The following is a 72,089-nucleotide window of genomic DNA, read 5'->3' as shown; positions in this document are numbered from 1 at the left end:
ATGGACAGACTTAGAAGAAATTCAAATTATAGACTTCTCTCTTAAAAGCGATCTTACGTTTGAAGTCAAAAGTAATGATTATTTCAGGTTATTTAACACCACTGACAAGTCCATTGACAATATGTAAATTAGAAAATACTATAAGCTTTCGAGAGATGAATACAAATATCTATGGGGTTTGGTGCACTCTTTACCCAAAACGAATTTTCCACTCAGACTTTTAGTAAACAAAGTTGAGTCATCCCCCCCCACATAATTCCCCACAGTGCAATGATAATTATATAGTCAACTCAAGACAACCAACCTGAATAGTAAGAATTTGAATTTTTTAGATTACAATCAGTTGCACACCTCATCAGGTCTTAGAAGCGATCATGAAAGTGAACAGTGGGAGGGCGAGACACAACAACATGTTTTACCCCGGGGGGGGGTTCAATAAGAACCATTTCAGGCACCTACAAACCACTTTGGTGCCCCTGAACAATGTTTTTTGACAACACACTTGAGAAGTGTTTTGCTCATTTAAACCATGATGGAACAGGAATCCATGGCTCTGACAAATGCAGGACCTACTGTTGAACATGCGCACAAAAGTTTCTACATTTTCAGTTTTAGTAGCATAGAAAATGACTCTAGATTTTTTAAACTCTTTAGCAGAGGTTTTACTTTTGTTCCTACTGCTAAAATGGATGTAGCAGAAGTAATTATCAAACTAAAGCTATTTGTAAGAAAACTGAATTTCAGGGTCCTATGTCATAAGCAATAGTTTAATGCATCCACCAGATTGGAGCGTGTTAAAAAAAAAAAAACATTTTTAACCCACCTTTATACCTTACTTTGTTACTATTTGAAAAGTTATGTGAAAATGATGTGAGAAAATATTTTCAGCAAAGGAAGTATTATATGTGTCCCAATGTGACTTTGGAAGAGAGACACTTGTTGGGTGAACTCTTAAATAACTGGCGCTTAAGAATTGTGAAACCAGACAAAAGAGGTGGCAAATGCACTATAAGATGGTTTTGAAAAATGAGGTAAATATTGTCTATTATAAAATTGATATCTTCTTGAAGGACTTATTTGATCAAGGCACTACTGACTACAAGTTGTATAAGTTTTTATGCATAGATTATCCTATTGTGCCAACCCTATTTGGTATTCCCAAGTACACATGAACCCTTCTGACCCTCCATTTCACCCAATTGTTGCTGCATGCAGTTCTAAAATTCATATATTGGCTTTATTTATGGACAACAATCTCAAAAAGTTTGTTAACAAATGTGATAAAATTTTGAAAGACTCTTGCGACTTTCTCATGAATATATGACACAGATTGTTCAACCCAGAATGGCTTACTGGTCACTGTAGATGTTATTGATTTATTTCCTGTATCCCCCACATTTTGGGTATGGAGGGGTTAAGCACTTTCATGTGATGTAAATGATTTTATGGAAGTTGTTTTATTACATAATTTTGGTTATTTCGAGGGTGAATATTTTAAACAGGTGATGGTTGAAGCTATGGATGCTCCATGCACCCCTCTTTATGCAATCATTATTCTATGGTATTGAGAGCCGAATTATGTTTTTAATTTTGTTTATACAAAATATATAGCTACTTTTTAAGATATTTGGATGATATTTTATAATTTGGAAGGGAAGCCCTCAGAAACTGAATGATTTTACAACTTTTTTAAATACGACTACTGAATGTTTAAGATTCACTTTTACTTATTCCAATGAGGCGATCAACTACTTGCATGTTTTTATTAGTAAAGATTTTACTAGTCAAGGATTTGAGGTAAAAACTGTACAGGAAACTAACTTTCTGTAATAGTTAAACAATAAAGGAAACCAATCTTCTCCAATACATTTTGACAGCAGTCAACTATATAGTCAGAAAAACGGCCTGGTTAAGGGCCAAATGGTAACCGTGTCCCACATAATTTCTGATGACAATCATTTCATTAGTGAAGTAGAAAGGTTGCTTGACATGTTTAAAGTGATAGAGTACACAGAAAAATTGTTATTAGACATCAAGGAAGAAGTGCTGAACAAAAGAAAAGATTGTTTTCCCCATTACTAGGTAAAAAAGGCCAATTTGTGGTAAAGGCTGGGAAAGGCAATGACATATAAACAAACTATGCTGTTAACGTGTGGAAGTGAGACCTCAGGTATAAGACAACTTATTAAAAATAATTGGAAATTATTTGAGCCAGACCAAAAACTTAGCAAGTGTCTTGGTTTAGAGCCATACTTTTGTATTAAAATTTGAAATAAAAGTTGGAAGGGATAAGTTCCTTAGCCCAACATTTCTTGATTAGCGTAAAGCCAAAAGGTCTTAATAAATGTGGCATAATTAAATAATGTAAGTACATATTAAAGGGACATGAGTTAAAATTTGGAACACTTACACATGAGTTTAAATTAAATTATTTTTGTGATTGCAATTTGAAAGGGGTAATGTATTTAGTCTTGTGCGATCGATTTTGCTATGCATTTTACATTGGCAAATAAAATTTATCCTTCACAAAAGAAGTGCACTACTATGACATCATGACTTAAAATGATAATGCCCTGTATAGGCATAAAATTGTATCCACAGACTACAATAAGTTTATTTTTTCATTGTCAATCAGGTTTTATACAATGCAATGCATGTTTTTGGGAATTTAGAAGAAAATACACAAAGTTTTCATGGCAAATAAAACTAAATGCACATGTATCCCCTGGAATGAACAACTGTATATCTTTAAAAAGTGTATTACAACTTTGAGCAGCCAAGTTGTAAATTAAATTAAGCTTCTACATAACTGATTTTTTCACTTTTAATTTTTGACTTTCAGTTTTTCATTTTCAGTTTTTAACTTTTACATGCAACAATGGTGATTTTAGATGGATGTTACACTGCATTTTAACAACTGTAGCAGAAACACAATGTATCTTATTCAGTTTTAACTTTTATTTACTTATTTAGAAACTACAGTTGCTATGCATTTTCTAGTTGGGTAAGCAAGGTCACATACTTTGTTAATTATTATTTAAACCAGTTCAATCATGTAATATTAGTTTTGATCAAGTCCTTTTGATATAGATGAAAGTACTTAACTTGTTTTTGTATTAAAGATTTATTTAGCCAGTCCGGTTTACCTGCAAGTTCTTTTCCTTGGGCACTAGCAGTGCTTGCATGTTTATATTGTTTAGTTGTGTATTTTGCACACTGTTTTCTCCTTGTTGTTTGGTTATTGTCACATCAATAGTGACAAACATTTACAGCAATATTCACCCCAAATGCTGGCTAGCCCTATCACAGTTGTTCTTATATTTTTACCACAACAGGGAAAAAATGTTCAGATCATTGGGGGGGGGGGGGGGTCAGACATTCTTAGTACCACAACTCAGTGTTTTTTTTTTTCAGCTTGTCACACAGAATGTAACTAATGGGACAAGTGCTGCATCTAAAAAAGATTTTTAAACCTAAATGCAAAGATATATATATATATATATATATATATATATATATATATATATATATATATATATATGGGTCTACTTCTTTTGACCTAACTTTCATTTGCCTGACACTTATTTGCCTGACCCCATTTGACTGAAATTTCATTTGCCTGACACTTCATTTGCCTGACACTTCATTTGACTGACAAGTATTATTAGCAAGAAAAGGGAATATGCCCCCTTCCCCAGTGTAGTGCGACCCTGGAGTTAGAATATATAGTTAGGGGGGTGGGGGGCATAGCCCCCCACTTCATTTCATATGATATTGTTAACTTTTGATGTAATATTGCTTAGTAAAAGAAAAGTGAGTGGGGGGCTTCACCCCCCACACCCCCCGTTGTGGGGGGGCTCTGCCCCCCACACCCACCCTAACTATATATTCTAACTCCAGGGTCGCACTACAGTGGGGAAGGGTGCATATTCCATTTTCCTGCTAATAATACTTGTCAGTCAAATGAAGTGTCGGGCAAATGAAGTGTCAGGCAAATGAAATTTCACTCATTTGGTCTCAGGCAAATGGGTGTCAGGCAAATGGGAGTTGGGTCAAAAGAAGTAGACCCATATATATATATATATATATATATATATATATATATATATATATATATATATATGGAAAAAATATAGTCAAATTTAGGTTCATAAGTTCATAGGTGTTTACTAGGCTAATGACCACAAGAGCCTTTTTAAGCCTAGCCATGCATCCCAAATCTCTGACAAGTTTTGACACCCTTGATAAGTGTAAGCATGGGTCTGGGAGATGAACCATTTACAGGTTACCTGTGTCCATTACAGACATAGGTGCCAAACCAGGGATGAATTTCTGGTTTCCCATCCAGTTGCCCAAGTAGCACTCAAATTGGGTTAGGGAGCAACTCTGCTTCACATGGATGGGGAGCCTGTTCCATAGATGCTGTAGTCTCTGGGATACATACCTATCTCTCCAGCAGGTACTATTTATATCACAGGCAAGGTTTAAATCTTTAGAATGGGTAATTCTGGTGCTGTTTGTTTATGGATATGCAAGAGGCCCATCAGAATGGGGTCTGACAATACCCTGTATGCCAGGCATAGATCTCCCCTCAAAAGCCTGTAGGAGACAGAATGCAGGGATAGGACCTTGAGGTGGTTTGCACAGGAAAGTGACTTACACCCTGTATTCTTTTAGTGAGAAACCTCCCTGGCTGTTCCAATTGTTGGATATGGCTGGTTAGATACATACCAAAGGGGTCATTGTTCTCAGTGATAGGTCTGATGAATGTCAAATACAGTGGATCAATTAATTCCTTGGACTTGGATGCCATACTTTGGTTTACAACTTGCGCAACATAGAATTATTTCCTCACCACTGTAGACACATAATGGCCAAAGGCTAGATTACTATCTGTGTCCCTAAGTCCCTGACTACTGGGTCAACTCTAAGGATTGTGTTGTCAGTATGATAGTTACCAGGGAAGCATGACTTCCCAAAGGATACCATTATGCATTTCTTAGCATTTAGTTTTAGTTCATGGCTCTGAAACCAGTTGTTTGTCTGTGTCAGCCCCTCCTTGAGAACATTTGTGTCAGTGTGAGATTCAATGCCAGCTCCTAATTTGCAATCATCTGCAAATTTAGTCAGCCAGAGACCACTGATATTGGCCTTGACTTCTGAGAAGTAAATGTCAAAAAGGAGTGGTCCATGGACTGATCCCTGAGGGATTCCACTTATGACTGGCCTCTTTGTAGAGGTGGACTCCCCAATTCAAACTTCCTGAGTCCTGTCTGTGAGCCAGTTGACTATCCACCGGATGACATACGGGTTTGTAACTAACCTCTTGAGTTTGTCAACAATGCTCAAGTGGGTTATAGTGTCATATGCCTTGGTCAGGTCAAGGAAGGCAGTGTGACCAATTTTGCCCTCATCCATTGCTTTGGTGACCTTCTCAAAGAAGTCCACCAGGTTGAGTCGGCATGCTCTGACCTTGACGAAACCAAACTGGTTGGGTCCAGTATCTGAAGGTTTACTATATCTCTATTGATCATCTCCATGATAATTCCTTCCATGGCTTGACATATAAGAATATTGAGACTTATAGGTCTGTAGTATACAGGGTCTGTAGATGGCTCACCTTTGTGCAGAGGGATGATTGTTGCCTTTCTTCATTCATGAGAAATGAAACCTGTTTGGAGGCTACAGTTAAATAGTAATTCCATAGGCCCTGACAGGTCATGTTTCATGCTATTTAGAAAGCATCCTGGGGTATTATCTGGATCCATTGATACAGTGTTCTAGGCCTTAAAGACAGCATTAATGACCTGTCCCCTAGTGATAGTAGAGGGAGTTATATTTGATGATATTTCCTGATGGAAAGTTGAGTGGGAGAGTTGGGTAAAGCTGAAACTGAATTTATCAGCCAAGAGGTTTGCTATGCTTTCTGGCTCAGTATAGGTGGCTCCATTTACAATGAGCTCTGCACACAACTATATATTGCCTTTGAGGTTACAGACACAGCTAAAGAACACTTTGTGGATATCCTTGGCCTGTGAGGCCAAACTTACCTCAGATTTGGCTTTGGTAGATTTTATTTGTCCTCTGAGTTGTTGGTTTAGTTTGATGAGAGTGCTTTTATCCGTCTGGGTGCTGCACCTCCTAATTTCTTCCATGATTTTTTTTCCTCCTGTTATACAGCCTATTGATTTTATGATTCCACCAGGGTGGCTTGTTTTTGAGTTTGTTCTGTACTTCTTCCTGATGAGTACAACTGCCTTTATGCAGCTATTAACATGCTTGCACAGGGCTTCTGTGAACAGTTCTGCATAGGCAGCAGTGTTCTCAGGTTTTATGGGAGCTTGAAATTTTGCCAGGTTCTCACTTAATAGCAGGATGTTATCCTTTGAATAGTTCCTGAATATTCCAGATGTAGCTGTAGGTTCAGGTTTTATTTTTACTTCAAAGGAGACCATTTTGTGGTCTGACCTTACCAGGGAAGGTATTACAGTAGGGGGTGTGCAGCACTCTCCTATATTAGTGAGGATCAGATCCAGTATGCCTGCACCCCTGGTTGGTGTACTGACTATCTGGTCCAGGTAATTTGTGTTTACAAAATCCAGAAATCTATGTGCATGTACATTTTGTGTCACTTAGGATTCACAGCCAATAGTGGGCTAAGTAAAGTTACCCATGAATGTTTCTAATAAGTTTAAATACTTGGTATTGGTTTCCTGGGTCATAGACGAGGAACCTATAGCTTGCAAGGAAGTGGTATTGGATTCTGCCTATGGTGATTTGAACATGGAACAGCTCAAGTGCATTGTCCTGTTTGACCAGCCTTGAAGTGTATTTATCTTTGATTTAAACACAAACGCTTCCACCTTTAGTCCCTGCCTGTGAAGTAGCTGGCCTAAATGTGTGGAAACCATTATAAACTGGCACTGTTGGTGTGCTCACTGCAGCTTTAAAACATGTCTCAGTGACCACACAGATGTCAGCATTCTCTAGGGTAAAGAGAGCTTCTAGGAAGTGGAGTTTGTTGTTTAGCCTCTGAGCATTGAGCAGTAATACCTTTTGATTTTCTTGGTTTTGATTTGCTAGGTCAGAAGTACTTTCAGTTTGGCATTCCCTAAAAAAGGAACTCTGGAGAAGACAATGCTTTAGCTAATATTCAAAAGCCCAGAGGGCATAGGTACAGACTATCCCTGGCAAATCAGCATGGTCTGTTGACCATCTCCTTCCATGCGGACAAATATTGAACCCTCTTAGAATGACACCAGAAACGAAGCCAATTATTAATGTCAATCATCTTTTATTCACATTGTGGCATCATCCTTGGAGAAGGAAAATGCTGCTCAGCGCTAGGCTCCTACCAGCCTGAGACACATATTCCAACAGCCCCATTATGTCTCTCTTCTTATAGTCTAGGGAGGTATGTTTCAGGTCATTTACTCCAACATGGACTATGACTGAGTCATAATGGTAATTGTGGTCCAATGACATGAGTGCCTGCATAATGTGGCAGATCCTTGCCCCTGATAAGCAACTGACCGTGACTTTCTCCTTACTCAGCCTGGTGAGAAGGACATCAGTGTGTCTCATGGTTGAGGCTCCAATGACTAGAATGTTGGATAGCGTACTGGATTGCTTTATGGACCTAGAGGTAGAGGCTCATGAGATGTAGATCTGTGTTGATGTGGGTCTTGTTTTGAAAGAGTGCATTTGGGGCTGCTGAGGGTATGTGTTATGTGTACTTCATCTAGGAGGCCTTTGTGGTTTAGGAAGGTTACATTTAAGTGCCTTAGCATATGTGGATCGATATGTCTGTTATGAATTGTGCGTGATGGGTACAGTGTGTGTACTACTAACAACCTTATTGACATTAGAAGCACTTTTATGTGAGAGTTTTGCCTCCAGTGACATTGTATAAATACACCTCTCACATACCATATCAGTCTGAGAATTAACTGGTTGTCAGTAAACATGAGGCAATTTTTACATTGCCTCAGGGTGTCCATATCCAACAAGCAAGTAATGGAGAGAGTAGAAAAGTTCATAACCACAGCAACATATCCTTTTTTATTGATTAGATGGTTGGAGTGAGAATATCAATCACTGTCAGGAGTATTTAGTTTGCAACTAGGGAGACAATGCTTATTACTGCAAACTAGTTGTCCTATGTGCAACTAGGTATTGGAGAAATTTCAATTGTGCTTTTACAGGAAAAATGTCATTCAAGGTGTCTGAGGCTATAGAGAGCATTGCCAAACACTTGAGGGGAAAATAATATGTAGACCTTGAAAATTTAAGGATGAAGTATTTAGGCAAATATTCTGAAGATAGAAACAAATCACACAAAGAATTAGCTTATCAAGAATGATGAAAAGAGGGGAGTCACACAAATGGCTACTGCCTGGCTACTTCTAATGCTGGTCTCACCACAGCTTCACTCTGTTGGGATACAATGCTCTTTGGCTTCTTCTCTCACCCAAAGAAAAATGTTAGCACCAATCCCAAGATGAGAAGCAGGCCACAGCCTGTTTGGTGATCCACAGTCTTGTCCCAGATAATTCTAAGGTCTGCAGACTTGTAGCCTTTTCCTGGTAGATGCCTTGAATAGCAGCCTGACCAATCAGGAATGTTAAGCATAGACACTCACTCTCCAACCAGAAGCAGTTAGCAATCAATGCACTCTGCTGCTACTCTCACTAGGACCAAAATATAAGCACAGATTGTAAGTTGTCACCTATAAAGCAGTTATTAGGCTTTCTGGTGGTCAGTAGTCTCCAGAAAATAAAGTCCCTGTGCTCCTTCTCTCATCAGTAAAAAACAGAAGCACTAATTCCAAGATGAGTACTGAGAGGCAGAATGTGGGATCTCCAATAACCGGTGGTCTTGCAATAGATGTTTAAAGTAAAGATGAAAAAAAATGGTTTTACCTAAACACTGCAGTGCACATTAAGCAGTTAGATATGAAAGTGGGTAACTTAAGTTTTAGTTATCAAAGTGGAGAGCCGCTGTTTTAAAAGAACAAGATAGACTGAAAGGGGGTGGGCACTTTTGTATAGTGGTACTATGGAATACAGTGGGATGGTCAATCAATTTAAATAGTTGAAGGGGAGGGGGTTACAAAATAATAATTTTGTGCTTACTTACACCAGACAGTAAAAGGAGAGAGGGAAGGAGATATATGGTCAAATTAACATAAGGTACAGGCAACTAGAAATACAGTGGTGCTTAAAAACACAACAGTAACAGTGTGGGAGTGTGGAAAAAATTCGGAATCACAAGAAACACAGCTGTGGTCTCTTTTTTAAGTTTTAATATGCAATTAAATGCAGAATTCAAGAAAAACAGTGTAAAGAAAACAAATCACAGTATACAGAACAGAAAAAAGCAATAAAGTTATACAAAGTACAAGAAATCAAAAGCAAACTGACCTTTCCCTCACAGCAAGCTGGAGCAGAGTCTGGGTGAGCTTTTGCAGCAAAGCTTTGAAATGTTTTAATTTACCCTTAAAATAAAAGGTTTAGCTCCTTGTTCCACCCCCTCAGCTCACAGATGACTAACCTTAACTGATCTGTTCTAACTTCTGAGTGACTCCTTAATTGATCTGTTCTAATTTCTGTCTGAGTCACAAGAAACACAGCTGTGTTCTTTTTTCAAGTTTTAATATGCAATTAAAAACAGAGTACAAGTAAAACACAGTGTAAAGAAAACAAATCACAGTATACAAAATAGAAAAAGGCATTAAAGTAATACAAAGTACAACAAATCAAAAGCAAAGTAACCTTTCCTCACAGCAAGCTGTGGCAGAGTCTAGGTGAGCTTTTTGCAACAAAGAAACTAGAAAGGAAAACCATGTCTCATGATGAGTAGGGATTTGTAGAAGTTCAAAACATTTCTGAATAAGCCCCAATATGCACATGCTATAAGTATGTAGCACAGCATAGCGTGTTGATTCTAACTGAGGAATGTATCAAAATTATGTAAATCTGAAAAGAAATATTTTTACAATACTGTAGCTAACAGAATGCTGTTGTACATATATTGTAAATCCTGTAAACTGATTTTTAAAACCCAAGATGGCCATATGAAAGCAGCAGTCTTTCAGAGCTCCGCAGTTTTTATCTTGTATATACAGGGGAAAAAATTACAAATTGTATCTAAACTACTTTACAATAACAATACATGTCATTAAAAACATTGAAATTCCACAATTCTACCATATTTCCCTATCAAACTTACCTTGAAGAAAATATTTTTAAGAGAAAGAATAATGAGTCCTTTCAAATATTTACATACATATTCTTCTTTGAACAGGGATTTGCACATTGTAAATAATTTCCTTATTAATATTGTTGAATTAATATTATTCCAGTCTGTTTCTGGTAAATTTATTCCCCCTACTGTTTTCACCTCCTGTGTTTTATGCAAGAAATCTATGAATTCATTTAGGTCATCAGCACTTGACTTTGGTGGTCTATACACTTCAGTGATTGTTATTTGTTCCAGGGTTTCCTTATTGACAGATTTACACAATCTACTCTATCTGTGCTATCATGAAACACGCAGTAATCACAGGTCTCACAACCATCTTTAATCCATAAACTAACACCACCTGTTGATGTTTTTTTTAGAATGTCTGTTATAGTAAAACATTTATACCCTGACATTACTAGTTTTCAGTCATTATTTCTTAACCATGTTTCACAAACAATAACAACATCAATCTTGTGAGAATGTTGCAAATTTTTCAGTGAAAAAACATTATTACTAATGCTTTTAGTAATGCTTTTAGCATTAACAACAATCGAAGATACCATAATTTATCTGTCTATGAACTGTTAAATTTTCAGCCTGGCAAAAATCCTATTGTGTGTTTGCAAATATCGCAACATATGTGCTGCAAAAATTCTCTTCCCTGGTCTTGACAAGTGTATACCGTCCTATCTAAAGATATGTGCCCAAAATTAGGTTTGGATGCTCTATCCATTCCATTTTTTAAAATGGACCTTTTTTTTTCATGTAAGCATTTACCCAAAAAATCTTTTCATTCATGGTAATCTGGCTGTCCTTTTTGTATGTGACTTGTGAAAAATATGCCCTAACACCTGCACAAGCTGTGATATCTAAGAAGCCTGTAGGTTCCCTACTAACAGTCAGGGAGTCCTTGCAGGTGATATCATTTGCACCAACATAAATGCAAATAAGATCCATACTTCCTTGCTTTAAGGCACTCTAAGGCCTTTTTTACATCCTGTATTTTTGCTCCTGGCAAGCATAACACTATTCAATGCTCATTATCTTCTCTGCAAAAGTAAATATCACTTCCTCAAATAATTAAATCCTCTATTACTAGTATAGCACTTCTGACCAGATCTGAAGAATCTCAGACATCTAATTCAGTAATATCTGTTCTTTCATTGTTACAAGGGAATTATGTTCATCACCATTAGTCTGGTTAATCCCTCTCTTTTCATTGCTTTCTGTATTTGCAAGCATACAATTTCCACCCAGCAGGCATTGTACAGCTTGAGCCATGTTGTCAACTCCAGTCTTTCTCCTCTTTTTCTTACAGCAATGTTCTTCAGTCCTTGCAGGTTTAGTTTTGATTTCCTCCTTTTCATGTGCTCCATGTTTTTTTTTCTATTTTCTCTTTTGGAAAAAAATGATGCCCTTTTGTAGACTGAATGTTTTCAGACAGAACAATGTTATCATTTCATGTCATTTTTGTATTATATCACAAAGTCTTATTTGGTATGTATTCTCTTTGCACTAGGGGCATTAGCCAGTTTCCTTTTCTTCCTCACCGTTTGTTGTGAATATCTTCCTCCCTTCCTTTCTTTTTTATTTTCTGCATGCTCTGAATCCTCAGACTGCTGAATACTTGTATCTCGACTATCAAAGTTGTCATAGTTCTTTAGGGGGTCAGTGATCTTTTCTGACAATAGACACTTCCTTTCCTAAATGAGTTCTATTTGCACTTTGCCTAATATTACTTACTTCATCAGTCCAGTCATTAATATATGTAACAACAATTCCCCACATTGTGCCAATTGCACAAGTGCAATCGTCATCAGTAAGTCTAGATTTACACTTCATTTCCTAAATGTGTTCTATTTGCACTTTGCCTAATATTACTTACTTCATCAGTCCAGTCATTAATATATATAACAACAATTCCCCAAGTTGCGCCAATTGCACAAGTGCAATCATCATCAGTAAGTCTAGATTTACACTTCATTTCCTAAATGTGTTCTATTTGCACTTTGCCTAATATTACTTACTTCATCAGTCCAGTCATTAATATATGTAACAACAATTCCCCAAGTTGTGCCAATTGCACAAGTGCAATCGTCATCAGTAAGTCTAGATTTACACTTCATTTCCTAAATGTGTTCTATTTGCACTTTGCCTAATAGTACTTACTTCATCAGTCCAGTCATTAATATATGTAACAACAATTCCCCAAGTTGTGCCAATTGCACAAGTGCAATCGTCATCAGTAAGTCTAGATTTACACTTCATTTCCTAAATGAGTTCTATTTGCACTTTGCCTAATAGTACTTACTTCATCAGTCCAGTCATTAATATATGTAGCAACAATTCCCCAAGTTGTGCCAATTGCACAAGTGCAATCGTCATCAGTAAGTCTAGATTTACACTTCATTTATTAAATGTGTTCTATTTGCACTTTGCCTAATTTTACTTATCTCATCAGTCCAAGCTTTAATATATGTAACGACAATTTCCCAAGTTGTGCCAATTTGTAAGCACAATCATGATCAGTAAGTCTAGATTTATTACTAATAATAATAGCAAGCAAATCCAGCATCTTTTTGACGGGTGGAACACAGGTCACTAGTGTTATCAGGTGTTACATTTAAATATACATTGCATTTACTACAGTGTGTACAAGATACTTTAGCAAATCATTAATGGCATGCTCATTTAAGTAATCCATTTTCAGCTGCAAACAAATGTTATGACAGAATTCACAGAGGCTTTAAGTCAACCTCTATGAGAAAAATCACACAAATAATGCAAAAATAAATATTAAAGTACACTAAATTCATCACTCCACCCTACCAGTTGTGCCAGTCACTCAAATGCTGGATTTTATGTTTGCTCATATTTACACCTTGTTATAACAGCAAAGGTTAAGCAATCACAAACCGGGCATATGGTTGTTTAGATAAACTTTGGATCATCCTCTCTGCAGTCTATGTGAATTTTATAGCTGACTAGGCCCCTTGGGATAGCTAGAATTTGCTTGCTAAAATCTCTCACTTTCTAACAAAAAAAGAGTTAAAATTAGAGGTAAAACATCAAATATAAATCAAAGTAAATCTTCCTGTCTACAGTTTATTCCATTCTTCTGGCAAACAGTGAAAGACAGAGGTAAAAATCAATTATAAATCTAAATAAATCTTCTCTATCCAGGCAATTTCACAGTCAATCACAAACCACAGGATTGTTTTGGATATGCTCTTATCGTTGGATTATGCAACTACTTTTCACACTTCTAAATCAGGATTCATTGTAACAGACAGATCTATAGGTAAGAATCCTTCTTTATGTCATCTGCCATTTAAACACATTTATTTTGTATTTGTCTTGTGCAAGTTTAAAGCACCTTATTTGACTTTACCAAGTGACATGAATAAATGTATTTATTTAAAATGAATAGTTTTGGTATTCAGTTTTATGTGTTTATGGCTGGTAATTTTAAATTGCATAATGATACATTCATTCCAATTGTGCAGTAATAACTGCAGGTTTTTACTTTTCAATGAGTTATTGCTCAAGCTTTTGCTGTCATACTGATACTTAATGGCTGTTTTATTTTAATGACTAAAATCATCACTTTCCATATAAATTAGTGGCTGCTGTGTGGATTGTGAAACTATAACTCCTGCCTTTGACATATAACTAGTGGAGCTAAGGGGGATCATATGCCCATTTATCACACATAATTTGGGGTTGTTATGGTAAGAGTATACTGTGAGTTGAGCTTGTATAACCTGCAAATCAGTTCTGACACAAAGAAACATAAGTACTCAGCAGTCAGAAGGCAAATATGTAGTAGCACACCTTAACCATCACTTATTTTATTTTTTAAAAAGAGCAGTTAGGAATTAGGGAAAAAAAAACATCTGATCGCCACTTAATTAAACAGTACAGCAAAATGGACTTCAAGGCATTGGCACGATCAAGGATGAGATAATAACTGCCATGCTTGTAGTCAACATTTAGTCCACTAAACCAGTAGTGGCTCTGAGTACAGAGCATGGAGCAAAGCAGGTCACTCCATCCACAGATGTCTTGAAAATGCAGAATGAACTAAATAACTAGAATGAGAAATGAAATACATGGAAGATGAGGCAGCTGAGGGAATGAAACTGCTTGAGGTGCAAAACCAGCACTGGCCAAGAGAGGCTAAAGCTCCAGACAGGAGGAAGACCACAAGACAGACAAAAGAAGCACCGCCAACATGGCAGGAAGTGATCGGTACTTTGTCAAAGGCATGTCAGTAATAGTTATAGAAATTATGCCCTGGATGCCAAGGTCAGTGCTAAATTGTTTCTTCAGTATTAATCATATAATGATTTTGATGGCTTTATTTGAGCATTTGAATGTGTGCACAACCACCACCAGATTGGCCAAAGACAGTTGGTGAAGCTTTTAACTCCTTTGTCCATTAGCAATGGATCCATTAGCACTGCATGCATTATGATGAATTATGCAGATTATCATGATATGGTAAAGCTAAAAGTTTGTTACTCAAATATAGTACACCTACTCCTGAAGCTTACAGTAAAATATTTACAGAACCTTGGTTAAAACTGGAAGGAGCTGTCAGTGATTTCATGTCAGAAATAATCCTTTACTTTAACATGTGTGAGTGGATGTCAAGTTGCTACTTCTAAGATTTTGGGATATCCTACAATAAAGTAGTAAACATTTATGGGACCTTGGAAGGATCTCAAATGAGACCTGAGAGAGGCACAGCTTTCTCATTCCACCTCACAAACACTGGTGGATATAATGAGAGTTCATAATCTTCTAGTGTATGGGGAGTCTATATATTGGAACAATGAATCATTGTATATAAGAAATAGATTACTAAAGGAAGGTTAGAGAAAAAGGCAGTGTAGCAGCTGTTAGTGCCAAGGGAATATCAACAAGAACTTCTAGTCAAAGCCTAGAGCATTCCTTTAAAACAATATGGGCATAAAGCACACCAAAGGGGGTGGATGCAAAATTATTATTGGCGAAGCAAATCAAACCTTGTGAAAATATACATTAAAACTTATGTGCCAAAAGTTGGATAATGCTGGCAATACAGTCATGATATAGCCAAACAAAAAACACCTTACAGACACAAGAGCCTGAAGAAAAAGCAAAATATAGGGTTATTTATAAGAACAAAGAGTATAATGGCAAAAGTGTACTACTCTGTTAGCAAAAAATATTGAGATACTTTAGATAGCAATGCACCATTTGCCACATGCTTTGTGCCTTGATGGTTATCTCTAGGAATCTTGACTGAATTTATGGAAGGGTGGATATATGTGCAGAAGCTGTAGTAATCAGACGTAAATGTGATTATAAGTTTTCTAAAAAAACCTGGTTGTAAATTGCACAGTATGTAAAATGTACAACATATTAGAATAAAAAAATATACCTTTACAGGGATTAAAATTGATCAGTGGAAAGGCAACATCATTTCTGAAACTGAAACTAAATCTGTTTAACAAATATGTAAACCTTTCAATAATTAGATGCATTGCCTTATTCTGACCCAAATTTAACTTAAATTCATCATCCCAGAGCTAAAGTTAATGTAACAAAACAAATCATCAGCCAGTTTTGATTCAGACAGGAAGAATGACCTTGTACTCTTTTCAGCAGACAAAAGAGTGCTATTTACAGAGAGATACTGCCTTGCTTCTGGACTGTTCCAAATGGATTACTTTTCTCTACAAAGCTAAACTAGTATTGCAATTGTTTGTAGAAATATATAAATACTTACTAGACTTTGTAGTCAGAGATTGATACAAATTCAATACATTTCTTCATGCAATGATACAGACAAGTCCAGATAAGCTCTTATTTAGAATTATTGTTTAAGTGATCTGCCTACTTTAACAACTTTATTGTTTTCTTGTGAATGTTTAAAATTGCTTGTTTATTTGATTTGCCATTGGTAAAGATTAATTTTCTTTATTTCAAGTGAAGAGTCTGGGCTGGATTCAATAAACCCTACATGGCTCACTAAAACAGTGTGCACGTCGTGATGCATACACAGTAGTGTCCCGATTTGTATTCATTAAGTGCCTCTACACTATATCTTAGAGTGGCAAAACTAGTAAAAATCATGGTATGCTGATTACAGCATAAGCAGCTGAACTGTATGCTAATCAACCAATCCAAGATGAAGGAGATATTCAACAAGCTATAAAGCAATTGTGTACACTTAGTGCAGGTTTAGGCCTTGAATTCCAAACCCTATTGAAATACAGCCATGAAAACTGCTCTACATGGAAAGAATGTTAGGGGCTGCTGCTGCTGTTCTGCATGTCTATGTGCAATGGGCCAAAGTCTATGCTGCTACTACTCATAGACCACAGCCAAGAAAGAGAAGGGTGTTTAGACCCCACTTAACTTTTCATGGTCTCCATAAGGTGGAAATAGTACAGCACTACAGGGTGAATAGAGACACACTACAGGAACTCTGCAACCTCTGTCTTCCTCAACTAAGAGCAAAGCAAACCGAGGGGAATCAATACCTGTGGAGACTAAATATGTGTAGCACTTAGAATATTACTTATAGAAACCTTCAAGAGACCAACTGGGTGTCATTCTGGAGGTGTCACAGGAATCAGCATCCAAGATCCTACATCAGTTCCTGAATACTACATTACAGAATGCCACTGACTACATAAAATTTCCACATATCCCTGAGGACAAAGCTACAGCTACATAGGATTTCTACCCTATAGCATACTTCCCTGTAGTCCTGATTCCCATAGGATTGCATACACATCTAGATCCAAACACCACTAGCGAACACGGAAGGGTGTATTAAACAGAAATGTCTTCCACTCCATTAACTGCCAGGTCATGTGCAATGCTAAGGGACTCACCCTGAATGTAAGTGTATATGTGTGTGTGTGTGGGGGGGGGTGAATGGGTGAGTTGGCAACCCTGGCTGTTACCATGACTCCCATATCTGACTGGGGAGGGGGATATCCCACAAGGTCATCTATTGAGTCATGCAGGGTATACATTTGAACCATGGCTGATGATGCCCATCAGAAATGCACACACACCCACCGAAGAATGCTATAATGAGCACATGCTCAAACTAGAAATCACAGAGGATGTGTTTGGGGTGCTGAAGTCATGGTTACAATGCCTAGATACAGCAGTGGTGGCTCCTGCAGTACAATTGCAGTACTTGTGCTGATATTTTCACTGTCTATGCTATCTTTGACAATCTTATCCTGAGAAAAGAACTTCAAAAAGAACACCAAGGGGAAGGGGCATACATTCCACCACAAGTGGTAAGGTCACCACAGCCACACGCAGGTGAGGACTCAGAGGGGGAACCACCAGCCACTGTGTGTGTAGGTAGATGTAGGCATGTACAATATGCCTTCAGCAAGAGGCAACAGATAGGACAGATGCTGACCATGCCCTCACCCTGGCAAAGAGACAATGTATAGCACAAATACTGACCACCTAAGGGGGTACAACTTTCATCTTATGCACATCCATACATACATACATACAGTAAAACTTAATGTAAGCCAATGCTCACAACCTTTACTTACCCATGTAATGGCTGTTTACTGCTAGCATCATACAGAGTCAGCTCCGAATTAAAACACTTGTAACTGCAGGACTATCAAGGTAAGTGTTGAACCTGGAACAGGAAAATAAATAGTTAAAAACACAAATGAATGGCAAATTGTTGCATACTGTTACTTGCTAATGTACCTAATTTGAATGTGTGTGTGTTTTACAGCAATTACATCAGTATGTGACAAGAATGACTGATGTCAATAGATGCCTGCTGTTTAGCAACTAATAGGCATCATGCTTCAAAGATACACACAATACAAAAAACTTGTAAGAAAGCAGTACAGTTTTCAAATGAACATCACAAACACATATATACTAAGCTCTCAGTAAACTATGCACCCTGTTCATCAGAAAAAAGACTTCCATATCCACAAATCCAAACGCTAGAAACAAGGAGAAGGCACAATTATCATCACTTGCACAGGGTGTTGTTTGGGGGGGGGCAAGGTTGACACAAAAGGTAATGAGTGCATGTGAGTAAGAATGACAAACATGCAGAAATTTAGATAATTATTGAATGGCCAATGAGAGAAAATAAGCTGCAAGCCTAACGAATGACCAATGTACCTGTTATATATGTGTGTGTCTTTATGGGTACTAGAGGTGAAATGTGTGTGTGATTGTCTGCAAGAACACAGCCAAGTTCTGTGGTAGCTCTATATCCTGGCATGTCAGACAGGCATGAAACATTCATGGTAGAGTTAACAGTTCCTCATCACACCTGACCCTGAGAACTGGATCTACCAAGAGTTGCACTGGCATGTCCATGCCCATGGTCAGCTGTGCTGCTGCTACCCAAATATGACTGATGTCTGCTAGATGAGATCTTCTCACAAGTATGTCCAGGACCACAAGCCCATTGCCTATCATGTCTGGGTGCGGACACATTGCCACTAATGGAGTAGTGGATGTATTGTCACTATGGGTGTGTGACTGGGCATAGCCATGTTGGCTAACAGCAGATTATGCTGGTGACCTAAGTGCACATGGATGCTATCCCCTCCCAGCAGACATTCTATCACAGACAATGCCTGTTCCTCTGGTCAATTAAATCAGCCACATGGCAATGGCAGTAATGCATGCAGATCAGCCTGCGCCACATCTACAACCCTAGGCATGTTCTCGGAGGCCATAATGGAGTGAGCCTGTGACTCTATGATTGCCCTAAACATACATCAAGTCACACGTAACATCACACCAAGATCAAATGGATGGTGGACAGCAGGCCTCCTCTAAGCACCCTAACAACCCTCCTGCATGGCATCTTGCCTACTCTTTGTCTATGGCCCGAGTGAAAAAGCACTGAGCCCTAGTAACCACACTACCTTGATCAAGTGTCTCAACCTACATCTGTCCAATATCTGAGGGCTCAGTGGAATAGCTATGTGCAGGCATAATGACTGTATCTGATGGAAATCCAGGGGATGGCTGAATGTCAATCTCAGTTTCAGATTCAATCTCTGCACACCCCCCCCCCAAATGTTCCTCTGTTTTGCCACCATCATAATCAGTGGCTACTGATATTTTGATATCAGATAGTAAGATTCCTACACTTCCACTGTCAGGGTCACCTGTGATAATAAGCAGCAAACACAAGAATTAAATTAATACTACACTAAATATTAAATTAACTTATAAGATAACAAACTAGCACTCATCCCACTATCACAGGTGGTACAGCAATATGACTCTCATTACACTCACCTCACGCATACAGATAAATGCATATAGCTGCGAAACAGTCATGAATAAGCCAAAAAACATTTCCTGCTTACCATGTGCAGATGATGCCACACATTGTAGGGAGGATGGTCCTGAAAGAAATGAAGCAAGGGAAGGATGCAAATTAAATATCACAATGGGAATAACACAGGGGGACATTGAATACACAATTGCCTATATGTCCAGTAAGATTACTTTTAAATGAAACTTGGCTAACACTTCCACCCACAGCCCATGTGTAATCAGCCACTGTGAATTTTATGTCTATTAAGTTATAAAAAGGTACAGTAAAAAAAAATCCTCCAATGAAGTATTAGTCAAATTTATATATTTTACTATACAAGCAAATTTAGAACTGGCCATATATAAGCTTACCTGGAAGCTGCTCCTGGGATACAGTTGTCCTCCCAGACATATCAGCACAGACAGCAAGCACATGTTGGTGTGCAGTTTCTGGTGAGCTGTCTGGATTTCCAACACTGGGCAGAAACTCTTCATTAGGTACCAGTGGGGGCTTGGTAACAGCATCCTATCATAGACAGTTGTTCATGGACATCTATAGCTGCTCTCCTCCAAGCTGATGAAATCATATCAGTAGCCCAATGACACACCTGATAGTTAGTCCTGGTTTGACCCCCTACTGCATTGATATTAATCATAAACTGATTCCAAATCTGCATTATGACAGCCATATCCACATGTCCTCTCTCAAGGTGAAAGGTATCATGGTGCCTGAATGCCATCACTATTACATAATTTCCTGAGTCACTGAAAGGGAGTTTATGTGGATTTGTACACTTGGGTGCCATAATCCTATGTGGCATAAAGCAGAGGAGGATACAACACATACAACTAACTAAAGTCTTACTTACATACATACACATTTTTCAACATTAAGCACTGGAAATGCATATATCGGTTATTAAAATTGAAGGTTATGCAGTTGTCCCACCTCACCCTCACACACAAACTAATGCTTGTCCAATCCAAGGGATACCACCTTAGTAATGCATTATGTTTCCCACTGAAATGTCAAGATGCCTACACATTTTCAAGAGAAAAATACTTGAAACACACTTTCTGGCAACACACAAATGGCAGGTGGCTCCCCCACCCCCAAAACATAGACTTCCCATACATGTCAAACAGAGTACCTCGCTGACCCTCTTCAAGCACAACCTTGATGAGTGGATGGGAAACCAGAAATTTGTCCCAAGGGTTCCACCCTTGTCCCTCATTGACAGGGGCAACAGGTGCTGACTGATGTTTCTTTTCTGGGGATAAACTCTTGGCTAGGCTTGTAAGGGCTCCAGGGTCATTAGCCTAGTAACCTCCTATGATCCTATGAAAACAACAAACAAATAAAGGGTGGTACAATCCAAGGAATACTATAATAATTAAATTTGTATATATGCTTTCAAAACAATCATCAGAACTTGTACACATTTACAACAAAAAAATTCAATTTGTGATTGCCTGTTACCTCTCACTGTATCCCTCCCCCCATTTCCCTGGACCATCTCAGAAGCATAACACTTGTGTCAGTGACATGTACATTACATTTGTCTGCAATAACATAGAAGATTGTAAAATAACAACATTAACAACAACACTTGTGATGAAAGTTAATAACCTGTTTATCTGAGAAATATAAATGTCTGTCAAAAATGCCTATGCAAACAGTGCATACAGATAAACGTTTCATTTTCTACAAATTGCTTTGTAACATGTTACAAAATCTAGAATGTACTTGAAAAATACAAGCATACCTTAGCAACATTTGAAGACTTCTCTGCAGATAAATAAAAATTAATAGCAACCTTCTGTTTTGTCCAAATACACAAGTCTCTTCACCTTTGAGTTCCCTAGCTACATGGCTACATTTTTATAGTATAGATTCAGGCCTGTGAGCATGATGAAGATGAAATGAGGTATGAACTCATTAGAGTTGCTGAATACCAAACGTTTCACTTCATGTAGTAGATGTAAACATAGTGTAGGCTCTACAACACTGTTAGTTGCTAATGGATTGCAGCTGTGAATGATTAATGGGAGGGAGAAGGAAGACACAACACCAATTCAGACTACATTCCCTGCATTGGGTGTGTCACTCAGGATACACTTACAAATTGTAGAAGTAACTTTAGAAAGCTTTCAAACAGAACTAAATAGCACACGTTTATCATTTATGTTCAATAGTAGACAGACTCGCCTGCCTTTACTGATAAATGTTTTTCAATACTGTGCACGTTTTATCATTAAGTTAAATGAGAATGATAGAAAATGCACTATAGAATTTATGTCTAATATTACAGCAGAGACAAGGGAAGAATGTACACAATATTTATTTATTTTATTTATTTATTTATTGACACTTGTTAACTGGGTTAGTCCAGCTGAGCCAGGGGACCATTTTCAGTGGAGAACCCAGAAGAAAAACTCCAGAAAAATTACACATTACACATTACACATTAATACAATGGTTGAAAAAAAAGAACAATACAAAGGGAAGACAGCCCTGCATTTGTGCAAAGATATTTATAACTGGTTGTGTAATCACTCACTGCCCTGAATATACACGCAGCACATGTACAATCAATTAAGAATGTACAATTGTATGTCTATACCTCACAAACTCTTAGCTCAAGAAATCTGGACAAAGCTTGACATAATGAGGGGACAAAGGCCCAAAAATAGGGAAACATTTTAAATATTGTTCTTATAGACTTAGAATGTTGCTAGAATAACAGGATTTGTGTTAGCATGTATTTTCTGAAGGATATGGAGACTGAAATTCAAATACACATTATTATTTAGTGACTTTAATCCTTAGATGATCCCAGTGATTTGTCAAAAAACACAATTTGTATGAGGAACAGACCAAAAATACAAGGAAAAATCTGTACATTCTGTGAAAATCTGTACAGTTGAGAGGTGTGTTAATAATGTGCCCTGTAAATACTGTTTCATTAGTATGACAATTCAAATCCGCAGCTGTGTAAAATTATGTAACAATTAATATCAACGTGGAGCATGGCTTATGGTGAAATGCATTAGTATTTAACATTTGATCTCAGCTTGGATGATGTGGACAGCATAAATTACAGCTGTGACTCAACTATGTGTGTAGCACACCTTGTAAAGATGTTGAGGCATACAGGACATAAGATAAACCATGGTTCAAGTCACACATTATTTTTTAAGCATGAATGATATTAAGATTTTTTACAAAAAAACGTAATTTCATCCTTTTCTGTCTCATTTGCACATGGCTCTCCTGTACACAAAAATGCTTATGGCTGCAGACAAAAAAGATAAACTGTAACTTGCAAAAAAGACATATTGTTACTTATTCCACCTTCCTTCACACAGACATGATAAGCAGCATTACTTGGTGGTCAGCACTCATACACAACACCTGCAGACAAAAAAGATACATTGCAATGTGCAGAAAAGTGACATTGCTATTGGTCCGCCTTCCTGCATGCAGATATGGTAAGTGGCATTGTGAGGTGGTCAGCACTTTGGACAGCAATGAGTGTAAAAAGTACACTTGTGCCATAGCTTTCCCTTTGGTAACAGGCTTAAGTTCATGGTCATAATACAGATGAGCCAGGGTTCTAATCCAGCACACTCCATATTTTATAAATGCTGTTCCATTTAATTTTAGATAAAAATGAACAATATAATAATTATACATAACAATAACTATGTATAGCGGTAGATATGTGAATTATATGTGTGACTGGGTGTATGCTGACAATTACGTTTTTGTAATTAAAAGTTTCTTTTCTGCCCTGGGATGCCCCTCATACTTTACTGATAGTCATCTACACAACTCACATAATGCAAGTATAGTTGAAAAACAGAATGTACTGTGTGGTCTGACTCAGAACTCAAAAATCTTTCCTGAAAATAATGCAAGTATATGCATTCCCAGTATATTGTCACACATTACTCTTGCATCACACATGAGAATGCATAAACCAGGACTTTGGCAGGTCACACACATTCATGGTTAACTACATTGCAGCATCACTCACTCTTTAATGTGTCTATTTAACTAATGAGCATGTCAGACAAGTACTTCTGTGGCAATGAGGAAAACAAAAAAAACTATGTGAACTGAGGGCAGATGGTATAATTGTTAAGATGCTTCCCTTACAAACACAAGATACAGGGTTTGATTCTCCCATGAGGTAATTGGCTAGGCTCAAAATGACCTATCTGACGTTACAAACACAAGGTACAGGATATGATTCTCACATGGAGTAACTGACTAGGCTCAAAATGGCCTGTGAAGCTAGTTAACCTAGTAGTGAATCATGAACCATATGTATTCTCTATTTTAAATAGGTTTGAATCCCGCATTGTACAAATTACTTTTATCACTGTGTAAGGCCCCACAAAATATGTCAATTGATACAACCTATATCCCCAAGTCATGTCTTAAAAGTCAAGTCATTTAACAGGTATAGCAGCAGACATGCCATAAATTAATGCCAATTGCCACATTATCCTACCGATTTCATAAACTGCCTTCCTCTCTGATGCCAGTGTTGCTCTCTGCTTAACATAATGCAAACATGGTTGGCATGGTTGTGCGGGTTTGAGCACTGGCTGTTAAATGCAATATCATGAATTAGCAAGCAAACACTTTTATTGTTGTTTGATGACCTCTGCATACATGGCAGGAGTTATCAAGGATGCTACCCAATTTAAGACTCAAAGATGGGGTGTAGAGGGGTCAAGAATATTCATTTCACCCCTCGTAAAGCATCACAGCCATAAGCTGCTGCAGGGGTACTATGTTGGGTCCCAATATAAATCAAAGGCTTGAAACAGTCCAGCCAAGGCTGTCTCCAGTCTTACTGGCATTCCACGTACTGGCAAGCAGTGCATTACAATGACCTGAAAAGGTGCAAGCGGGAGCAACTCAACCAGTGGCTGGATGAGTTTAGGACTGCTGACATCCTGCAGTTTTTTAAGTATGCAGATAAAGATACTTTAACTGATATAGAAAGCTGAATGTAGTCAATACTGGTATTCATAATGTTTCTCTCTTTTGCTCTCCTTATTTATTTTTCAGCTGTTCAGAAAATTTCAGCAAACAGGGAGGCCCATGCTGAAAGTTTAGAAAGACTCAGAGAAGCAAGGGTTATGTATGCAGTACAAATTAACAATATATTATTAAAATTATTGCTTTTCCATGCATTACTAGTAAGTGAAGCATGCATATCTTAAGTGTAAAAGCAAACATGCATGGTTTATTCTATAGCTCAAGGTAATTGTAGGAGTCCAGTGTAATAGTGTATTCAGATGTTCTGGGTTAAAATCCCAATAAACACTCAGAAGAAAAAATATATATAATATTAATTTCAACAAAATTGGCATAAACACCATGTTGTTAAATTAACCTGTATTATTTTAAAGCATATGTGCAGTATATGAATATTGCATGGATTATTGGAACAATTCTCTGTCCTATTATGGATTTTTAAAAAGTATAGCTAACCTAAAAGTCAAAATATATTTGTATTGTACTAAAGTATTATGTGACATATAATGGTTCTAAATATCTTTTTTCATTTTCTTCTCTTACCCCACCCATTATCTCTCTTTTTTTATTTGTATATATCTGATCACACCATTCTGATGTCATAATTTTTCTGGCAGTCAACACAATGATTTACAGCACAGAGAGGTAGGTCAACCATTATAGCTCAGCCTACCACTCCTCAAACAGCTTCTGCTCTAATGCCCAGCACAGCTTGATGGTACTTACCCTGCAGTCCCTTCATTACCTGGCCCTCAACCTCAGATAGCATTATCCCATCAGCTGGTGCAGTGATACCCTCCAGGAGTATTGGTGGAGGTAGGGATTTCATCATCCCCCAGGAGCTGCCAGGCATAGTGCATGAGGTCTTAGAATGTAACACTGGTGCATGCCTCAGCCATCTGGAGAAGTTACTTGTGGGACTGCAGAGAAAACCCAAACATCAAGCAATCCAACCAGAAGCTGAGGAAGGGGACAGAGATAACAGTTCTGAGGGTGGGGACTATATTCTCACTGTCCCCATGCTTGACGCGCAAATACTTCAAACATCCCTTCCCTAACCCCTGTCATGGCATCCCCCAACCTTTTGCATCCCTCACAATCCCTGTCTCTAGCTTGTTTGTCCTGTTTGTCTGTACCTACTTCTTCACCTACCCTATTTACCTGATCCTGACATTCCTACTTCCCTTCACCGACATTCCTCTCTTTTTAAAATAAAATAAAAAAAAAACATAGCTCTTTACTTCACACATGTTTTTTCAACACACTTGATTTGGTTCACTTGGCTACACAACAAATCCATATGTGTACTGCTGACATAAATTACTTGTCTGATGTTTATTTTATTATAGTACTTCACTATAGTCATTTTTCTCACATTTGCAGGAATTATCACATTTACTTATGTAATAGCATCCTGACACCATGTGCAAAAAGTTAGATTAACCTACATTCTTGATAAAGGTAATATATCCTGTTATAAGAGTGATGCACTTCAGATTTTCTGTTTTGGTTCCAATATGCAGATATACTTTTATAGACAGCTACTTAAACTATATGCAATAAGCTGTCAGAAATGCAAGTAACAGAACTGAGACATACATGCACTTGTTTCTCGATATGTTGTGTACATTACACAGTTTCAGGCACACACACACATCCACACACACACACACACACACACACACACACACACACACACACACACACACACACACAAACACACACACACACACACACACACACACACGCACACACACACACACACACACGCACATTTTGTGATCTGCATGGATGCAAGTGTTGATGCACTTGTGTTCATATTGTGATGCATTGATGTCCACAGTAAGACATGTATAGGACAACCTCAATGTCTATTGTCAGTATAAAGCTTTAAATAATGTCCCAATGCACTTGTGCTATTTTTTTTGTAGTGTAGTGTAGCCATTTTGGGTTTAGTTTTTGCAGAATAAATCATTATATTTGAACCACTTGAGGTGCTGGCCTTTTTTTCATACTATTGTTCACAGCAGCTTGGTTGCCGTGCATCAGCCGTACTTGCTAGCTGAACTCCACACTGAATCATTTTGTTATGCTGGCTGTTGGCGTTCTTGTGGTTCTCTTTTAACTAATGCCATTTTGGGTTTAGTTTTTGCAGAATAAATCATTATATTTGAACCACTTGAGGTGCTGGCCTTTTTTTCATACTATTGTTCACAGCAGCTTGGTTGCCGTGCATCAGCCGTACTTGCTAGCTGAACTCCACACTGAATCATTTTGTTATGCTGGCTGTTGGCGTTCTTGTGGTTCTCTTTTAACTAACGCCATTTTGGGTTTAGTTTTTGCAGAATAAATCATTATATTTGAACCACTTGAGGTGCTGGCCTTTTTTTCATACTATTGTTCACAGCAGCTTGGTTGCCGTGCATCAGCCGTACTTGCTAGCTGAACTCCACACTGAATCATTTTGTTATGCTGGCTGTTGGCGTTCTTGTGGTTCTCTTTTAACTAACGCCATTTTGGGTTAAGTTTTTGCAGAATAAATCATTATATTTGAACCACTTGAGGTGCTGGCCTTTTTTTCATACTATTGTTCACAGCAGCTTGGTTGCCGTGCATCAGCCGTACTTGCTAGCTGAACTCCACACTGAATCATTTTGTTATGCTGGCTGTTGGCGTTCTTGTGGTTCTCTTTTAACTAACGCCATTTTGGGTTTAGTTTTTGCAGAATAAATCATTATATTTGAACCACTTGAGGTGCTGGCCTTTTTTTCATACTATTGTTCACAGCAGCTTGGTTGCCGTGCATCAGCCGTACTTGCTAGCTGAACTCCACACTGAATCATTTTGTTATGCTGGCTGTTGGCGTTATTGTGGTTCTCTTTAACTAACGCCATTTTGGGTTTAGTTTTTGCAGAATAAATCATTATATTTGAACCACTTGAGGTGCTGGCCTGTATTTCTTAGTCTCAGTGCTGTCCAAAGTGCTGATGGCCAAACCTCACCACTGATCCTGTTTATGCAAAGAAAAATGAACCAATAGACAGACATATCACTATTTTCCCATTTAAGCAGGGAACCGTGTTTGCTCATCATTTAACTCTGTGCAAAAGGGGAAGGCAATTTCAAAGTTCTTAATATCATAAAAATTATGACACACAGCATTTCCAATATAAACTATACTATGAACACCATAGTATCTGTCAGCTATTTCTCCCATAGCAAATATGCATAACTATTTCTCAAGTTCAAGTCATATTCAATAAATGTGAAACTCGCACATGCAAATACTTTGCCGTCATTCACACAAAACAGTTGCTTGGCGGTGCACTATGTAAACAGCTGTTTGGAATGTACTACTATAGTTATTGCCCAGTCATTCTTCATCCCCTCAAAATCCATGTAAAACACAACCAAAGGCAAGGGACTTTTTAGTGACTGAACATATATTTACTCAGACTCATGTGTGCCATGCACCCATGCACTTGAAAATGGATATGTCAGTAATAAGTTAAATGCCAGGTACACTACAAAAATAAATAGCACAACTGAATTGGTACATTATTTAAAGCTTAGACATTGAGATTTTCCTATACATGTCTTACTGTGGACATCAATTCATCACAGTTGGAAAACACATGCATCAAGACTTGCATCTATGCTGATCACAAAATATGTGTGTGCGGGCACGCATGCGCCCGTGTGTGTGTGTGTGTGTGTGTGTGTGTGTGTGTGTGTGTGTGTGTGTGTGTGTGTGTGTGCGTGTGTGCGTGTGTGTGTCGTGTGTGTGTGTGTTTGTGTGTTTGCATGTGTATGACTGAAAGTGTGTAATGTACACAGCATATTAAAAAACAAGTGCATGTATGTTTCAGTTCTCTATATACATTCCTAACAGCTTATTGCTTATTGTTTAAGAAGTTGTCTTTAAAAGTATATCCGCACATTGGAAACAAAGCAGAAAATACAAAGTACACACTTTGAACATCACTCTCATAACAGGCTATATTACCTGCATCATAGAATTATGATGTCATGATCTATAAAGAACATTGTTACAAGGAAAACTCAGACTTTGGTGATGGTACAAATATTAACTAATGTGTTCTGCAGATAGAACAAAATAATTAGGTAGAGGTTCAAGTAACAGAACAGCCAAATTGTATATGTGTGTCTGTATGTGTAAGTCTGTGTGTGTGTGTGTAGTCAAAAGAGAATGAGTCTATATCCTACTGTCAGCAACCAAGTCTCACTGAAAACAAAAATGTTTACAATTGTGCATGCCTACACAGCCATTTCATAAAGGCCCCCCAACATTTTCTCCCAAACATACACTGATGATGTCATCTGCTATAAAGTGTTCTGCAACAGGGAAATGTTGAGACATGTGCTTTGGCACGTGCATTAACTATTGTGATTTCAAGCTTGTGAAACTAGTAAGGAAGGAGTTCTAATCTCACTGCACTCAACGTGTGTGTGTGTGTGTGTGTGTGTGTGTGTGTGTGTGTGTGTGTGTGTGTGTGTGTGTGTGTGTGTGTGTGTGTGTGTGTGTGTGTGTGTGTGTGTGTGTGTGTGTGTGTGTGTGTGTGTGTGTGTGTGTGTGTGTGTAGTCACAACAGCATGCATATCTATTCAACTGTCAGTGATAAAGTCTCACGAAGAGCAAACTTTTTTACAGTCGTACATGCCTACACAGCCATTTCATACAAGCCCCCCAACATCTTCTCTCAAACATGCAGTGATGATGCCATCTGCTGCAAAGTGTTTTGTAACCATTTAAAAGTCACACTTGTGCTGTGGTGTTTGCATTAAGTACTGAGTTCCCTATGTAACTAGGTGGTGGTTCTAGTCTCACTGCGGTCAACTGGTATGTTTGTTCAGTTAGTATTCCAGAGACCATCCTACCACAATCTTCTTCTCACCAAACACTGATGTTGTCATCTGCTATAAAGTGTTGTCCGACACTATGCAAGTCAGACTTGTGCTTTGGAACTTGTTTTAAGTACTGTATTCTATCAATAACTAAATAGGGGTTCTAGTCTCAATACAGTCAGTTGAGGTGCATGTGTTTAGTTAGTTCACATTCTGGAGACCATTTTAGGGCAGCATGTGAGACACTCCTACCACCATCTGGTCACCAGACACTGATGATGTCATCAGCAATAAAATGTCTGACACTGTGAAAGTCAGACTTGTGCTATGGTGCTTACATTAAGTACTGTATTCTGTAGATAGCTAGGTAGGGTTTCTAATTTCACTGTGGTCAACTTGATTGTGTGTGTTCATCTTTGCAGACAATTTTACACAGAGATGTGACTGCACATCTATGATAGACACTCCCCCAAACAACTTCTTCTTTCCATACAGTGATGCTACCAGCTTCTATAAAGTGCACAGTGACACTGTTAAAGTCAAACATACATGGTGGTGCTAGTCTTACATTGCATGGAATCCAGCTTCTATACCTACACAGGTCTAATGTTCAAATATGTCCTCCGCCAACTGCTATGTGTGTGTTTGGTGGTGTATTATGGTCATTGTATGCTCTTTGAAATCTCTTTTCATTTGACTCTCACTCTGGTGAACCTTTAACATAGCCCCAAGAATTCAGCATCCTGTTTTTCAATCTTTTCACATAGCAACCTTTCTGCAGAAGACTGGAAGATGTCATCATCTGAAAGATGCATATACGTCATGAAACAAGAGTCCTTCCATGACCCTTTGCAAGCCGGCTCCAGACAATTTGATGTGTGATTGCTAATTCTGTCATGGGGTGGTACACAAGTTACATATGGACAGAGTCAGCATGTCATACAATCAAATGCATACACACATATGTACATACCCTTACTGTCTTCCATCTTACAGATACAGATATTGGTGTTTACATGAAATTATAATGGTTTATTTATTTAACATTTGTTTACTGGGAAAGTCTGACTGGGATGGAGACCATTTTCAGTGGAGACCTCGGAGAAAAGCTCCACAGAGCTTATGCAAAAATAGGAATTAAAATCATAGACATTTGTACTTTACATATTTATGTGACATTACTGATATAACATTACATACTTATGTTACATTACAGACATTACATTGTTTGAACATCCTTCATATACACAAGACAATTCAGTCAGTCAGCAGACCCAGTTTACATTGTTGTACAATTGGAGTAATATGTCATTTGTTATAGTGGTTGATAATATTTTCAGCATTAGTTTATTGCAGTCATATTACTTAGGGAAAAAATAGAAGGAGTAGATTAAATAGCCATTAAATTCAGGAGATAGGAGGAGGATATCTATAGTGAGGCAGATGAGGTATCAGAGGTGGAGGGGGTCTATGAGACATAAGCAAAGGAAGATGGGGGAGAGAGTATGACAGAAAATCTATTAGATTAGGTATTTATGTGTCTATGGGGACCAACTGGTTAGGTTAATTAAAGCTTGTGGATAAAGGATTTAGTCTGGGGTAGTACATGGGAAGAGCCATTTATTATTAAGGATGGTCTTAAACAGGTTTTTACATTTAGTTGGGTCAGCAGTGGTTGTGATGGCCTATGGTATTTTATCTCAAAGTTTAATGACATAATTAGAGAAGAGGGAGTCTCCAGCTGCGTTAGCTGTGGTTACCTGTAGTAGGAATTTATTTGAGGAGCTGAGGACTCTAGAGTTGCAATGTTTGAAGGGCAGGTATTTTGTATGATGGGTGTACCATATCTTGGGCAATAAGACGTTGTGTATATGTTAGGTAATGGAGAAGTTGTAGCCAATTCAGTTGTAAGGCAGAGCAGTAGTGGGACATGTGGGGAGAGTTTGTAATGAATTTAGCAATTTTATTGTAGCAGTTTTTGAGTTTGACCAGATCAATTTTTTTATAAATTGGTAAAGACTAGGGAGACATATAGCAGTGTGGACAGTAAATGAGTTCTGGCAATAGCCTGTCTAGTGGTGACTGTGAGGAATGGTTTGAGTCTGTAGAGACCACCTAGTTTTTTTTTAAACAGTTTTATTGATTTTAGATTTTTGTAAACAGTCACACAAATTTAACAGAAAAAAGTGTAAATTATGAGATTATAACACATAAAAATCACATAACCATCAGAAATAAATGAAAAATAGAATAACTAAGGTATTTACAAAGACATCCATTAATCTTCACATAAAAATGTAACTTTGACCATTTTTGATTAGCATCACATATGGAAGAAAACAAATAAAACAGAAGCATTTTACTATAACTATTAATCTTTTTTCAACATTTTTTGTAAATTAACCCACATATGATAAGCATAAGTCTTTCTAGTTGTTCTTGAATGTATAATCTTAAGTTGTAAAAGACATACTTCATTTAAGATGTTCTTGAATTCAATAAAAGTAGGAGGAGAATCAGATATCCATTTTTTTGTAATACCTTTTCTAGCCACAGTAAGTATTACCCAGAGTACAGGATATTTTATTTTCTTAATTCTATATGGTATAGGTGTATTAAAAAGGACCAAGGACTTATTAAGTGTGAAATTATCTGTAAAGAGTGCCTGTAAAAATTCATTAAATTTTCCCAAAAATGTTTTAATAGCAGGGCAATCATAAAATATGTGTGCCCAGTCTATGTTTACATCTGACTTGCATTTGTTACAGATATTCTGTTTTCTATTCATTTTCTTCATAAATTGAGGTATGTAGAAAGCTCTGCACATAAATTTCCAAGTGAGCAATTTCCATTTAAGTGACAGAGTAGTTTTCCCTGCTGATCCTAATATATTACTTTTATCTTGATCACTTAGGGCTTCATTATTGATTGTGTAAAAGTAATTCCACTAGCTTTCTGAGCAAGTATATGTTTCCTTTCTTATGATTCTGTATATAAAAGAAAGTTTATCTGTATAGGTTTGTTTATGTTGAAGGATAGAGTAACAATAATCAAATAGAATACTAGTATCATATTTGACTGTTGGAGAGATCAGTTCTATTTTATTGACTATAAATAATCTAAGGGATTGCATATCTAACCACAGAGATTTTTCCAATTGAAATTCCTGTAATATTAAATCTACATTCTTGACTTTATTATCTGAAGTCAGTTGAAACCAAAACTTAAGATCATTTTGTTTAAATATTGTGACGTTAATAGATTCAGAAATTAATAAAGATTCTTGGATAAAGGCTATGGGAAAAAGTAGAGAAAAACATTCTTTGTATCTAAAATGTTTATATATGAAATCTCTAAAGACTGTTATAATGTTATGGATGAAGCTGGTTGTATTATTGGGAGTCATGTGTGTAGTAAAATAATCCTTTAATATCCATAACATTGGGTTATTTATTATTTCTGGCTTATAAGTTGGGGGTCTTATTGTTAAATGCATAGCAGTAACTTCCATAGCTTCCATTTAGCCAGATATGAAGAGTCTAAAAGCTGTGCAACTTTCCTAATTATAGAAGAATTTGAATATAGGTAAAGATCTGGAAATGCTATTCCTCCTTTGCTCCAACTATTCATATATTGTTTAAGAGCTATTCTGGGGTTTTTGGGGAATTCAAAAGAACTTTAATATCAAAGAGTTTAGCTTATTGGTAATTTTTTTGAGGGAAGTATTAAAATACATTGAATAATGTATAACATTTTAGGTAAGATTATCATTTTTATAATTGTTAACCTTTCTTCTGTAGTGAATAGGATTGAGTTCCACTTTAGTATTAGTGTTTGAATGTTTTCATAATATTTATTGTAGTTTAGATGTATTATTGATCTTATATCTTTAGCAAGAGTAATTCCTAAGCATGTAATCTGATCTGTATTAGAATTACATTTATTATTTTCTATGGATCTTTTACTATTGTTTGCATATATAGGCAATAATTTTGTTTTTTATCATTAAAAGACAGACCAGATATATTTTGAAATATATTGAAGGAATCAAATAATAAGGGTATTGAAGAATCATTGCTTTTTGTAGTAATGAGTACGTCATCTGAAAATAGTTGGATTTTAGATGTTATTCCCTCATTAAACTCTAGTCCTTCTATATTCTTGTTTTTCCTAATGTCATTAGCCCATGTCTCCATAATAAGGACAAATAAGAGAGGAAAAAGAGGGCATCCTTGCTTGGTTCCCTTTATAATGGGTATTTTGGTTGAGATGTATGTTCCTATTTTAATATATGCTAAGGCTCCTTTATATAAATGTTTTAGTAAATTAATAATTTTTTTGAGAAATTTAAACATTCTAATAATATGAATAAGTAATCCCAATCAATTGAGTCAAATGCTGAGTTTATGTCTAAGCTGATTAGTGTCAAGTCTTTCTTTTTCTCTGGGAGTAATCAATTAATGCTAAAGTTCTTTTGATATTATCAAAAGTGTTTCTATTACTTATAATGCCTGTCTGGTCATCATCTACCAAAAGTGGAAGGAATTTCTTTAATCTTTCTGTATATATGTTCATAAATATTTTGTAATCCATGTTTAGTAGCGAGATTGGTCTATATGAGGAACAGTATTTAGGATCTTTGTTGCACTATAAAAAAGGCAAAATAAATGTGTATTTCCATGAAGGGTGTATTATATTATCATTTTGGGCAGTATCATAAACTCTGAGGAGTAATGATACAGCTATTTTGGGCATAAGTTTATATAACTCGGGTATGATACCATCTTTATCTGGGGCTTTATTTTGCTTAAGTTTGTCAATCTGAGTTTGTATATCTGCTAGAAAGATTTGCTTATCTATAACATCTGCCTGTTGGTTGTTAAGTTTGTGAAGATTTGTATTAATTAATTATTTTATTTTGTCTTTGGATTCTATGGTGTGTGCGGTTTGATTGATTGTGTGAAAATGCTTTCTAAATTCATCTATGTCCAATATATTATATACCTCCTTCTTTTTCTTTAAAGAATATATTTCTTTGATATGTTTATGTTTATTTATTCTTTTTGTTTTGTTTTTGAGATTAGTTAAATGTTTGGGGTTTAATGAATAAGCAAGAAATTTGTATTTTTCTAATGTAATCATAGTCTTATGATGAAGAATAGCTCTGTATTCCTCATTCAATTTGTCTATTTGTTCTTTAACATTTTTAGTTGCAAGTTTATCTTTATTTTTATGATGTAACATATCCAACTTATCTTGTATTATTTTTAAATCTTTATCCCAGACTTTTCTCTTGTTACAATACTATTTGTTTATTTGATCAAATAAATAAGGTTTTAAAGCATCCCACGTGTATATATATCTTGGGTGTTAGAAGCAGAATTTATATTTATAAAATTTTGTATTTCTTTGTATAAGAACTTTTGAAAATCTTTTGTGCAAGATATGCTGGAATTCTTTTTATTTGTATGTTGGTGTGCTATAAGTGTTAAGCTCAAATATAATAGCATTATGATCAGAAATAGGGCATAATATTACTTTACTGTTTATAAAATCATTTATTATTTGTGTGGAAAGTATTATCCTATCTATTCTAGAGTATGTTTTGTATCTGTTGGAATAAAATATGTATTGTAAATTACCCTGGTATGTATAATTATGAATATCTTTCAAGTGATAAGATTCCATGAATTTTATTAATTGTTTGGCCTGTGGAGTTATGTTTCTCTTCCCTAGAGTAGTAAAATCTTTTCCATCCAGAATACAATTAAAGTCACCTGCCATAATGATGTTTCCTTCAGACTGAGAAATAATTTGATTTAAATACCGTTTGATAGTGTTATTATCTATACCAGGTAACTGATAGTTGTTAACTACTGTGTAAATCTTTTTATTAATTTCAATTATACCTAAACATAGCATCCCTTTATCATCTCGATATTGTTTAATTATTCTGGGTAAAGGGAGTGATTTAATCCAAAGCATTCCTATACCTTTGTTCTTTTTAGAATGCTCTGAACTCACAATAATCGTATATCTGTTAGTATTCAAAAATTTAATATTTTCTTTTAATAGATGAGTTTCTTGTAAAAAAATCAGGTTGGGTTTGTGAAAGGCTAGGTATTTAAAAAGGCTCCCTCTTCTAATTGGATTATTCAAACCATTTATATTAATTGATATACCCTTTAATATGACCATCTTATATTGGTAATATAATCGGTATATTCTATAACTTATCTATATTATATAAGCAATTTATAATTCTTTCTCTTAAATGTGAATCATTTAAACTATTGACTTTGATCCATATTTCATAGTGGGTAGTGTGTATTTTGTTATGATTGTAACATACATTTATGTGTGAATTTATTACAATGGATGTCAAGTGAAAGATTTTTACAAAACTAAATGTACATTGTAGCTTATTAACAAAAAGTAAAGCAGCCTACCTGGAGTTATAAACTCTTTGTTCCAGTGACATCATTAACTTGACTCAATCCCCTAAACAGTAGCAACAGAAAACAGCAGCCACTACATATATAATCTAAGTAATTAAAAGTAGGTAACTTTCTAAGCAATGTATTCAACTGTAATATAGCAAGTATTGGTTAAAGTTTCTCATCTGATAAAACTATTGCTTTTTGAATGTTGAGGCTGAATTATATTTTGTATAGTAAATATAGCTAAAAGATTTTAGAAAAGACATTCCCTATATCTAAATTAACAGAATACTTTTATAAAATTAATAAGAAAATTAATGTCATTATCTCATTATATCTACATAAAACCTTGTTAAAGTAATTCTAGATAGCGATAGATTTATCCTTATAGAATAATTCTTGTCATATTCTATAGACAAACCTAACTTGTTTTAGAATAAAATATTTCTTAGTACATTGGTGATATTAAAACAATGTATACAACCATGCAATATAAATAGAAACCCTTTTATCAGTGAGGCTGATGTATCATTTCACTAAATAATAAAAGAGTAATAGTTGAAAATTAGCATATGGGAGGCCATGGTGGTGCAGCGGTTAGTGTTGCCAATTCAGAGCAAGAAGTTCTCCGGTTTGATTCTTTTCTGGGGGTGCCTTCTGTGCAGAGTCTGCATGTCCTCCCTGTGGTCGTGTGGGTTTCCTCCCAGTGCTCTGGTTTCTTCCTACATCCCAAAGACATGCTGTAGGTGGATTGGACACTCCAAATTGGCCCTAGGTGTGAGTGTGTGCATCTGTGTGCATTCTTTGGAAGGTTGGGCACGGGGCTGGCACCTCAGCACAATAAATCTCCACTGCAAATCATGAGCGGACAGGTGATCTGCTGTGGTGACCCCTAACCAGGAAAAAGCCAAAAGAAGAAGTTGAAAATTAGCATATGGTCATGACTATATCTTTTAACAATAAACACGTAACATCAAGTAAGGTGTAAAGTGACTATATGAGAAATGTTATTGAGTTAATTGAAGTGTCAGGTCTCTCTATCCTTACCCTTCTTGTTCACTAATGCAAGTTACAATATGCCATAACGTATATATTAGGTATTATGCAAAGCTAATTAACATAACTAAAGAGCAACCTGTTAATACTCTCATTACAATGTCAACAACCTATTACAAATAATATATAAGCTAAGTTTCGAGAAAAAAAATTCACTTTTGATTAGATAGTATGCATAACTAATACACCCATGGCATATACAAGATGGAAAAAACGTTGTCACATCCCCATGTAAATATATATATATATATATATATATATATATATATATATATATATATATATATATACTGAATATGATAAGATATAATCTTATACAGTATTATGTATGAAAATCATCAACCTTTCTCGATATTGTTGAAATGTAGCATTGTTGAAAGACCTCAATAACTAAAAATGCTCACAATTGCCAAATAAAGTTATAAAACTAAGGCTAGGTAATAACCGATGTGTGCAAGTTCTAGAGATACTAAGGTCTAAAAAACAATAGTCATCTGACACAATTTGTATACATGTCCTCAAAGATGTGGGTGTGCCATTCTTCTTTATCTAATTTTAAGTCTGTATGAAAAATTATCCAGTTATAGTTTAAATTCAAAGGAATAAACCTTAAAATATGAGCTAACATAGCTAAAACAGCATCAATTTAAGTTTCAATAGATGTCAATGATTATTTAAAAATATGCCTTAGGTAGTTTGAGTGGCATTTCTTTACATATAGATATTAATGACTCAGTATGAAGAGAAAAAAAAAAAACTTCTGCTCAAATTGCCCATCTCATAAAGTCAATTTTCTATGTTAAAATATTATGATGATTCATATGAATGTGTCACCTATAGTTGAGATGAGAAGAGAGAAAAAAAAGAGAGCTAACATTCAATATCTGAGAAGGCTATGCAAAAAGATGCAATAAGTAGACAAAGTAACCACAAGCATTAAAAACAAATTGGCAACAATAAAGTTAAATGCTTACTTATTATCTTTTCTCTTTTCTTTTTTTTCCCTTTCTTTCTGTTTCTCTTCTCCCTTCCTTTCATTCAGCTTCTTCTGTTGGTGCGTTCAAGTCCATTTCCTTTCTCTTCTAGTTTCTTCTTTTCATTCAGATCTTTACTTGGATTAAATACTATAAACTACTCAGTTTTATCATTGTTAATGCAATGAGTGAGTATCTATACAATTGGCCCCTGTTTTGTTTTATTTAGAGGTGATCTGAAGCCAGAATGAAGCGTGTTGTATTATAATTCCGGTCTCCGCCGTTAACAAGGAAGCAAACATCCTGATTCAAGATGTATTTACGTGCTGACATCAACAACATGCATTGCGGAGCTTGGACAATGAAACAAAACATCTGAAGAGGCTCTGAAGCTTGAACAAGACTGCTGGAATAGTTTAAGGCTCACAAATCATCAGCATGAGCTAAAAATTATGTCCAAAGTTGTCTCCACTCAAAAAACAGCAGGAAAACCATGGGAAAGGGTTTTAACCTATAATTCAGTTTTCAGAGTGAATGCTTCTGAGGAAAAAATGTTTCAGAACTGCACATAGTGAGCACGAGTTGAGCACACATTACCTATATCGATTACCAGCACAGAGTGCCAAACTACATTACAGTCAAAGCAACATATATATATATATATATATATATAAATATATATTTTTGATAGCAATCCCATTTCCCTCTCAATAAAAAAAAACCTACACGCCAACAGATTCTCATTTCGTATTTGAATATGTAAGACATCTGATCGCAAAAAAAACCCACCAGAGACATGTAGCCTTACACCAGAAAATATTTAGGTAGTTACTGATAAACCTCTAATAAAAAACATGAGACATTAAATTGAAAGCACAAAATACCAGACTGACTAGTGAGGAGGATATGCATAAGTATCAAATACATGACATTCAAAACATAACCTTTTAATCTGCTTTCATCTGAGTGGCAGTTAGTGTTTATATATATATGTTTGTCACATGTCTATATTTCATTCACATATAGTTTAAGAATTTCTATATGTATAAGTAAGATGCATAGTTATAAAAACTGCTAGTGACTGTGAGAAGAGTTATTGTTTAAATGTATATATATGCAATTATAACTACTAGAAATGAGGGGAAGTTATGTAGCCACGCTTAAAGACAGTTGAAGTAATGCTATGTAAAATTAGGACTGTATGTATGTTATATTTTGTTAAAAAGGAAAGGCTTACCTTGAAGGGACTACATAACAATAAAAAGGTTTAGCTTATGTATTAAAGTCCATATAAAAAAACAAGAGTTAGGAGTGAGTCCTATTTTAACTTATTTGTTTTTTAGTCTTTTTTGTTTCTCCTGCATTTGCCAGAATGAATTAGATGCCAATCTTTTAAGAGAAGGGCTTGGCCATTCCATTTCTTCTATTTTTTTCCAGGACTTGTGATTTTTAGTAAAAATCAGAGCAGAGTCCAGATCTTTAAACAACTTCGGTCCCTCAGGAATAAAGATCTTCAGCCTTGCGGGAAACAGAAGGTAAGTCTTCACTTCTGCTTTTTCAGTCCTTTTCTCAAAGGTAAAAATGTTTTCCTTTTGGATATTACTGTAGATGAAAAGTCATTATCAAAGTGTATTATTGAGTCACTTATTTTTATAGGAGACTTAGACCAAGCAGTCTTTAGAATTAGTTCTTTGTCAGAAGAAGAAATAAATTTAACTATAACAGATCTAGGTTTGTATTGGTATTGGTAATTGCAGAAAGTGACCAGTGAGCCCTCTCAATACCAAATGACGTAGCTTCTGGAAGGTCTAGTATTTTTGGAAGCCAAGAAGTAAGAAAACTAGTCATATTATTTCCTTCAGTATTTTCTGGTAGTCCAAAAATCCTCAGGTTGTTTTGATGAGATCTGTTTTCAAGATCATCTAATTTATTTTGTAACAAGGCATTTTGTTTAAGAAGGAACTTCACATTGTGTTCATTTTCTTTTATTCTGCCTTCCATATCATTTAAAGATTTTTCTAAGCCGGTAATTTGGATTTTTTGCTGCTGTAAATTTTCATGAAGTAGATCCATTTGTTTGGTAGTTTTTTCTTTGAAATTGTCTATTTTAATGCCTATTTTATCAATTTTTGCAGTCAGGTCCTGGATATTGGTTTTTAGAGTTTGAAATTATCTCTTTAGAATGGATTCTTGACTGCTGGTCTTTGTGAAGCTCATGGTGAAAGTATTTTCAGATGAGGAGAAATTTTCCAAGGAACAATCTGACTGGAAATTCTGCCTTTCTTTTATTTTCTTGTAGATAATTTTGTAGATGCTGTTGATTATTGTACGTTTAGACAAAAAAATTCCAAATTCATAAGTAGAAGACAGAATTCCAGTGAAAATAAAATTTCTATAGTGGAGCTGCTGAATTCTGCTGTCACTCAGTGCCTATCTTGACCATGCCTCGAAACCACCTAGTTTTGAGTGTGTCTTTTTGATAGGCTGGGACAGGTGAATATCAAATCTCAATTTGTTGTCTATTAGCACACCTAATAATTTTGCTTAATCTATGGTCAATATTATGGTGTTATTGGAACAGTGGATTTGGAATGATGGAGGGACATGTGATATGGTGGGGGTGAAGTAGCATGAGCTTTATTTTGGATGTATTAAGAATTAATTGGAAGTCTGACAACTAGGCCTCAATAGCAAGGAATAACTGTTGTGTTCTTGCTTTGAGTTCTTTTAGGGTAGGTGCAGTACAGAATATTGTAGAGTCATCAGCATATTGGACAATGGAAGCTAGAGAAGTAGCTGTATGGAGCTTGTTAGCAAAGATGGTGAATAATAGGGGACCTAAAATTGAACCTTGGGGAACCACCATGGTAACAGGTAAGAGTGAAGAGAGGTTTTGTTGCCACTTCACAGCTTTCTGTCAAGTTAGTTCAGTTAGTTCAGTAGCTTTGAAACAAGGTGAGTGAAGAAAAGCTGAGTTTTAGAATAGTGAGTTCATTGAGTAGTTTCTGATGAGAAACAGTATCAAATGCTTTGGATAGGTCTAAGAAGATGGAATAAATAGGGTTCCCTTCATTTCTGTGTAGGTTAATAGTATTGGTAAAGCTAAGTAGGGCTGTTATGGTACTATGGTTAGGGCAGAAACTGTGCTGAGTGCTAATAACTAGGTTATTGGGTAAGAGGTAGTTTAGGAGCTGTGCATGGATACATTTTTCTAAGATTTTGGATAATGTTGATAAGATAGCTATGGGTCTGTAATTGGAGAACTCAGTAGAGGTGCCATTTTTGTGTAGAATTACATAGGATATGTTCCAGATTACAGGTATATATTGCTCAGTGATAGATCAGTTAATGAGGATGGACACTGGATAGGAGAAGGTGCGTGCAGTGATTTGTAGAAACTCTGAGGGGAGATTGTTGGCTGCTAGAGATGTGGTATTGGTGGTTATGGTGTAAGCATTAACAGATTTGAATGAAAATGTCTCAGTGGTGTTGGTATGTATAGTTGATACTGTGGTGAGGTTATTACAGTGGGTGTTAGTGAGTATGCTATTTGTGAAGAAAGAATTACATTGTTCTACTGTGTTGTTGTTGTTGGTGGTGGATGCAGTAGATTGGTCTGGTTGCAGGAGCTTATTTATGATGGACCAACATTTTTGGGGGTTGTTACAGTGCTTATTTTGTAGTACAGTATAGTACTTTTTTTCAAATTTGACCTGAGTTTTGGCTTTATTTCTGAGTTGTCTGAAGTATTTAAGGTTGGCTAGGATTTTTCTTAGTGTGCTACAGTGTCCAGGCTTTATCTTATAATTTAAGTAGGTTTTTAGTGTCCTTTGTTAACCAGGGAGTGGTGCTAGATTTTATCCTGGATGTACAGCATGGGGCTAATGCATTTAGTATGCTGAGGAACACTTTATTGAATCCATTCAAACACTCATACCTTCCAGCTGTAACACAGCATCTCTCCCTACCCCTCCCAATCCTTCTAACAAGCAACTATTCTCTTTACATCTGGTTCCTACGTCCTACATCAGATCTCTTCTTCACAAACTCAAACCCTGCTCTCCCTCCACTGACAATTCACCTCCTAGCTTCCTCAGACTTGCTGCTGACTCCATTGTCTATCCAGTATATATACTAATCAATAGATCTAGTCAGGAATCCACCATCCCTACCCTATGGAAATCCTTTTTCACTTTTCCCCTGCATAAAGGTGGAAACTCTACAGACCCATCTAACGACCAACCTATAGCTATTCTATCTACCCTCTCTAAGATTCTCGAAAAATGTATCCACTCACAACTACTCAACTACCTCCTCCAGCCTAACCTCCTTACTCCCACTCAGCATGGTTTCCGTCCCAACCACAGCACAACTACTGCCCTCTTATCCTTTACAGATACCATTGCCAAGACTCTAGACAATAACAAACTCATATTGTGTCTCTTGCTTGACCTTTTCAAAGCCTTTGATACAGTCTCCCATCCCCTACTGCTATCTAAAGTTGCAGACCTCAATGTATCTTCTTTCTCTCTTGTCTGGTTCTCCAGTTACTTATCCTGCAGGCAGCAATCTGTTAAATGGATCTCTTCCACTTCTCCATTCATACTTGTCCCAACCAAATGTCTTTACCAATGATCTCTATACTTCTTGTAAACAATCCTCCCTCATCCAATATGCAGACGACTCGATTCTCATCTCAATCTCAGACAATATCTCCAATCACCACACTCTTACTCAAAAGGCTTTCCTATCTACTGAACAGTGGTTCTCCAGGAATTTACTCATTCTCAACCCTAAAAAGACCAAAATCCTATTTCCCCCTGATCTCTCTCTCACTTCAAATCCACCTTTACTATTACTTCCTCTAATGACACTGTTATCCAGCCTGAAGCTCACACTAAACTCCTTGGGGTCATCATAGACGATGAACTCAAATTCAACTTGCACATCATCCAAAGGATAAAAAAGACTCACCAGAAACCTGGTTTAGTGTATCACAACAAAAATTCTAACTGCAAATGCCAGACTCTCCCTTGTGCAAGCTCTTCTCCTCCCCTCCCTTCCATATGCTCCCCCAGTACTCACCAACATCCAAACTACTACTTTAAACAAACTCCAACAAACTTACCACAAGATAGCTAGATTTATTACAAATTCTCCATACAATACACATCACTGCCTTGCCCTAAATACTCTCCACTGGTTAGAATTCCCCCATCTTCTACTGCTGTCACAACTTCAAATGCTACACTTCATTCTTTACAAACCTTCATCCTGCCCTGCTCTCTCTTTCTTCATCTCTATCTACACTCCCCCACTGACTCTCCGTACATCTAATCAGCAACTACTACAAATCTACCAACCCAAAACAATAGCTGGCAAACTCCTATTTAAAAACTCCATCGCCCAAGCCTGGAACAAACACCCAAGAGACACTTGTTCCATCATTCACCCATCCCACTTTAAAGAAAAACTTAAACTTCATCTACTCAACTCCAAAATATGTCCTTGTCAACCCCCTACTTAAGTTCCTCACAACCCTACTATATACCTTTTCAGTCCCTCCACATACAGCTAAGTTCTCCACTATTGTGGATACTCATTAAACTCTACAATCGATACTGTTGTACTTATCTGTTTTTTAAATATGTAAATATATATTTTTAGTCTGTAAAAATATTGATATGTATACATCATATGTTTGCATTTCTGCTTTGTCTTTCTAACATTCTTGTATAACTTATTTTGACCATATTTTTGACTCAAATGTTTGATTCTCTGTAAACTGTTTGTGTTTTTTTTTTTTTTTGGAGCTTTTCTCCTCGGGTATCACTGAAAATGGGCCATAATCCCAGCTGGACCAACCTGGTTAACAAGTCAATAAATAAATAACAATAAACAATAGGAAGGTAGGATTGATGTAGTGCACTGCAGAGTTTAATGGTAGTGTTTTTAAAGGGGACTAGTCACAGTTTTGTAAAATGGAGTTAAAAGTGGGCATTGAAGTGTTTTGTTGTGTATTAGGTGGTATGTTGTTTTTTGAGAGGATGGGGATGGTGCCTGACTGTGTATGTGAGAAGATGATACTAATGCTATCTGGGTGATAGCCTGATTGGTAGACTTGGGCAGGTTTTTAGTTAGAATCAAGTCAAGAATTGATTGTCTTTTGCTTACTTTGTTAATTCTAGTTGGAGACTGTATGACCTCAGTAAATCCATGCTAGTTAATATGGTTTGTGGGCTTGTTGGAGTCATAAGAGTAAAACAATCACTAAAAAGTGAAAAACATGGTAAAGTGAAGTAAGCAAACAATAAATTAAAAAAAACAACAAGCTATACTTCACAACAACAAAACCATTTAATGGACAACAGAGCTTCCAGATAAAATTCCTTCATCAGTGTTATAAAATTCTGTGCAACATATATACAATTCAAAATAAAATCACATGAGACAACCGACCCTATCAAATGCTAGCAGCAACACTTTTACATCAGTTGAGTTCAACACAATAATTCAGATGAGTATATACTTATAAAAAATAAAATAAAAAATGTATATGTGAACATATACATATATGAACAATCATTAATTAAAAATACATTAATCAACAAAGCATAATTATTTAATACTATTTTTTTTGTTTTAAAATAGGCTTAATGGTAACTTCTTTATTCAAACCAGGGTACACATCAACCTGCAAATGTATGATCCATTTGTGCTCTTTAGTTTCCAATCTATTATTAATATCCCCTCTTCTAACACTGGGGTATAAAACTTCTATAACCGTAAACAAAAATTTATGAAATTGAACATTCTCCTGTACATGTCTAGCAAGTGCATTCATCATAACCCCTATTTGTATATCAGATTTATGCTCCAGGATCCTATCCCTTAACCTCCTAATAGATTTACATACATAAAATCCTGGGCAACACTGACAATTGGCCAAATAAACAATCAGAGGGGAGTTACATGTAGCACTACATTTAAAAACAAACATTTTCTTATTTACCGGGTGTAAAAACTCATTCAACACACATATATCTATACAGCAAGAGCAATTATAACAGGCAACAGTACCATTCTTATTGCAAGTAACATGCTTTGTCCTATTAATAGAAAAGTCCTTATAGCATAAACATTGTTTTAAATTATCACAATTCCTATATGTAAAGAGCAGCTTATCACATAACCATTTTTCATGGCCAGGTATAGCCTTCAGTATGTCCCAATTACTTCTTATAATTTCCTCCACTGGTTGGCTTGCTCTACTGTAGGTCATAAGGTACCTAAGTGGTTGAATCCAATAATTAGTTTCTACTTGTATATTTAAACCATCATGGCTAGAAAAATAAGGTCTAGTCTTATCCTGCCTTAGCTCCAACACCTCATTCCTAACAACTTCTAATTTTTTAGGGTTATAGCCCCTTGTCTGAAAGTCCTCTGACATATGGGATATCTGTTCAACACACATATCGTGTTGAGTATTTAACCTACTGGCCCTCATATATTGACTGTTAGTAATGCCCTTAAAGACATATTTAGGATGCATACTTCTCCTATGCAAATATTTATTAGTGTGCATACTTTTTTCTATATATACTGGTGTCCAGATGATTATCATTGAATTGAAGTCTTTCATCCAGAAAATTAATTTCATTCAAGGAGGCATTCATTTTGAATCCTAAAAACCCTGTTGTTTGATTCAAGTAAAGCAAAAATTCATCCAATTCATCATACAATCCATGCCAAACCATAAACACATCATCAACAAATCATTTATAAAAAAGTACCTTAGAGGCATATTTAGTCAGTCTTCCATATACATAGGTATTCTCCCATTTACGTAGTGTCAAAATCACATGTGTTAGTAATGGGAGTACCCGTCGCTACACCTGAAACTTGTTGGCAAATACACTTGTTAAACAGAAATATATTATTATCAAGTGTTAACTCCAAAAGCTCAGAAAGAGTTTCTATTTCCCTTGCATTATATGAGCCAAACTCACATATAATTTCCCTTAACCTGTCAACAACATATTTCTTAGGAATGACAATGAACAAAGATTTAATATCTAATGTCATGAACAAAAAAATATGTCTCCTTCCTGTGATTAAACCATTCATATAATTTGCTAAGAAAATCATCAGTATCTCGAATATAACTTCAAACATGAACCGAATATTGTTTTAAAACATTTTATAGATACATAGATACTGGCTCAGTGGCCCACCCTCTTCCTGAGAAAATAGGTCTCATAGGTGGTTTTAGGAGGGACTTATGTACCTTCAGTAACTCATATAACATAGGGATAACCAGACATGGTACTGAAAAAAGTTAAAAATGTCTATATCAATGTCATTCATAAGTTGGAGATCATACACACACATATTAATCCTACTAATAATCGTATTAACATCGTGTTCTGTAATCACTTTAAATGTTTCAGCATCATATACCAAATCATTCATAGCAGCAATATAATCACATTGGTTCATTATCAAAATAAAGCCACCCTTATCAACTTCCTAAATTATTATGTCAGTGTTATCCTGTAGAGTCTGAAGTGCTTCAAGCTCTTGTTTAGTTAAGTTGTACGTTTTTTTTAAATTACTCTTGCCATACAGCTCTCTTATTTGTTTTTTCACAAACATTGTTAAATGCCATTACTACAGGGTCACTCAACAGTATGAATGTATGAAATCTTTTACATTGCTCCGGTACATATAAATTGGAGTCTTTAAAAATAAGTTTTAAATTAAGATTCCATACAAAGACTTTCAAATCAGTAATTATATTAATCACATTGTCAACGCCAGCAGGTATAAACTTTATACCACGTCTCTACACTGAAAGGGCTGTTGGTGATAAAGTGCAATTAGATTAATTACTGGATAATGTCTTGTAGTAGGTACTTCTGTATATTTCGTAAAGAGTCAAGTCAATAATTAAAGGACTTACTGATATTTGTTTATTCTGCTCCATGTTACTGGACCTTTAAGAGTCCTCCCCGTGACTGTGAATGATCCCTGGATGCCTGTCATTAAATAAGTACAAAATGATATGGGGAATGCACAACTAAGCACAGAGCTGTTTGTAGATGACACCACACCCCTTAACCATAGGAAATAGTTAATCTGCTAGCTGACAGATTTGGATCAAACTTCACCCCCCCACCCCCACACCGTCCAGAGTGGACATCAGCCAAAGTATACATTCTGACATTATTCAGATTATTTTCTCAAGAGAGTAGCTCATGTGTGTGCTCTCTAAGGCTAAAACATGGCTTCAATGGGCCCTGACAACATCCCATGTTACCTTTTCAATAACTTGCAACCTGAACTAGCAGACACAGTTGGATCCCTATTTACTCATAGCCTCCAGAATAGTTATGGTCTGGCAGAAGGGTGTGCAGCAACAGCCATCCATATGAACAAGGGAGGACCATCACCTGACCCAGGAAATTGTAGAGCCATAAGCCTGACTCACCTTGTCTGCAAAGCATTCAAAGGAATCATCACGGATCTTACCAAAAAAAGACACAGGTAATCTCCCGACTGTGTATACAACCCAGTTTTTGATTCATTAAGGAAACATCATGTCTGTTAAATCTGTTTAATTTTTCAAGAATGTCACCAAGGGCATGGATGAGGGAAAGACTGTGCATCCCACCTAACTAGACCTGGTCAAGGCATTTAACACAAATCCACAGTCAGGTATTACAGATACATTGTCTCAACTGGCCATAAACACATAAATCATCAGGTGGGTAGCCTGCTGGAGAGGCAGTTATGTGTACCAGAGACTACCCCATCTCTAGAACAGATTCCCCATCCATATGAAACAGAGTTCCTCCCTAACCCAATTTAAGAGCAACTTAGACAATTGGAAGGAGAACAGGAAATTCATCCCTGGTTTGACACCTATGTCTCTAATGGGCACAGGCAACCTGTAAATAATTCATCTCCTAGGCCCTTGCTTACAAATGTTTCATCTCCCAAGCCCCTTCTTACACCTATCAAGGATATCAGAACTTGTCAGAGATCTGGGATGCATAGCTAGGCTTAAAAAGGCCCTTGTGGTCATTAACCTAGTAAATACCTATGAACCTATGGACCTGTGAGCATAACTGATGCCTTGCCATGAGTCTCACATAGTGCTGTACCATTCATTATGACAGATCTCTTCTGAATTCAGTTTCAGAAAATATCCATTGCTATTACATGTCACAAATGCGTGCAGTGCACAGCTGTATGTAGGGAATCCACTCATACTAGTGTGTTGTTTTTAAGTGCTGTTATCCATATGGCCAATACATATGTCATTCAGGGATGCTTTACTCAAGTGTATCACAGTTATTTCCAACACATCTTATAGTCCATGTGTAAGTATTCTTTGTGATGCATAAGAATTAGGAGTTGACAGTGTAGACTTCCCTTCGAGGTGTTCTACAAGATGCATCTTTAAAACATCTTTCCGTAATGCACCCAGAAAATACAGCTCATTGAGAACATTGATGGCATGGGTTACATTCTTACAAGTCTGGATTGTGGCTTATATGTTATGCAAACATCTCCAATGGCGGGGGTTGCCCCAAGTTAAACTACAGGTGTAACACTGTCTCTCATAACATCTCCAAAAAGTGGTCATTTTTGAGGAAGGTGTGTTGAATTCTCCTTATAAATTGATGATAAATAATTACAGTTGTACAAGTGTGTCCCTGCAGAACATATATAATTTACAATCCCATATTTTATTTTAATGTTACATATTAATGGCAGTATTATTTTAAAATTGTCTATGATTGTGCCTGCTTCTGTCTAATGCTGTCAATGAACCTGTTGCTATGTGTCCCTGATTGGTTGAGAGCAATGTTGACATTTCAGTGATATTCAAGCAACTCATTTTGCACACCTTCACAATATCCATGGACCTCTATTGTATATAACATCCTTGCTAAATGTCCTCTCCAGTGATCACATCAGGATGTTTATGTCACAATCATCTCCATTATTATGCAACCTTGTGTGACAGTCACATAGTATACTATAATGTGTGATGATACAAATACTCACACAGGAGGTGTAACCAGGGATCCTCTTCAGAAGCTTGAAGGTTCAAAACTTTGAACTCCAAATGGACAGGACCATAAGATTGAAGTTTTGAAACTTGAATGGAGATCGCCATACAGCCCAGAACAGGATATTTACCATTTTCATCACGGTAGTGCGATCTTGGACTTGGTATATTTATCTAACTGGGGGTGTGGTGGTGCAAGGGGGCCTGCCCTCTACAAAAATATAAAACATTTATTTTTTTTTATTTCATTTTTGAAGTTTCAAAACTTTGATCTTCTGGTCTCAGACGTTTGAAGTTGATGTTTTGAAACTTTGAGCTTTAAAAGTATATCCATAACCAGCATTACATACTGTGCTATGTACATATGTGATTAATGTTACGCTACGGACCTGTCTTTGGAATGTATGTACATTAGCATGCTGTTGTCTGATGTACATTACCATGTTTTATATATCCTCTTCTTCTTTCTTTATTCCTAGCATTCATGTGTGTGGCCCTTTTCAATACGCACACTTCCCCAGACTAGTGTAGTCATATTACATTCTATGTACCTTTGATGGCCACCACAAATCCTTTATTTAAGTATGCCAGAAACATGTAGTGTACATTGCACTATGTATAGTTTTTTATAATGTAGTATTACTACATTCATTGCATTCATTTTAGCCCTGGTGATCACTGTGGCTGTCCACACAATTCAGCAGTTCAAGTTTGTCCGAATGTAAACTTGTCTACATGTTCTATATGCTTTCATGCTGCTTTGCATCGTTTTGTGTCCAGCAAAACTGTTTCCAGCCATGAAACCTCCCTAGTATTTATGTACGGACAATGAGTGGCATGCATATGCAATTAGCACTGCTGTTCATCTCGCAAACACATAAACTTTGTATAGGCTTCACTCTATGCCTACATGGAGTTTATTGAATCCCTGGGTCTTTTTCAGATTAAAATGCTTGTGATTGGTGTTTTTACTAGTTTAAGGGTATTTGAACTGGAAAAGTGTGATAATTGTTGCCTTTTTACCTATTAAACTGAACCAAGTGTAGAGATGAAGGCAATAGAATAAAACTAGTAACAACAACAGTTATTGCCTGAAACACCATTCCACCGGAAACTCAATTTATTGCAGTACACTGAAAAGAATAAAGCTGGTAATCCAAAGTACTGATTCTGATGAAGATAGCGATCGAAAACGTATTTTGGATTACCAGCATTATTCTTTTCAGTGTACAGCAATAAATTGAGTTTCCGGTGGAGTGCGAGCTTTTCTTTTTACCTATTAGAAAGTTACTACTCAAGCTATTGCTGGCATACAAATGTTTAATGTTTTGTTTATTTTTAAGGTAAAGAATAATTATGATTTTTGATATATTAGTGTGACTAACTAGTTGCAGTATTACCTTTAAAGATAAGAAATGTATTATTGGCACTTGGGAGATAAAATTAATGTGAACACTTACAATAGTTTTAGTCACATTTCAATTACTATTGGTAATATTGCTCTGGAAGACAATGACCTCAGTCTTGTGTAGATAAAACAATTGGGAACCATTTATTGTAATTCTGACATTTTACTGTGCAGTGGGAAGTCTGCTCGAGTGTGGCAGGTGATAGCTGTTTCCTGAAGCAGTGGTATGCATTACCACACACTTTTATGTCCAACTACCCCTCGTATATTATTCTGTGAAAGTGGTGTAGACATAAAGTTCGTATACTCCATTATAAAATTACTGTGGCTCATATAATGAAACTGAAAACTTTATTTATTTGGTGGCAGCAACTGGGATTATATTTCTGTTTTTCAAACTACATGACAAAGTGAGAGCTAAGGATGCTGGTCCCTTAAGGCCAAAATATGGCAAGGTGGGATAAAGGAAACCAGCATGAAGCTAGAGGGTGGCAGTACATAAAAGGGTACTGCTAACAATGGCAGGTTTCTAAAGGGGAGAAAGTGGGGTACAAGAATGGAAATAAAATACAAAGTATTCCTTTACCATGTGTTGGGAAAAGTATTAATAGAAGTTTGGGAGACTGTTCTCTTATATGAGAAGAATGAATGCTTATGGGACAACCTCAGCTAAAGTTGGAAGGAATGCAGTAAATACCATTTTATGCTTCTAAATAAAAAAAAAGTTATTTTTGAAGAATAAGGAATTGGGCACACTGTTATTTTATTTAATAAATACACTATGCAGACTGCTTATTTTACTAAATTAAATGTTTTCTGTTCTCAAAGCTGAAGAAAGGCATTTGTCTTGTGTTATATGTTGTAAACAATCTTAAATTTTATAAGAACACTGCAATGGTTTTAATACTGCTTCACATTATACACTGATCAGTGCCGCTACTTTGAAAATATGATTTATTTGTAAAGCCATGGAATGTGATTGAGAGCTATCTGTACTATATCAGAATAATTTCCCATTAGTATTTCCCAGCTGAGAATAGAATGCACTGCTGCTGTTATGGCTTAATGAGACAGCTACTGACCATGGAAACTGAGGTCTACATGAATGTTTGACGCTTTGATCCAAGTGCAGTCAAATGTTGGTGCATTACTCATGTCCCTCTGGGAATCCACATCAGGAACAGGATTCTTGTGGCTCTTAAATGGATTTTTCTGTTTGAAACTAACCTGTGTGTGTTCTGCAGTTCTCAGTACTGGTGTCTAATTGCACCGCCTTCTTGATATTATGTAAAGATCACAGCTTTTCAGGAGTAATGCGCAGTACAGTAACTGACTGGGAAAGAGCCTCATTTCAGAACACAGCAAGACAGAGAATGGTATATAAGATAACAGAGGCAGTTGGTAGAAAAGCTGAAAGTAGTAGGTCCATAGTCAGAAGCACTCTTAGTGAAGTGGGAGCTAAATCTAGAGCACAGATTGATGAGTCTTTAACTAAGGCTGCAGAGAAAAGGGAACTAGGGAAGAGTCAGTAGCTCTTCCCTTCTGTGTCAGAACAGACAGCCAAAGAGAAATTAAGTAACTATTCGGCTATGGCACTGCATAGGTTCATAGATTAGTACTAGGCTAACTGTCCTTGTGGTCCATTTTAAGCCTAGCCAATTACCCCATATGAGAATCAAACCTTCCACCTTGGGTCTGTAAGGTAAAAACCTTAACCATTATGCCAAACTCCCACAAACAAAAAAAATAAGATTTTAATACCACAGTGGATAAGAGAACTACTGAAACAGATAAAGGATAAGCAAAATATTTGTTTTGCAAATTACTCCTTTTAGAGCGTGAAGAGGAAAAAAACTGTTCCTCTCTTTGCAGGAGGGGGGGCCTACCCTATCCACCTCACATAAAGCTAATGATATGAATACTACTAGTTTGGTTAAATGAAGTTTGGAACAGATGAAAGTTGTCATGAGACATTTTAGTGGTGGGGGAAGGAGCTGGGATTAAGTAGAGTAGATGAGTTGATAGGGTGTTTGAGGAGAGTAGTTAAGAAGGGGTTAAACAGGCAGGATGCTGGTGGAGGAAGTGAGGTAGATGTGTGGATGGATCTTGTAGGCTTTTAGGGTGTGATTAGTGGTTGGGAGTTACATTTGGTGTGATCTTGTTGAAGCAGAATCACACCCAGATGACCTGAGGAGTAAGGTAGGCCTTGGGTATTTGCAGCAAGGTAAGATCATTTATTGGCTTATGGTAAGGAGTAGGTTTGCAGATGGTAAAAGTATACATTTTTTTTCTAAGTGTAGAACATCACTGGGAAGAGGGCTGGTAGGTAAGGGTAGGACAGCGGGGAGTAGCTGGTAGCAGGTAGGTTTGTTTTCCCCACCAGATTCAATGTGTAGTGTGGACCAGCCATCATGCTCTAGATCCCTGAGTCAGTTACATAGTTTGTTAAAGGCTGAGCATTGATGGAGTTGGCTTAGGGGCTTCATATACATACTCAAGCCTATCGAAACATATTTACAGAAGTGGTAGCAAGATTACAAGGTTTCTGTATATGACACGCATGTAAGTACTCGTTGGGCGGTGGACTGACATGTTTGGGATAGGCGCGGTTGTCTCCTCCAAAAGATTTCAAGCAGTTGGTGGTTAAGGTTGCTTTTGGTTGCTGATATGCATTGGTGGTGCTTATGGTGGGGGACTGTGTGGCTGTGGTTTGTTTTAAGGCTGCTTTTCCACATGTTTGGTTGTTAGCCATCGCCCAGATAATTTTCTAGAGGCTTTCCGTTTGTAAGTCCGGCTTCCCATTGTCATTGGTGGTGGTGGTTTCATGTGCAGTTGCTGGGTGTCGGCACATGCGCGGTGAGCTAGCTTGTTATAAAAAAAATGCAGTCAAGTAAATAGGGTTTGGTCTCATGTTGGTGGGTAGAGGGTTTAGGATATGCAGTCGGGGGTACTCAGTGGATTGCTGTTTTTGGTTTGTTTTATTTTTCGAGTGTAGGGCCTCTTCATTGATGGTATGGTTTCATGAGCTGTTTTCACGGGCCGTTAAAAGGTCATGCATGTGTGGTGCATCGTTGGTATTTAAAAAAAAAAATTCCAGTAAGTTAATGATTTATTAAGTTAATTAGTTATTTTCCACATTAGTGGATGGAGTATCAGGGTCAGTCATGTGGTAGGCGGTTACCGGTAGTTGTTGTGGTTTAAGACTTTTGCCGTGGGTGTCATGGAGCTGCAGGGCATGCAGGGTTTTCAAAGGGGATAGTGGGCATGCACTGTAGGGCTGGCTTGCTGATATAGATGATAAAAAAGTCTCTTCATATTCCGAACTTCATGGAGCAGCATGTTGATTACGTGAGCTAGTGTTTGGCTGAGATGGTTAAGTGGTACATTCCTCTGACTACAGTGTTCAGGATCATGGGTTTGACACTTGGGACTGTTGTTTATTGAGCAAGTGATTGCTGCAGGACAGGGTTTCTATGCTTAGTGATAGGATGGGAAGTTGTTTCCCGCATTGCTCTTGAGTGTGGCTTGCAGGCAGAAGGTGTGGGGAAGGGTGATGGTAGGAATTAAGGGTACAGGGTCTAGGGGGTTTACACTAGACTAGAGCCATTTAGTGGTGGGGTGGTTTCTGGAAGGGAGTGTACGGTCAGTATTTATACAGCTCAGATGGCTTAATGGTACATTGCTGTGACTATAGTGTACAGGGACCTGGGTTCAAGACCTGCATGAGCCATTTATAGGCTGTGTAGTTTTTTTTTCACTTTGCACTTACATGTCTCTCTTTGTTTTCCGACAGTGATTATGACACCAAGACAGAGGCAAATTTGATGAGGCAGAGGTGGACCAGTATCCTGGTAGAGGAGTTGTTTCAAGAGATTCCAGATGAGGGAGGTTCAACTTCCACACAGGGTCCATAGACAAGGAAGAGGTGACAGATTGTGGCCAGTGCAGGATCAGCTAAAGCCAAGAGAGCTGGGTGAGCTAGAACTGTGGAGGAGAGAGCACAGGAGGTTGAGGCTCCATTGGCAACACCTTCAACCTCATCAGGTAATGATGTGCTGAATTCTGAGTGGAGGAACTTGAAGGACAGGCAGTAGGGAGTGATTGTTCATGGTTGTGTGGGGGTATGCCAGGTAGGGGTAATAGGGGGTTCAGGGTCTCGCAGTGTGCGGAGATAGGTCTGGCTGTTTGTGCAGGTTTACAGACATTAAGAAGCTGTGATTTCAGTTTGGAGAGTACATCTTTGATGCTAGAGGAGGATGGAGACCCTTATTTGGATATGGTAGGTCAGAGTTTGTGACATGTGCGAGGGACTGGCTGATGATCCAGGCGTTAAGGCAGGACGGTGCGTGAATTCTTTTAACTCCTCATGTCTCACTAGTGGTGAAGGAGAGGATTTGAAAAGGGGAGTTTGTAGATTTTTTTGAATTGATTGATGAAGAAGGGGTACAGTGTTTAATGGAGGCTGAGATCGCGAATGGGAAGGACCTGTTGACAGCATTGGCAGCATTGGGCCATAGATGTGTGGATAAGTTTTAGCAAAGAACATGGGAAAATTGGGTCTTGGCCTTTATATATTATATGGAAGTGCAGTTGGAGAGGAATTCTTCTGTGGCCCTTCCGTTACTAGCATATATTTTGACCATACAGGAAGCACGAAGATTATGGGCGGGTAATGCGTGGCTCTGTTATGATCAAACGTTTCGTAAAAGGAAGGTGGTTGATAAATCTATGCTTTGGGAAGTTAGAAACCCAGATATTTGGCTGTCCACTGTGATGGAAAGCTTTGGGGGGTAGTAGGGTGAGTAGGCCAGCAGAAGGGGCTCTGGGGGTTTGTTGGGAATTTAATATGGGGAGATGTTCATGGGTAGGTTGCAGGTACACACACAGTGACACAATGTGGTAGGGACAAAAGTCAGTTTGGGGGCCAGGTGTCTTACCTTTTAGGGCAGAGAGGTTGGAGTGGCCCTCCCATGGGTCTACAGGGGGCATGTGGTAGGTGCAATTTTCATGGCCAAAGAGGTAGGTCCTTTTGGGGAATCAGGGGGTGCTATGGTGACTCATTCCCCTATTAAGGTAAAGGCTTTGAGGGACTGGCTGATGAATTATCCTCTGCCAGCAGTGGCTTGGGAAATGGTTGAGGGTTTTTCAAGGGGCTTTTTGATAAAAATCTACTTTAGTGGGGACGGTAAGGTGGGAAAAAATTGAAGTCAGTAGAGGGGAGCGATGAAGTTCTGTGGGTGTTAATTGACAAGGAATTTCAGGCAGGTAGATTTCTGAGCCCATTTGATTGTCCTCCATTTGCCCATTTTAAGGTGTCTCCTTTAGGTTTGGTGCCCAAGAAGAGGCCGGGAGAGTTTCATTTAATTCATCATCCATCTTACCTGGAAGGCAATTCTGTGAATGACCACAAAATGATTTCATTCTGTGGGAGGAAGTTAGAATGGTGTAGCCTTCTGCTGGTATGGGAAGAGGCTTGGCCCTTAATGGGCATGGTGGTAGGGGATAGTTTTTATTTTGATACAGCCATGCCTATGGGATGTGCAGTGGCTTGTGCTACCTTTGAAAAGTTTAACACAGATTTACATTGGATATGCCAACATAGAGTGGGAGAGCAGAGAGCAGTACACTACTTAGTTGACTTCCTGCTAGTGCGAGACGGGAGAGAGGGTGCACAGGTGGCGATGCATGAGTTTTTGGAGATGTGTCAGGGATTGAGGGTGCCATTGGCTAAACATAAATTGGAGGTTCCAGCTTAGGTGTTAGACTTCTTGGGTTTGAATTTGGGTGCAGGCAAAGGTCTAGTTTGCTTACCGGGAGGAAAGGTGGTGTGGTTACAGGAGAAAATCAGGGTGGTATGGGGCAAGAGCAAGGTTCAGGTGGGAGATGTTATGGAGTTATTAGGGTTGATGAATTTTGCTTGCAGGGTGGTTCATCTGGGATGTATGTTTTGTAGGTCAGTGGCATTTCTGCTGAAAGGAAGGAAGATTAAGCAACACAGGGTAAGGGTTGGTAAGTTAGCACGGGAGAATTTAGCATTGTGGTTGTGTTTTTTGCATCAGTTTAAGGGGTCACATTTTGGCAGACAGATTGAGTAGGTCAAGGGGATTACAATTGTTTACAGATGCAGCTGGTGGTGTGGGTATGGGAGCCTATTTTGCAGGGCAATGGTTTTCGGTACCATGGCCTTCTCATTGGTCTGATGAGTGGAAAAGGGATGTCACCTTCATTGAGCTTATGTGTATTTGGGTTGCATCAGTGGTCTGGCAGGATCAGTTGAGGGGAAGGAGAGTAGTGTTTAATTCAGATAACATTGTGGTTGTGAGGGTGATGTAGGTTAAGATAGCCAAATCTGAGAGATTGTTCTTAGTTTTTAGGAAGTTAGTGTTGCAGAGCTTGTTTATTAACTTTTCTTTTACAGGGGTGCAATGTACCAGGGGTAAAGAATGAGATAGCTGACGGCCTGTTTTGTTTCCAGTTTTACAGCTTCTGACAGTTGGCACCATTAGCAGCAAAGGACCCCATGGTGATACCAGATGTGATTTGGCAGATTGGCCAGGAGTGATTAGTGGGTTGGTGCAGCAGTCATGGGTGGTATTTACAAGAACAGCTTATAGTAGGGCTTTGTTTGATTTTGAAAAAATTTGTGAGGCAGTTACCGGAAGAGGAGTGTGTGTGGTCGGAACGTTTATTGTTGCATTATTTAGCTTTGCTAAGGAAACAAGGTAAGGCAGTATGGTCAGTAAGGGTGATTCTTGCAGCAGTTGGGGTATTTTCTCGATTGGCCAGATTGGCAGATTGGACCAAGTCATGGACAGTGTGGTGAGTTGTGAATGGTTGAGGTAGAATGGAAGGCCCTGTTAGGGATAAGAGATGGCCGGTGACCATGGGGATTTTGAAATTGTTGTTGAAGTGTTTCAGCAGGGTGCATAGTAATTTGGAAGAATATGTGTTGTGGAGTGTGGCTAGTGTATGGATGTATTGTAGTGCTTTCCAGGTGTCTGATTTGCTGAGTTCATTGGTATGGGGTGATGTGCTTATATTCCCAACGGCAGTGCACATTAGGCTTAGATCTTCAAAAACTGATTAAGAAGGGACAGGGACATTGGTAGTTCTTGGGGAAGGTAGGTCAACATGGATGTGTCCAGTGGCTTGGGGAAAGCAGCTGTGGGCTGCTGAGGGAGGCAGAACACAAGAATTGTTTTTTACGTCAGTAGGTGGTAGACCACTGATGGGGGAGCAACTGAATCTGAATATGAGAAAAGCTCTTATCAGCATGGGTATGGAAGAGGCTATGTTTTCCTCTCATTCTTTTAGGATGGGTAGGGCATCTGATCTAGCTAAGGGAGGCAGTTTGATTGACATTATTAAGAGGGTAGGGCGCTGGTCATCTAATGCATTTTTGACTTATATTAGATAAGTGATGCATTCATTGTAGTTTCTCATTTTATTTTTTCCCCTAAGGGACAGGATCTTTATTTTAGGTCCCTCATTCATGTACTGGGCAGCAAGGCGGGCTGCGGTTAGAAGTAATGGCATGAATTGCAATGCTTTGGAGTGAAGGTTACCTGGCATGATATTAGACGTTTGAGGTGGAGCTGGTTACTCCAGGAATTTACCCTGTTGATAATGCAGTGGGGATTGCTGCTGATTTCGGTGATTCACTTAGGTGGGAATGATTTGGGTAAGGTTCCAAAGAAGCAGATAGTTCATAACATTAGTGTGGATTGTTTAGCATTAAGAGAGCTTTATTCTTCAGTTTTTGTGGTTTGGTCTGAAATTATCCCTAGGTTAGTTTGGAGGGAGGTGAATAATTTTTCAGCGATTGAGAGGGCTAAGAGATATATTAATTGTATGTTAGCAAAACAGTTGAAGGGGATGGGTGTGAGTATGATCAGGCATGTTAAGTTTGAGGACAGGGATTGTATGTGGTACAGGACTGATAGGGTTCACCTGAGCAAATTTGGTCCGGATTTGTTTAATTTAAATTTGGGGTTATTTTAGAGAGATTAGTAAGTGTGGTTATGGGGTTAGGGGGATCAGCCCCCTTTGGGGCTGGTGGGTGGAGAAGAGGGACAGGCTTGCCCCTCTTCTGTTCACCCTCTGGTCAATAGTTGGTGGAAGGATTTGAGGAGAAGAAACTTGATGGTGGAGATGTTTGAATTGATGGTTTGGGTTGGTCATGTAATACGGCAGGTGAGCTGGAATGCTGCCTTGTTAGTGTAATAAGTGAGCAAGTGGGGGACACTGCTTATCTAAGGATGAGTGGGTACATTGCCCTTATTGATTATGCATTTCATTTTCATTGTCAACATGTTTCATTTTGAGGATTGATTTGTTATGGTGTTCAATAAAGTTTCATGTTCCATGTATTAATTGATGCAATAAAGGTTGTCAAAGGCCTTCTGGTATTGTGAGTTTTATTTAAAATGTAACATGACAACAAACACATAGTTTTGTAAATTTTACAAAGTTCAAATTGGAAGACAAATACACAAATAAGAACTAGAGAGAATATAGCTGGAGAAGAGAGGGACAACAAATGAAAACTGCCTCACTTCATATCTACAATTTGAAGAATGAAATTACTTAGTATACAGATTGTGTAAAAAAGAGAACTAATAGTGAGCCTTGTGCAAATACCAAAGCCTTTTAGTACAATAATAATAATAATAATAATAATAATAATAATGATAGATCTGATACAGAGACATGTTTTAAGTGATCCCTTAGGGATGGATAAGGCAAAGCCCAAGATTTTATCCAGATATTAGTGACCTGACATGAAGGAAATAGGTAATATAATTTTTTTGTACTGTTTATCCAGAAAGTCAATAAACAGCACTGATTTTCCCAAAATTGTACTTTTTTGCATTTAACCTGAGTCAGTTTTTAGTACAATATGTATTTATGAGTGTAAATTCTTGTAAATTCTTGCTGAAGGCATTGGCTATCAGAGTATCTTGGTAAGATAAGTGTTTATTTGAATTTATATATTTTTAGGCACTGTTTTTCACTGTTTGTAGGAAGGAATGGCTAGCTTGTAGACAAGAAGATTTATTTTGATTTATATTTTGCTGTTTTACCTTTAATTTTCACTGTTAGTTGTTAGAAAGGGATATGCTTTATGCAGGAAAACTCTAGCCATCCCAAGGGGCCTAATCAGTTACAGCTTCATACAGGCTGAAGACAGGACAATCCAGAGCTTATCTAAACAATCCTGTTTTGGTTTGAGATTTATTGATCTTTACTGTTAAAAAGGGGTGTGACTGCAAGTGATAGTGAGTAGAAGCTACTGTGCATAGTCACGTGTGACATAAAGGAATTCCAACTTTCACAACCTGTGCAGTCAGAGCAACAATTTTACTGTACTTCATTTAATATTTAGGTGTATATTGATGCTGTGACTTTTCTGTTAGAATTTGGTTTGTTATCTTTAAATTCTGTGGTAACTGATTTTGATTATTCTTTTCTTTTGGAATGTTTTATACATATGCAGCTATTTATGGATTCCTTAAATGAGTATGTTATTAATGATTTGCTAAAACACATATATGTGATGGATTACATTAGCAAACAGGTTGGAGGGGACAGATCAACAAAGCTGCTGTATGCAGACGATGTGGCAGTACAGGCAGACTCTGAGCAAGAACTTCAGTGAAGGATAGGAGAATGGAATGCAAATCTGAAGGCACATGGGATGAAACTAAGCACAGATAAGACAGTGATAATGGTAGCAAATTGGGGAAATCAGAAGAAGCTGAGAATAGAGATAGAAGGGAAGGAAGTGGAACAGGTAAACAGCTTCAACTATCTGGGAGGGGTAGTTGAAGAGAAGGGTAATCTGAATGAAGAGGTCAAAGCTAGAATCATAGGGGCTACAGCCAACTGGCATAGAGGAACAGGTGTAGTGTATGACAGAAGAATGCCGAAGAAGCTGAAAAGTAAGGTGTACAAGATGCGATGTGACCAGTACTACTGTATGGTACAGAAACTTGGGCAGTAAAGGCAGAACAGTTGAAGAAGCTAGAGGTGATGGAAATGAAATTCCTGAGAAAGGTGGAAGGATTCACACTGTGGGACAGACAAAGAAATGAGGACATAAGAGCAGAAGCCAAAGTAGCTCCAATTGCAGAAAAGATAAAAGAGAACTGATTATGATGGTTTGGACACATGTAGAAAAGCAGAAGACAATCTGGTGAGGAAGATTTGGGACAGACAGGAAGAAGGTAAGCAGAAACGAGGATGTCCAGCAAAGAGGTGGATGGATTCTGTGAAAAAAGATCTGTGGCAGTCAGGCATGAGTGTTGAAGAAGGCAGGAGTGTGGCACTGAATCGAGAGAGGTGGCTACAGTTAACATGATACCCCAACCCCATGGAGAAAAATGGGAAAAAAGGGGCTGATGATGATAATATATCTTGTCCAGCATAATAAATGTTATGTATATTTAAAGCTAACAGCTGATAACACTGGTGATCTATGTTCCTCAAGTCAAAAGTTGAATGATCTGCTTACCATTATTAGTAGTAAATCTCAATGCAATGAGGTTTGCATTTGTGAAATGAGCACGGCTTGGAGAATGCTTGTTACCTTTATTAATGACTGAACTGATGAGATAAATAATGTTAGGCAAAGAGCAAGCAGAACAGAAAGGATATGTCTATCATCTGTATGAACAAGATAATGTCACTAACAATTTTGGAATTTTGGATACAAGTATTCAGCAATCTGAGGATTCAGAGCATGCAGAAGGAAATAAAAAAGAAAGAAAGGAAGAAGTTCACAACAAATGAAAAATAAGAAAAAGAAACTGATAACTGTAAAGCAAAGAGAATACGTACTAAAAAGGATACTGTTTTGTTATGCAACATACAGATTACAGGGAATGATAACATTTTCTATCAGAAAACCTTCAGCCTATAGAAAAAGACAATTTCTTTCCAAAAGAGAAGGTATAAAAAAGAGGCAAGGGTCAGATGAAAAGGAAGAAATCAAAAATGAATGTGGAAGGACTGAAGAACACTATTGTAAGAAAAAAAGATGAGAAAGACAGATGCTGACAATTTGGCTCCAGTTGTGGATGTGTAAAGTCAGCTAGATGAGAAATGTATGCCTGAAAATGTAATAAGCAATTAAAATAGTGGGATTATTAAGACAATGGTGATGAAGATCATTCCTTTACAATGGATAGAGCAGATATTACTGAATTAGAAGTTGAAGACTCTTCAGATGTCATCAGAAAAGATATTCTTGTAATTCATAGATACAATTGCTATAGGAACTGATACTTATATTTGCAGAGAAAATAATAAACATCAAATAGTGTTATGCCTGACAGGAACAAAAGTAGAGGATGTGTGGCAGACCTTAGTATGCTTTAATATAAGGTAGTTTGGATCTGTTTTAATTAATGTTGGACCAAATGATCTCATCCGCAAGGACTCTCTGACTGTCAGTAGGGAACTTACAGCTCTCTTAGACAGCATAGGTTCTACAGGCGATAGGAAATGTTTTTCACAAATCACATATAGAAAGTAGAATCATTTCACTACTGAAATGTGTTTCAGGTAAATACATACATGAAAAAATGTCCAGTTTAAAAAAATGAAAACATTTAGAGCATTTGAGCCTAATTTTGGGTGCACGTTTTCAGACAGGATGGCATGCACTTGTCAAGATCATGAAAGAGAATTTTTGCAGCAGATATTTTGTAGTATTTGACAAACACAAAACAGGATTTTACCAGGTCAAACATTTAAAAGTTCACATATAGCAAAATTTGATGCATCTCTAACGGTTATTAATGTTAGGAAGATTAATAATAAAGTGTTTTTATGGAGAAATTTGCTACATTCTAACAAGATTGATGTTGTTATTGTTTGTGAAACATGGTTAAAGAACAATGGCTGGAAACTGGTTCCGTCAGGGTATAAATGTTTTTACTGTAACAGACATTCTAACACTCTAACATAATAGAGATTAAAAATAGTTATGAGACCTGTGATTATTACATTTTCAGTGATAACACCAATACTGTATATTGTGTATCTGTATATATATATATATATATATATATATATATATATATATATATATATATGGGTCTACTGGAAAACAAAGAAAATCCACTTGTTCGAAAATGAACAGTGGATTTTTGGTTTTGTGAAAGTGCACTTAAGCAAAAGTGCACTTGCCTGAAGAATGGTTCAATGAACCGTTAAGGAACACGAGTGCCGAAGCACACTACAGTGGGTAAAGGGAAGTTTACATATTTCCCCACTATAGTGTGATCTCAGAGTTGGTATATTTAAGTAGGGGGGGTGTGGGGGGTGCTGGCGGGCTTGCCCCCCTGCAAAAACAATGTTTCTAGGTTTTTTATTGGTTCGTTGAACCGATGTTCGCGGAAGTGCACTTTCGCAGAAGTGTGGGTCTTCTGTCTAATTTCGAAGATGTGTGTTTTTGAAGTTATACAGTAGACCCATATATATATATATATATATATATATATATATATATATATATATATATATATATATATCCATCCATAATACCACTTTCTCCTTTTTCCCATTTATGCACATCGAATCAGGATATCACATCTCCATCTCATTCTCTCTCTCTCCCTTTTTCTCTCTCTCTCTCTCTATATATATATATGTGTGTATATATATATATATATATATATATATATATATATATACGTATATATATATATATATATATATATATATATATATATATATATATATATATATATATATATATATATATATATATATATATATATATATATATATATATATATATATATATATATATATATATATATATATATATATATATATATATATATATATATATATATATATATATATATACCAAAAGGTATAAAGGTCATACAGGCAACCCATTCAGTAAAAACTGCAAGAAAAATCAGAAAATCTTAGCCAAGCTGATGGAGGCCCCTGATATATATGCAAATGACCCCTTAAGGACAGCAACTGTTTCAGCTACATGATTCTGAATGGCCATCCCCCGGATTCATGAAGCTTGCGCCAGGTGCAGGCGTAGTGTCAGCATTCTAACACCAAATATGGCCACCGAGCGATCCAGGTATGAGCTGTTTCCACGTGCACTACCTGCATACGCTACGCCTGCACAACTCCCGGGCCCTGTATGCTAATTACCCGATGTGCAGCATTGTAGCATGCAAATGAGGGTATGTAGCAATCCAGGAAGTGGTGCTGGCATAGTGTAAGCATGCAGAAATGTAAACCGTAGAAAACGGTTTACATTTTTGCAAACATAAAATCAGTGCCATGACAGCCAACCAAACACATGTATTATATTGTTAATATATGCCAATGGTATAAAAAAAATTTACAAAATATAAAATTAACATTTAATATATATATATAATCACACTATCACGATGTGGAAGCGCAGGGCAGTGGTGCGCAAAGGAGATTGCAAGAAAAATATAAAAATATAGAATAAAACTGCAATGAAACACATATCACGATTTCCCCATAATAGTCAATGGCAGGCATGCTACACCATACTCATGGTGCAAGGGTTGCTAAGGGGCTGTGACAGTGTTATGCGCGGTAGCTATGAATTAGTAGGCAATGCCATGCAAATGAGAGGAGTAATAGTGAATCGCAGATTTCCCGCTGGTGTAAGGATGCACCTCACAGTGTAGCATTATAACACTGAGGTGTGCCCTTGAGATAAAGATGACATCAAGAGAGGGGTGTGTTGCTATTGCTGTAAGCACATTTGGGCATTGCTAAACTGGTTTGCCCCTAGCTAGGCAAGGCTGCAGGATAGGGGTGTGTTGAACTGGCCATAGCTATGCTTAGCTGAGAGTACATAAGGTAACTGAGTATGCATGTGAACGGAGAGGAAAACACGCATAAACCCTGTAAATGGGTTTGCACAGTGTGCACTGCAGCTGAAACAGGAAGGATATAGGAAAGAAATAAAGAAATGCTGCAGCAGTGAAATTGGAGTACAAATGACTAATTAACACCTAGGAGCCTACAGTGGGCCATTGATAACAGCAAACAAGGCTGCAAGCAGCTACCTGCAGAACAGGAAAGGGGAGTGGCTGTACTGCAAAGAAAACAGTAAAGTGTCAAAGTAGAACAAAGCTGATTTACAGTATATCAGCTACAATACGCATTTTGTCATGGCTGGGTAGGGAAAGTACAAAACAAGAAAGATGGCAGGTGAATGCATGCCTGATAATGGGAGGGGATCCAGGTTTAAAAGTGAATTAAAGGGCAACAAATTAATCAAGGCAGGCAAGCATATCTCCACAGTAAAGGCCCCACACTTGCAGTACTCATTGCAAAACCCATAATTAAGACACGCTGCAGCTGGAATAGCTCATACACACTCATTGACATCAGCAGCATCCATAGCACAATAATATAAAGTGTGAAAGCACCTCACACACATTTGTGTATTCCCATACACTCTGCACCAGTGGTGTATACAGATGGGGAACTTTTAGTATGTACATGTTAGGGGCTGCCATAGCTTTGATCCATCAGCATGTGTTGGAGACTGAAGATGGTGTGGAGGATGATACACATGACCACCTCAGGCAACAGAGGAGGAGGAGAGTGTTCAGACCTAGGGTAACCTACCAGAGGCTACATGATCTGGATATAGTAGAGCATTACAGGGTGGACAGGGAAATCCTACAGCAACTTGTGGAGCTGTGCCGGCCACATCTCAGAGCCAGAACAAACAGAGGGGAACCCATCCCAGTGGATACGAAGGTATGTGTAAACCTGGTAATACTAGCTACAGGTACCTTTCAAAGACCAACTGGGAATATCATGGGGATCTCACAGGCATCAGCATCCAGGGTACTACACCAGTTCCTGGATGCCATGTTACCACATGCCAATGAGCACATATACTTCCCCTGAATGCAGGAGGAGTTGGCCAGCAATATGCATCTTTTCCACCATGTGGCAAAATACCCAAAGGTACTGGGTGCAATAGACTGCAAGCACATACACATCAAGTCACCATCTGGTGAGAAGGGTAGGCACTACATAAACCGTAAAGGATACCCCTCCATCAACTGCCAGGTCATGTGCAATGCCCAGGGCATTATCACGGATGTGTGTGCTGGCAGCCCTGAAGCTATCATGACTCCTACATCTGGCATGCCTCCCAGCTGTATCAGTTATTTGCCAGGGGGGACATCCCAAATGGCCACCTGGTGGGAGATGCTCACTATGCACTGGAACCATGGATGATATCTCCCACCTGAAATGCAGACACACCCATGCAGGAACACCATAATGAGGCACACGCACAAACCAGAATCATCACAGAGCATGTGTTTGAGATGCTGAAATCACGGTTCCATTGCTTGGACATATCTGATGGAGCCTTGCAGTACTCTCCAGGAACGTGTACCCACATCTTCATAGTATGTGCCATGCTACACAATATGGTCCTGCAGAAACAGCTACAGCATAGACAGAATGATGAAGGCCCTCACAGCCCACCACCATTGCCAAGGGCCACACAGGCACAGAGGTACTCAGACCACAAACACCCTGAGCCAGCCCCAGTAGGCAGACGGAGGCATGACCAGTATGCCCATGCCTTGGTAAAGAGGGAATGTATAGCACACACACTGACAGTTTAGGCACCTAGGGACTGACACCTTTCTCCACCTGCATACTCAGTAAAAATGGATGGCACACACAAAGACTACCTATAAATTGTCTATTAACTTGAGGTTAAAAACATCTACACATCTATGGAGGTACAGATAAACATATGCAATAATATACATATATATATATATATATATATATATATATATATATATATACATATACACACACAGATATATATATATATATATATATATATATATATATATATATATATATATATTTACATATATATATATATATATATATATATATATATATATATATATATATATATATACACATACATGCATGTGTGTAGACAGCATCCGAAGTGTTCATATCGGAGTATAACATAGACCATAGCAATCACACAGTCTGCCCCCCCCCAAAACAATATGAACATAACATATGAAGAGTATATGCCAATACACTATTACAAATATGTTCTATGGACACCGTCACCAACACAACTGCAATGGCTGCAAATATCCATGACAGAAATACACAGACAGCTTTAATTTTGCAAAACTTTATTACATTCTGATGTATAGCCAAAAGGATTCAAGGACTAACAGTACCTGCGTGCTATACAGGAAGCATTTAACAGTGCCTTAATGAATCAGCCTGCAATTACCATAGTATTAGTCCACTAAAGGATAGGTGTTCACATAAGGAAAGAACACCCACACACATATAGATGTTGTATAAAAGGGATTGCTACAGACCTGCATGTGCTATGTATGCACACCCACCAACATCTACCCCACAACCAAAATAATTACATCAATACATACTGGCATACCATAACCAATTATTCAACTACTGTACAACATCTGCTGAAACCTTAACATATCTGGACACATACACACTAACATGGCCCTATTTGAAATAGTTGCTGTTATACAATTGAACAGCTGCTGATGTAACAGGGTTTGTATGAACTAATCCCGTTTCAGAGGGTTAAAAGGTTCGTATACCAGGAAGTGTTACCGAGTACTGATTATCAGCACAGTATGATACACAGTAACACCAAACTAAATATGTCTGGTAAGCACACTGTAAACCCCCTAACATTATATGCGCAGCTATGCAGCCTTGAGCTGGTCAAACAACCTGGCCAGACTGAAACATATTCAGAAGTATTAAATACAGACAAACCACATCAGCAGCATCCATAGCACAATAATATAAAGTGTGAAAGCACCTCACACACATTTGTGTATTCCCATACACTATGCACCAGTGGTGTATACAGATGGGGAACTTTTAGTATGTACATGTTAGGGGCTGCCATAGCTTTGATCCACCAGCATGTGTTGGAGACTGAAGATGGTGTGGAGGATGATACACATGACCACCTCAGGCAACAGAGGAGGAGGAGAGTGTTCAGACCTAGGGTAACCTACCAGAGGCTACATGATCTGGATATAGTAGAGCATTACAGGGTGGACAGGTAAATCCTACAGCAACTTGTGGAGCTGTGCCGGCCACATCTCAGAGCCAGAACAAACAGAGGGGAACCCATCCCAGTGGATATGAAGGTATGTGTAAACCTGGGAATACTAGCTAGAGGTACCTTTCAAAGACCAACTGGGAATATCATGGGGATCTCACAGGCATCAGCATCCAGGGTACTACACCAGTTCCTGGATGCCATGTTACCACATGCCAATGAGCACATATACTTCCCCTGAATGCAGGAGGAGTTGGCCAGCAATATGCATCTTTTCCACCATGTGGCAAAATACCCAAAGGTACTGGGTGCAATAGACTGCAAGCACATACACATCAAGTCACCATCTGGTGAGCAGGGTAGGCACTACATAAACCGTAAAGGATACCCCTCCATCAACTGCCAGGTCGTGTGCAATGCCCAGGGCATTATCATGGATGTGTGTGCTGGCAGCCCCAGAAGCTATCATGACTCCCACATCTGGCATGCCTACTAGCTGTATCAGTTATTTGCCAGGGGGGACATCCCAAATGGCCACCTGGTGGGAGATGCTCACTATGCACTGGAACCATGGATGATATCTCCCACCTGAAATGCAGACACACCCATGCAGGAACGCCATAATGAGGCACACGCACAAACCAGAATCATCACAGAGCATGTGTTTGAGATGCTGAAATCACGGTTCCGTTGCTTGGACATATCTGATGGAGCCTTGCAGTACTCTCCAGGAACGTGTACCCACATCTTCATAGTATGTGCCATGCTACACAATATGGTCCTGCAGAAACAGCTACAGCAGAGACAGAATGGTGAAGGCCCTCACAGCCCACCACCATTGCCAAGGGCCACACAGGCACAGAGGTACTCAGACCACGAACACCCTGAGCCAGCCCCAGTAGGCAGATGGAGGCATGACCAGTATGCCCATGCCTTAGTAAAGAGGGAATGTATAGCACACACACTGACAGTTTAGGTACCTAGGGACTGACACCTTTCTCCACCTGCATACTCAGTAAAAATGGATGGCACACACAAAGACTACCTATAAATTGTCATGTATAGGCAGTCTACTGTGTGCATCCAACATAGGCAGCCCTCACCCATTGCATACACAACTGCCATTGGCACAAGGTAAGTCAACACCTGAACAGTAAATTAAGCTATCAGCATGAGCTGATACTGTATGTATAGATTCATAGGTAGGTGCTTGGCAAACTGCCAGAGGCCATTCATAAGCTCAGCCAAAATGTGTCAGCTTTTGCCACCTCATTGATTCATTAACTATCCCTCTGTGGAGCAGAGCCAATGGCGAGATCCCTGGGGTGCATCTAGTGTTCCCCATCCACTCTGCAAGGTTTTTCTTGCAGAGTGCTAGTGAGGGGTTCTGTATAATGTAGTTAGGGATGTTGTTCCAAAGTATGGGGAGTGTCTGTGACAGGAATCTGTCCCACCAGCATCTTCCAGTTATTGTTGTGGCAAGGTTCAGCTCACTACAGTGTGTGACTCACTGTGACATGGATTCCCATAGGTGGAGCATATCCATTAAACTTGAGTTTGACATGGCTGTGTTGGCCAGCAGAGATCATCTCTAGGTAAATGAGATGCCACTGAGTAAAGCAGGAGTTTATTCAGTCTGGCTGCATAGGCCATATGTTGGAGGCCAGTATTCCCCTTGGCGAGGTACATTCATGGACCTCCCAGCTGTTGGAAGTGTCTTCTGAGGTACATCTCAACTGGGTTATTATACCGTACGATGGGACTGATGAGTGATGAGTAAAGGGGCACTATAACCCCAGTATGTCTAGATGGGAATCCTTTAGTAATCAGATGGCCTACATAGAAAGATGTCCTAACTACTGTGGAGATATGATTGTCAAAGGAGAGATCACTATCTACCTTAGTCCCCAGATACCCCATTACCTCATCTGTATTAAAGTGGCTGTCACTTACGTGTTAATATGTGGGTGCTTAATATTTCACAATGGAATGACCATGCAGTTAGTGGCACTTGGCTGGCGGCTGTGACGTTGACACACTGTGACGGTCTCTGTGAGGCCCCTTGAGGGATGTCTGTCTCAGCTGGACTATCAATCATGGCTCCTAGTTCGCAGTCATTGCCAAACATGGTCTGCCGTAGTCCACCTGTGTTTGCCTGTACCTCTGAGAGGTTTATGCCAAACAGTAGGACTCCCAGAACTGAGTCCTGTGGGACACCAGTCATGACTGATCAAGAGTTGGACCTAGAGACCACTAGTCGTACCATGCGGGTTCTGTGTGTAAGCCTGTTGGCAACCCAACCTGTGATGTATGGATGTATGTATAGGCTGGTGTGTTTATCAATAATACCTGAGTGGGGCATGGTGTCAAAAGCCTTGGCGAGGTCCAGGTAGTATGTGTGAACTACTTCCCCCATCATCTAACGTCTTGGTGACTGTATGTAAGACGTCAAACAAGTTCAGTAGGCATGGACTGCACTCATCCAAGCTGACCTGGGTTGGGTCACGTGTTCGGAGGTTACCAATGTCTTTGTTAATGAGTGCCATGAGGATGCAATCCATACCATTGCAGACCAGGCTAGTCAGGCTTATGAGGTGGTAGTTACCATGGTCGGTTGTGATTCCACCTTGATGGAGTGGAATAACAGTTGCCATGTACCATTGTATAGGCATGTAGCCTGTGGAGAGGCTGAAGTTGGAAAGCTTAATTAGGTGGGGGGGGTTAGGTTGTCTTGTACCATTTCCAAGATGCAGTCTGGGACAACATCTGCCTCCACTGATGCTTTGTTCTGCTGTTTGAGAGTGCCATTTCCACCTGTGTGTCTCTGATCTGTGGGATACTGTACCTTTCGGGTAGGGTTGTGGGCTCTTTAGGAGATGAAGTATGCACTGAATGTATCTGCAAGGATGTTGGCAATATCAGTAGGGTCAGCATATTTTGTGCTAAATTGCACCGGCACAGTGCAAATCTGTGTGTCACCACTTAGATCCTTGAAATAGCCAATGAAGGCTTTCTGGTTATCTTTCGAATCCTTGCGTATTCTCCTGCTGATGTTAGCCTTGGATGATGTCATGAGGGACCTACATATCATACTAATAGTGTCACAGATGTCTGCCATACATGGGATTTGCTGTTTGTCTGGAGCACTGTCCTACTTCTGTAGTATAGCCTGTTTTTTGCAGAGGTCCACCAGACTGGTGTCCTTGTCTAGGAGGAGTGAGTCTTGGTTTACCAGTGATGGCATGATCCATACATCCATGTAGGTGCTTATAGACTGCATTTGTAAATCTGTCTGTATCTTGAGCAGTGTTTCCCCTTAGTGTGGGGGTTGTGAAACCCCCCACCCCTGTCACTAGTAGTGTAAATTTAGCTGTAGGAAAGGTATACACTGTGGTATCCATGGGTGGGGGAGATGCTTGGGTGTTGAAACAGTGAACAGTTCATGGTCAGATCTAACCAGTGACCGATTAACCTCCGCTGTGGTGCACCTGTTGCCCATGTTGGTGATGACCATTTCTAGTATGTTTCCACCCCTCGTTAGGGAGGTTACCACCTGATACAGGGCATATGAGGTGATAAATTCCAGGAAGCGCTGGGCCTGGAAGTGAGTACTGGAGTAAGTTTCACAGTTAATGGTATGGTAGTTGACATTGACCAATGCCAGGGTGTGCATTAGGACTGTCATGTTCTCCACTGTCTCCAGGTAGATGGAGTAGTGGTCTTGGGTCATGGAGGGTGATCCGTAGCAGGCCACAGTTTACATTGCAGTTGTGACTGATGTTAGCTGCACATGGATGATCTCAGAGGTATCATTCTGCCCCACTAAGCTGGAGGTGTAGGTATCCCTGATGAATATGGATACACCCCCTCCATGTCTGTGTCAGTCCATGTTCTCTGGCTGAAATGTGTGGTATGGGTTGTATTCTGGTAGTGCTGGTGTGCTCTCAGGAGCCTTACGACAGATCTCAGTTACTGCACAGGTGTTGATGTTGTCCATCCTGAGGAGTGCTGTGAGTGCATGCATGTTGTGATCACAACCCCTGGTGTTGAGTAGCATAACACTCATTGAGTCTGTGCTGTTTACAGAGCTGGTATTCACCTTCAAGATTCTCCTAAATAAGACACCATGGGGGTGCCAATAGCCTTGGTCAGTATTCCAAAGCCTAAGGCTGACACATACGCCGGTATGGTATTGTTGCATGCATGTTCCCCATCTCTGCTTGCTTTTCATCTCTTCTGCAGGTAACCTACTGGTAAGCAATAGAAAGCCTTAACTTTATACAAGTCTTCTAGCTTCCAAGATAGGCTTTTGGAGTGACTAAGTATCAGTGCTCTGTATGTTCTTGCTGTACTTAACTGTTTCCTGACTACATGGTGATTTCTCACTGTATATTGTGATCTGAAGGTCTGTTTATTCACATAGTATGGATGTGATGGCCTGCACTTTAGAGGTTCACAGATAGCCTACTACCTATCTTCCCAAGGTTA

The sequence above is a fragment of the Protopterus annectens genome, chromosome 4.part0 (genome assembly GCF_019279795.1).
Source record: "Protopterus annectens isolate FY-2018-M chromosome 4.part0, PAN1.0, whole genome shotgun sequence".
NCBI lineage: Eukaryota > Metazoa > Chordata > Ceratodontiformes > Protopteridae > Protopterus > Protopterus annectens.
Note: the sequence above shows the minus strand (reverse complement) of the source record.